This window comes from Populus trichocarpa, chromosome 10, assembly GCF_000002775.5.
Source record: "Populus trichocarpa isolate Nisqually-1 chromosome 10, P.trichocarpa_v4.1, whole genome shotgun sequence".
NCBI classification, from domain to species: domain Eukaryota; kingdom Viridiplantae; phylum Streptophyta; class Magnoliopsida; order Malpighiales; family Salicaceae; genus Populus; species Populus trichocarpa.
Window position 1 is genome coordinate 20,694,925 of NC_037294.2, and position 68,736 is coordinate 20,763,660.

Below are 68,736 nucleotides of genomic sequence, written 5' to 3' on the forward strand. Positions count from 1 at the left end.
GATTACCACATCTTTGTCGTCAGTAAGTGGTGGCTTTCGCAGACTTTTGTTGTTAAAAGTTTTCAGACTCTCAAAATCTTGATTGGTGGTTAGTATTGCCTCATGAAAGAATTGGCTTATCCTCAAGAAGGGAAAGAGCTTTTGCAATATCTTCGTTGTGAAGTTTAAACCGAAAGACAGTGGAGAGAAATAGAAGAGTAGTTGTTGTAAACATTTTTTAGAAATAATCTGACACACAAAACATCATACAGACTGGGAAGGATCCTTGTATTGGCCAGAGGAAAACTGTTGATTCTGTTGTCCTATGGAACTGAAAATTCAAAGCAAGAAGTTGGTCTTAGCCCGTTATCTATCTCGTACTCCGATAAACAGGATGCACAACTTTTTTAAGCCATTTTGTCTGACAATGCAATCACTTTGCTGCAGATCATTAAAGGCAATCAACTTTATAAAGAGTGACGACATTTACATTTTCCAAAATAAGTACCTTCACCTTCAGTAGGAGAATCACGTGAAAGAGCAAGGGACTACTATAAATATCAGAAACTTGAACAGGTTCCTGCGTTCTTATTATCTTGAATGCAAATTGATTTCACAGTTCAATAAATACATCTCCAATACTGTCTTGGGATGTGATTTTGATAGCCTGTAATTTGTCAGCATGCCTCCTCATAATGAATTCTCTTGCCTCTAGTTTCATATCAACATTATCTTTTGTTTGAGCATTTTCTAATGTTTAATTCACCTCCTAGATAAACCGATTTAGTGGGATGCCAAGGATTTCTTCACGGACATGGAGATCCTGATGTCACTTGCCAGAAGCACGAGCGGCCCCAATTAATTCTACCTCGATCATTTTCAAAATATCCGAGACCTGCACAGAATATAGAAGAAACACTTGTACCAATCAAAACAATGATGTGTCAAGGAAATTAGAGAGCATAATTAGAGTGACAGTGAGCAGGGGAAACTTTCAGATGTAAGGGTGTAATGTTTTTGCATGAAAAAGAACTTTTGCAATACAAGATAGGCATGACAGACCTGCATCATATAGAAGATTAAAAAAATAGACCATGCCTTACCTCAGAAAACTGTTGCAACGCAGGCGAATAGTGATACAGTGTCCTGTATATCTTGTCAAGCAGGCTTAAAAGTACATCCACTTGATCACCTAGCAGATCCACCTATTCAATCATATGGAGAAAGACATATACCTCTTAATGAAACCAATGTAACATTTCCAGGAAAAACTTTAATTTTATGCGAACTTCCACAGAATGAAGTCCATTTGGGGAAAAAAAGAGAACAAATAATGAGCTCAGAACCTCAGTTTCAGCCCTTCTGAGATTCTCGCATCTCCTTAGAAAAGCCTTTTTATAAAGCAAATCCTCTCTCCTTTGCAAGGAAACAAGTTCAACGAGTGGACTCAGATAATGAGTTGCTTCCTCCACCCTGTAAGAAACAGCGAAGAACTTTCTTAGCAACGAATATAACTTATTCACTAGATCATACATACTAAACATTTATGCCATTTTATTTTGGAAAACGAACACAAGAAAGCTAATGAAACAAGCATGATCAGAAGCAATGGCAAGGAATCCAGGTGCATCTCTATCAGCATATAAGATGGTAATCGCAATTTAGATAAATTCTCCCTCGGTATATTTCAAGCAATATCATAGGTGAAGAAGGATAAGAGTTTGTGAAAATAACGCATTAGAGAACGGGGGAGAGCTAATGGAAAATTGAGGTACCTTAAAATGTTCAACACTAATTTCTTTTCCACTATTCGCTTAAAGTCCATTAATACTTGAGAAAATTCCAGGATAGGTGTAAAATCAGAGTTAGATAGGTTTACTTTGACCTCCTCATCAAATCTTTCTGTATCTGCAACAGCAACACCTAAACTTGATCTTAACTCTCTCAGTAGTCCTTTACTCATAGCTACCTGCTCCAAAGCTTTCTTAACTTCGCTACAAACTGAAATTGAAGTGCTATCTATCTCAGTCAACAATTCCCTCTTGTGCTGAGATTTGTTCAGTTCTTCATGTTTCAGTGCCACAATGTGAAGGGGTGTTTTGTATTCCTTCATTGCAGGACTTGCTTGGCGTTTCAAATATTCGAATTTAACATGCTCTGGCTGTGAATCTTGTTTTTGAACCAAATGCTCCTCTTTACCAATATCTTGACTTATATGTAACTTGTCAGCAGAGGTGAAATCTTCCAATATTCTGAAGCGATCCTGGGCTGTAGTTTCCCCAGAAATGGTATGAGTTTCTGCCATTGCCTCCACAACAATTAATATGAAAATTTCTTCTCTGATGAGGATTTCACAATCATAGGAATCTATCTCTGCCTTCCATTCCTTAGACATTTCTTTAAGGAAAACCATAAAGACATCCTCCTTCACTGAATATTCTACGTCCTCAAAAAAACTATTACCCTGAGCAACACAATCCACACTATTCCCAGGATAATTCAACTCCTTGAATTTGCTTACTATGCGAGTGCTTGCCATGTCTCTGATGGTCTCTTCAAAGGCAATCCGATCAATATCTTCCTTAACTATGCTTTCATCGTCACACCGTTCTTCAGCCTCATTCCATTCCTTGAAAATTTCTGTGAAGAAGGTTGACAATATTTCCTCCCTTGTTGTTCCCTCTAAAGTATGTTCTTGAAAACAATTCCTTTCAGCTCTGGCATCCCGGCACTCAGTTAACACAGAGTCGAGAGTACAGCAACAATCCTTCAGTGCCTCTCTGGAGACAAGATAAAACATCTCCTCTGTAATCTGATCTTCAATCTTATCACCTTGCATTTTTTCATCACACTCATTGACAATTTCCTTCAAAATATGTTCATATATACCTTCTCTTACCAGGATCGCAATGTCATAACTACGTAACTCAGCGCAGCATTCATGTATTAAGCCTTCCAAAAGAGTAATGTAAGTGTCTTCTACTATCACATTTTGCAAATATGTATCTTCTTTCTCCATTTCCAGCTTTCTTATTACATTATGCAGTTTCTCATTTGCATCATGAGAAATTGAGATGCTATTCAACTTCTCCAAAGCGTCAGTGCCGTGAAATTTTGCCTGTTCTTTCATATCAAAATGATACAGCATCTTCGTTGAAGAAGTTTCCTCGTGATCTTCACCTCCATGGTAACCAAAAGATTCATCAAGGTTTTCCCTCCAGTCGAGTAAATTTCCCAGTTTTGCAGTAACATCTCGGAATCTTTGTCTTGGACTAACAGGGCCCTTTTCTGATCTCCTATAGCATGTACACCCTTTTTCCTTGAGAATTTCTAGTTTCTGTGATTTAATCTCTTCACTTTTTCTCCTGATGATCGTTTCATGACTCTTTATCATCTTAGCAACGTAGTGCGCGCTGTCTTCTTCAGAATCCTCTACGTTCAGCTGCTTCATCTGGTCTATTTTTCCAACTCTAACAGTGAAATCGTCAGGGGTATAAGAAATGTCCCCTTCTGATGAAGACTTCCCTTTCATTTTCATAGAAATCCTTCTCTCGCGACTGCTGTGGGAGATGCTAAGAGGCTCTAGTTCGTCTTGCAAGCATGTTATCTCTTTCATCAAATCCGCCAAATGCTTGCTCAAGCCTATGGAAACTTGCTTCTGCCACCTCCTTACTTCTGCTGTGAAATTCTCCTGGATATCCCCCATGAAACCTTTGATCAAGATAACTAGTACAGCTTTCTCAATTGTCCACCCTAACTGTTGCTCAGGCGGCTCCAACTCCGACAAGAAAATGGCATTCTGCATCTTTTCAAAAGCAAGACCCATGGTTTCTTTTAAGATGTCGATGTCTGAGCTCATCTGCTCAACCCTCAAGCTTTCAAAACCATGATATCTCCTCTTATCAATATTTTCATCTTCAGGGTCAAGTTGTTGTTTGATATTCCACACCTGTTGATCTACTGAATCCTTCAGCTCAGAAAATCCTTCATCTCTATTCCCATCACCACTTACCAGATTGCCAAGAACCTGCTCCTCAATGCCATCGGTCTTTGTTCTCTCAAGCTCCAGAGTGGCACGTAAAGATTCCAATTCTCTTTCTTTGAGTTCCAATTCATGCCTGAGCTTCATTTCATTTTCTAACCTCTCCGTTAACTCTCTATCCTTTTCTGCGATGGCAAGCTCAGTTTCTCTAAGCCGACCTTCAAGACGGTCTCTAATTTCTGCCAAGTCCCCTAAAGCCTCTTCATCACTGCTTTCAAGACTGCTGTCAGCTTCTTCAAGAACAAACTTCAGACACCCTTCCAACTGCATCACTGCCAACTCGTAAAACTTTGATATCTCATGTAAACGTGCAATAACTCCTTCCTTGGAGTGGACTCTTTCATGTGCCTTGTCCATTCTAGAGTGCAGCATAGACATGATAGTGGAATCTGTTATGGAGGATTTAACCTTACCACCCATCCTACTGAATACCTCATCCATTTTTCGAGTTGCAAGCAATGAACAAAGAGAGATGTCAAACTCTAAAATGAGAGAAAGGAATATGTCTCTCCCACTTTTTTGCCCTCAAAAGTGGATGATCCAACTGAATTTCTGTGATCGTACATGGTCCACATCGATCTATTCCTCCTCCTCCTCTCCACTTGTCACTGATCAAAGCAGCTTGGTAAGGAATGAAAAATTGGTTTGCTTAGTCCTATTATCTCTCTAACACAACCACCTGCAACAAACCAAAAAGGGCTGATGTTGGTGTATTTCATCCAAATCATAGTGCCTTGCATGAATGCAAAGAGGAAACATTACAAACCTAAATCAGCTTCCGGTTGCAACCCAATTAAAATCTGAGACAGTACGTACTCATTTTAATTCATCAAAACAATTTTTTTTAGAACAACTATATTTATAAAACTCAACCTTAAGTTAATCCGAATCAATAAAAAATATGATTTAATTTTTTTAAAAAGATATCAAAGCAAATCATTTAAAATAAATAAATAAAATATTAAAATGAATCACATGAATTTTGATCAAGTTACAAACTACTTGATCAAAAAATAATATTTTTTAACACATCAAAAATATTAAAGCATACTGATAATAATTAATTTAATATTTGTTCAATTGACCCTATAGTTTTAAAGGCACTCATTTCAACCGAATATCACTTAATTAACAAGATTTAACCGAATCAACTGATTGATATTAAACACAACTCAAATTAGGTTACGAATCTATGAATAACTGGAAACCAAAGAAACAAAACAAAACAAAAAAATCCAAGTTTCAAAGCAATAATTTCCCATCATAATGTAGTCATTCCTTTTATTAATTTCATCACCCAACTTCGGTAACATCGCAGGCTGATCATAGCCTGCTTCATGTTATGGTTTATGACCAACCACCTGGCTAAAATACCACAATATTAAATTATACTATTAACAAAGAGCAACGTCACGCGTCACCGTCGTTGGCCACATCCCCTCGTTTGGCACGGTTTTCTAGCCACTCTACTATATCCCCAAACACCAAATTGACATTCTCCTCGGACTCGCCGACCAACTGATGCCACATGCCAGGGTAAATCTTCAATGTCCTATCCGTGCTAGCAGCGCGTTCAAACAACTCCTTGGCGCAGGCAGGGTCACACACCATGTCATCACCACCATGCACAACCAACAAAGGCACATCCACCTCCCCAAACCTCCCTTGAAGTTCCTTGCATACTCTGATAAGCTCAAATGCTGTAGCCGCGCGTGGCCTCATTGCCACCCTCTTTGGGCTCGCAAACGCCAACTTCGCCTTCCACTCTTCCTTAAACGACACCTCAGGCAACGATCCACGCGTTGGGACCACTCTCCAAGTGGGCACCACCGCTGCAACTACAAACAGTAAATGCTCCAAAGGCCACGGGGGCTTGAACTTGGCACTAATCCCACACATGGCCCCGTTCAAAATCAACCCATCCCACGCGCCTTTCTGGCGTAGCGTAATGTACAAGGCTATTGCCCCGCCCAGCGATTCCGAGTACAAAAAAGCCGGCAGATCGGGCGCGTGATTCTCACGGAACGTCTTAAAATACTGCGTGCAGTCTTCCACAACAGGGTTGATATCTGGGATATGATACATCAAGTTGTCGAGCCCATCAGAGAAGCCATGGCCTTGGTGATCAATAGCACAGACAGAGAACCCTTTTTGAGCAAAGAGAATAGAGGTTAGCTGGATGAACCAGCTGGATTCACCGGTGAAGCCATGGACAACGGCTACGCAGCCAATTGTTTTGCTCGGAGGAAGTGGGGTCCACCATTGAGTGAAGAGCTTGAAGCCCCGGGAGTTGGTTATGTATTCAGAAGAGTGGGTGACTTGGTGTTTGGCGTAGAATTCAGTGGGGGAAAGGGTTCCAAACGGGCTTTGCTCGTTCGCTTCCGCCACTGGGTGCTGCACCACCATTTTTCTGTTGGGTTTGTTAGAAGTGAGGGTGGCGGAAGCGGGGGGAATGTGAAGAGAGAAAGAGAAGGGATGGTGGAATGTGTGAATTTGGATTTTGTTGAGAGTTTGGGAGGGTATTTATTTTATTACCCTTAAAAATATCCAATTTTACCATCAACAATTGTTTATGAAAATAATTTCGATTTCTTGGTCTTCGAGGCTTTTCTGTTAAAATCCCTTAGCAAGTTCTTTGCAAAATTTAAACGGGGAGTCATAATAAAAACTCCAAGGACAAACTTGAAAATAGGAAATTGAATAGAGACCGGAATCAAATTATTTTTGAGATAAAATGCATAACTATTTTGATATATCTTGAAATTCAAGGACCAAAACACAAGACTTTAAGGCTTTGGGGGGTGTCATAAGCCCAAGTATACCCTACCGTGGAGCCCCCGAAAGACGTGGCATCATCCACCATAAGTTTATTTTATTTTATTTTTTCCGTAAATGACCAGTGTACCCCAAATTTCTCCCAGAGAAATCCCGCTTGTGTTCGGGTTAAAATGCTCATCGTGCCGTCTAACAACTACCAAGACAAGATGATTATTCTGAAAAATCAAAAAAGGAAGAAAAATCAAGACAAGTTGACTATAAAATGTTTCTCTCCTTTGTTTTATATAATATATAGCAATTTATTATGTGTTGTTGAGTGATGGATGACAATTTTTTCATTTAAATTCATTTTTTTATATATAAAATCGAGTTAAAATTTATTTTATTAATTTTAGAAGAACTTAAGCTACTGCCTTGAAAAAAGAACTGCAAACCACCTAATCATTCCAGGTTTCCATCTCTTTATCAAATAAGAGTTCTTTCGTTCTGCTATAATCAACTTCAAGCTCATCGAAGCATGTCTCTTTGTCTGCTCATCCAAAGAAAACTATCTTAAGAATTGCTTTATTCAATGAAAGGAGAGGAGGGTGAGGAGGCGAGGCCTTGTTGATTGCACTGATGTTCGGGGACAGAACTCCTCCCTTTGTTCCTTGCATAAGAGGATAATGCTAATAAATGTTTCCCCATTGCTAACAGGGACACTCCACCCTTGCAAACAGCATTATCTCAAGATGGATTGAAACATTGAGCATATTCCACTCTCTCAAAGGCATGCCATAAGATTTGATCACAAATCACATCATTTTCCTATTGAGAATAGGAGTCTGTAACACTAGCAATATACACTAGTAAGAAAACTGTACAATCCCTGTTCCACCTTCTGAAATATTATCTCTAGAGAGCAGATTCAGTGGCTTAATCCCTTCCGAAACAGCATCATTCCTCGTCTTGGTCGACACAAGCTGAAAGAGAAAGGATTCATGTCAAAATAATGAATTTAGAACCCTCAGTTTTCAGTTTACCGGATGAAGTAGAACCCAATCATTTCAAGGGAAGTAACGAGAATTGTCCCAAATACAAGCAATGACCTAGGGAGGTTGCTAAAAAATTTAACAGGAAGAAAAAGTTGAAGAAATTAACAGTCCAGAAAAGTTGGGAGGGGTGAGCAATAGTTATTCATTTCTTTATCGCCCATATGAAATATCTACTGGATCATAACTCTCAAAACACATGCTTTCCATGTAGTTCTTCACAGTCACTCCACTATATTTCATTGTTTATCCACAACTTAGACCACAAAAACCACCTTAAAACTAGCAAAATGAATGATCTCAGTAAGGTACTAGGGATTGTCAAACTGAAACAAATCTGGCAGAAATCTATTTAAAGGCCAAGAGGGTGCCAACTACAAAAAGTGATGAGCCGATGAACTCTACAGCATCATTTCCACTTGCAAGAGTTTTCCCCTTATGCTGTTGATTCAAGTCCTTATCCAATCATCTATCATAAAGGGTAAAGAATACTCGTGTCCTTCAAAAATCCATAGTGGTTTTATTAGAAACAAACGTTTAGCTAATTAGAAACACCCCCCTAGCTCATTCATTCCCGTACAAAAACCTCCACTCCTCTGGGCATTGAACTCATCTCCCAGGGTAGTACGAGCCAAATGACTCCTGCTGCTTTGTAGATCAGCTCACAAAGTACACTACTCCAAAAAAAGAGTAGCCACAAGTGATTGATCTTCTCCATCTTCATACATACCCGATAATAATGCCACAGTTCTCAGTTAATTCTTGAGGAATCTTCACCCAAAAATAGAGTGGCTACAGATGATTGATCTTCCTGGCTTCATACAGCAGCCAATAATAACAACACAGTTCTCAATAATTCTTGGAAAATCTTCATTTTTTATTTCTCTAAGCTTCCTGAAAAGATTTCCTAATGAAAAATCTGTCACTCAACAGCTCATAACTCGACCATATTGTCAAAGCCCTGAACTAATCTAAATCCCATCCAGTCAAACAGTCAGGTCGAAGTGGGTTAAGCCAATCATTTCAAGATTCAAAAGAAAACCCCATATACTAACAGGCCATCACAATCAATTCAAATGCTCATACAATACAAACCCTCGAACCATCTCTGGCTTTGTGCGTTCATAATCTTATTCTTACAGCTAGGAAAACAGTTAAACAACCATGCAAGAGTCTAGCATTAAATCTAAACACACTAACTCACTTCAAAGAACTCAATAAGTGGCTCTACACCGCAGACTAATAAAATTATTCGTATCATCGTCTTCAATATCAAATAGAGTATATCAAAGAAGCACTCATATCCTAAGACTTAAGTTCCAACAGAATTCACAGAAGCAACAAATTGATTATCATATCAAAACCACATAACCAAAACCCCACAAATCAAAATCACAGATCACAAACACCAATCCAAACACAAGCCCCAAAAAACAAACACAAAAAAAAATACTAAAAAGGGCAAAAGATCAAGTCTTTACCTCCACAACAGAAACAACAGTAGCAACAAGTGACGAGCATGAGAATCTCTCTGCAAATCAAAACAACTTTAGAAGCTTTTACTGGTTGTTGTTGGTTAGTACTGTTATCATCACCATCATCCAAGAGTCTTTGCTGGTTGCTGTCGCTAGTTTCTTGAGACTTCTGCTTCTTTTCAATGTTCATTCTATGAAAATTCCATTCAAGTTTTTTCAAGTAAGCAATCTTGAAGGAGTCCCTTATTCTCATCGTTGGCCATAGATGCATCTTTCTTTGATATTCTTTGAAAGGCCCCAACAAAGTAGAAGAAACTGCTCAGGCTTGTTTCTTTCTTTCTTTCTTTGATTGGGTTCTATAAAGAAAGGTTTTTTTTTGTTTGACTCACAGCACTGCCATATTGACATTTTCTTTAGCTGATTAGTTATCTTAAGGTTTGATTCCTTTTTACTGTTTACCCTTTATTTTCGGGTCTTTTACCTTGGATCGTTTGCGTTTTTCTTTTGTTTTTTATCCACTGGGCGTGGAAACCTGTAATTTGGTAACAAAGTGGGCCACTCTGAGTTAGAGGATGGAGAAAATCTAGTTCAGATTTGAGGTTAGTTAAACCTATACACAAACACAGAAAAGCCTGTCTGCCTCCTAAACCTCAACTCTAAAACCCTCTTTGCCCCTTCTCTCTCTCTCTCTCTCTCTCTCTCTCTCTCTCTCTCTCTCCATTCTAAGAGATTAAACAAACCAGACTACATCTTCTGTTACAGACACCCAGAAACTGCTTATGCTCCTCAACAAAGCCCATTTGGGGTCTCTATGCTGCCGAGTCCTCTTCGCAAACTTGCCCGGTCAGTCACAGCTTATTTTCATACATATTGTGCGTTTTGATGATTTCACATATTTGGGTTTGGCTACAAGTTGGTGATTTAATTGTGTAACTGACATATTTGTTGGGTGAGTTGCGGCTTTTAATGGTGTAGTGCGTGAGTTTATTTTTCCTATTTCTTAATGATTATACAGAAATCTAAAGTTGCCAAACTGTTTCAGTTTAATTTGAACAAATTTGTGAACATGAAAGGGCAAGAAGAGTTTTGGGTTAGTTCACCAGTTACCTCGGTTCATATATTTTTGAGACAAATACCAAAGTGATTCACTTTTTTCCAATGAAGGCTTCTATGCCTTTATATCTTGGAGGAAATCTTGCACCTGTGCCATTTATGTGGAAGCAGTTTTAGATAATTTGGACAGGGTCTGATCCTGAAGTTTGATAATTGCATAGTATTTTGTTGAGTAGCATGATTTGATAAAACTAATTTCTTATGTTTACATGGAGGTCTAATTAGAGATATGTTTTATCGTGTAATTTTGATTGCCTAGTAATCTCGCCCCCTTCTTTGGTCTTACTGTCATTTGTTTTTGTTTGGCAGTGAAGAATTTGTATCTTGTTTCCTCATCAATTTCCGACTTTCATATTACAACAGCAAATATAATTGTGATATAGGTCCTTTTAAAGTTGATATTAGCAACAGAAGAAACTACTCAAGCCAGGTTTTATTGGATCCATTAGGTGAAGAGCAACCTGTAAATTCTCAAATCTACAATCATTCCTGTACAAGAGATTCAAGTAGTCCTTATATATCGATTCTTCAATCCAGTAGTCTTCAGCACAGGTTCAAAAAATGGCAAGATCAAAGAAAGCATAAACTGACGGCAAGCACTTTCAGTGGGGCTATTGGTTTTTGGCGTGGTAGGCGAGTCCAGCTCTGGTTAGAGAAACTTGGTGCAAAAGAACCATTTTCTGGTAACATGGCTACCTGTTGGAGCAATGCCAAAGAAGAGGAAGCACTTGAAAGATATAAGTTGATTACAGGAAATACAATTTTGTTTCCCAGATTTCAGGTCTATGGTAAGAACAACTTAAAAGATGATTGGCTTGCAGCTTCACCTGATGGGATAATTGACAAGTATTATGGGTTGAATTCCAGAGGAGTGTTAGAAATAAAGTGTCCATTTTTTAATGGAGATATGAAAAGGGCTTCACCTTGGAAGCGGATCCCCCTTTATTGTATTCCACAAGCTCAAGGTTTAATGGAAATACTGGACAAGGATTGGATGGATTTCTATGTTTGGACTCCTAATGGAAGCAGTCTATTCAGGTTATACCGAGATGAGGCATACTGGGATGCTTTGAAAATAGCACTTTCTGATTTCTGGTTTAACCATGTCCTACCAGCGAAGGAGTTGTGCAGTAAAAATGTGATAACAGATCCCCTGAAGGAATTAGGATCATTGAAGCCTGCGCCTAGGCATGAATTGTATAGATATATAGTTTATGAAAGCAAACATGCTGTTGATAGCTCTCACTTACTGATGCGTGAAATTAATGGGCACCTTCAAAATTGATGCAATAGGACTTGATGAGCCTAGGCATTTCGCTACAGTTTGACTAGTGAACTTGTGTAAGTGTCTTTTCCCTTTATTTTTTACTTGCAGTTATGAGAAAAGTCAAATGTATCTGATATTAAACAAATAATGACTGGCTTGCAGGTGTATTGCATCTTCTCCACTCCAGAATCTTCTTCTTCTTCTTTTTCCCTATTAAATAGAAGAACTACGAAATTTGGCCAGAAAGCTAGGAACAAGGTTAAGTAGTTTGAGTGGAGCCAGATTAGAGAAACTTGGGTTGTTAACAGCAGGTAGAAAACTCAACCTGATTCCTATCCTTCTTCTCATGCTAACTGGTGCAATGTTTTGAATATTTTTGGTCCCAACATGATCATTTTGTTGTCATAATATCGTATAAACAACTGAGTTAATGGTTTTACATGGTTAAACCATGTGGCTATGCCATGTCTAAATAAGTGGTATGCTTGTATATTAATGCTTTTTTTCCCCTTAACAGCAGCTTGTCAACTGTGGTATGAAGATTTGGTGGCGTGTCTTCTCTGGACAGACACTCAAACAGAGGCACACATTGAGAGATGGGAGGTCAGTTATGCATGTTTAATCATCAAGTTTTTTATGCGTTGTCATTATCCCAAAAAAAAAACTGCAGTTCGATGTGATGCCTGCTGCCTTAGCTAATAAGCATTCCAATGTGGATAGGCATATGTATCCATTGATACTAATATCAACCATCGCATTAACTGATTTTGCACATGAATACTCACGTATCACTTTTTTATCTCACATTTTAATATCGTCTAACTTCTTACTCTGCTTTCCTTTTCCTTTCGAATGTTTGAACTTAATAGTTACCAGATGGCTACGTTTATACTGCAAAGGAAGTTTTATAGCATGGCTGGAAGGTTGCTAAACTTTTCTTGATGATCAAATGGCTCAGAGAATCATCGGTGCTGAAGGAACCCTTTGTTTCGCCAACAGATAAGTCATCCTTGATGATTTATATTCCTTCCCTGCTCAACCGCCTCTCATTGCCATTTGAAAGCTTCAAAAGATTTGTTGAATGCTCCTGTTCGGATGTCATTTCATAATCCTCATGAAAGCCTGATATATATGTGTGATATCTTAGTGCATTAATGGAAGTGTACTTGTATCAGTGTCAGTTTCTTGCTACCTTGAAACCACATGATTTACTAAAATAACAGACAAAACCATTGGATTATGAAGGGATTTAATATGCATTTGCTTAAACATGGTAACCAATCAAACAATGAGGCTTGGATAATCTGATGCAAGTGTCATCCTTGATCTCTACCAAAATGAATTTATGCAAGACAGAGAGTCTCCATTTCTTGTGTCATAATTTGCTGCATCTAGTATGACATAGGGTAGCCATTTGGTTAGAAATTTGATACATGACAGTGATAGGATAAAATGGGATCATGATTTTTGGTGTTAGGGCTTCAAAATACATAGTTGTAAATCCCCCACCCCTCATCTGATCGATAAATCCTTACTAGGTTTTAGATTTATTAGATAAGCAATTGAATAAGAAAACCTGACTAATCCAATCAGATTTTACATCCAGCAGCTGACTTAATTAAAACAACTAGTCACCATACATTACATTACAATAGACTATGATGTGCTTGCAAATATCACAACAATGAAATACGAGATATAAATGAAGAGAAGACGAACATGCAGAGAAATTGTGAAGACTGAGATCAAGAAAAAAGTAATATTTGCCCCAAGTTTACAACAAGACTCGACCCAAAAACAAGACCTGCAGGTTAGCTTTGCTTCAGCGGCAGCCTCTGTATATGTTTATCTGACACAAATTTTGGCGGAAGACATGGAAGCTCCATAGACTGATCAGATCAACAAGGGGGTTGAAAAATCCTGGACCATGGGACCATATCCCAGTGCTGGGAACACATGGGGGTCCTGAAAATGCAAAATGTGGAGTGGTAATACTCGAGGGGTGGAGAGATCATGAAACCAAGAACAGAGGAAGAAGAAGAGGGTGGTGATAGGTGCCATGGTTTTGAGCTTGCTACACAGGAAGCTTGGTATTGGAGCTTGCTGGTCTTTTTATAATCTTGATTCGTTGCTTTGTTTTTGGATTTCAAACAGGCATAAAGGAAGTCGTAACGGCCATTGAGTCTGATAATCCAAAAGTATATGCATGAAAAAGAAATGACAAGTGTGCATCAATTGCCTTGTCTCGTGTTGGGAGAAACCATGATCTTCTATGCATGTCAAGGCTTTTCCAAAGTATTGCAGCCAAAGAAAGGGTGGGACAGTGGGTGATTTGGACCCAAGTGACATTATGTCACGAAAAGAAAGAGAAACAGGCATGCAATAAAGAAGCAAGCACTTGCTTTCACTCTGTTGTCAAATAGCTCAAGAAAATTTGACTTAGAAGCAACCCCTTTTATGAAAGCCTAGATTCATCATGCATGTTGTACAATTGTCTAAGAAGTTGAGCTTTATTGCTTTGAAATGGCTATCTTAGAAAGGATTCATGTGTGGCAAGGAGCACTAACTCAACCATAATCAAACTGGGGGAGTTTAGAGACTTTGGAATTAACCATATCTTGTTCCATTTTTATTTGAGTATTAAAGAACAGTCAAAAAGTAGGTCATGGAGCTGTCAAAACTTGCTAAAGCACTAAGAGCATTTTTGTTTGACGAACTTTTAACCATGTCCTGATCATCCATAATTAAAGATAATGCCCTTCATTGATTGGTGCCGTTGCCGATCATCAGGCAGGGCATTGACAATAATACGACATGGTCATAGACCAAAACTGATCATCGTCCTATGATAAATACATTTAGAACATTGCCCATGCATCAAACATTTAGTTGAGTTATTCGAAACTATCCCCCCACAAGAGCCGGATATGTTCATTTACACTCCGACTTAAGCAGGCTTTAAGCTTGTGTAAGCGTAGCTTCTTCCAGTAAAATAAGGTTTAAGTTCGTTTTCTTTATCTACAATAATGTAATGGGGAATGGCTATCTTTATTGTATAGCTCAACACCTATTGTGTCCGACTTCCCGGTGAACCGAAAAAAATCGATCTACACGCCTGGATATTTCTGATAAAAAGAAAGTAATGTTATACAGCATCCTGCTGTGAGCCTTGAGGTTCAAATTCCCCTGGATCCAATAGCAACATGTAGGAGAAAATTTGAAGTAAACTGAGCCTATAGTTATAATGTGATAATCAAACAGTTATTTTTTACAATATTTTTTATTTGAAAATATATTAAAATAATATGTTTTTTTAAATTTACTTTTGACATCAATACATCAAAATAATCTAAAAATATTAAAATATATATTTTAAAATAAAAAAAATCAAATTTTCTCAAATGCCTCAAAAACAAACAATATGTTCCTTAGAAGAACCAGCACGTGAGTAAATGGGTTTAAGCCTAATTTATCCTAGAGAAAGGCAAATATTATTCTAACAGAATTTGGGCCTCGGTTTTGAACCCCGTAAACCCATGATTTCAAGCCTTCCCTGTTTTAAGAGGTTCAAGCTTCACATCATATTTCCGCAACTCTTTTTTTTTTCCCTTTTCCTTCTCTTCATTTGTCATAGGGTATAAAGTTAGCTATTATTTTTTAAAATATTTTTTATTCATATTAAAATTATATTTTTTTAAAAAAAAAAATTATTTTCGATAACAGCACATCAAAATAATATGAAAATATTAAAAATATGTTAATTTAAAACAAAAATAAAATAAAATAAATTTAAATTTTTTTTAAAACACTCTCAAAACGCAATTCAAACTGAATTGCCAGGAGAGGTTCGAAAAGTATGATCATTTCAGTCATCAACTGTGAACGTTCGAGTCACCTTCATTTCTCAACGTATATTAAATGAGAAGGTCTACTTTTGTAGCTCAGCTAGTATTGAATCACTGTGTATAAACATTGTTTAATTTTTCTGTTTTTAATAAAATCAGAACCTTTACTGTGAAATCTACTTAAAAACGTAACTAGTGATCACAGATGACTGAAAAGATACACAGTTGTACGGTGACAATCACATGCTTAGAAGAACCCCTTCTTCAATGCTCTGTGAAGCAATGTCCGCAAATGAATAGGGAGATTTGTGCCAAGCTTGCTATTTATTTATTGCAGACAAGATATGGAGTGGTTATCGTCTAATCCTTCATTTTATCTTTTAGCTAGTCAGGTTTGGACCCAATTGGGAGCTTCTGATTAAGTAATTATATATATACATATATTTCTACATTTGCAATGCCAAGAGTAGTGGTGCATGCAGCTAAAAGTGATGTGATGATAACAAGCAAAGGAGAAAGAAAAGGTAGACTAGGCTTTACTTAGAAGCACAATAGGTGCAAAAGAAAGAGAGAGAACATAACATTGAAGTGAATTCTAAGGCAAGCGCCTGAAAATGACAAAAGGGATAATAAAAGCCTCCCCTTTTCAAAGAGACTTTATCTACAAATTCCATGATTCCCAGACCGAAAGGGATAATAAAGGGAAACCACCATGCACGCACTAGCTGGAGCAGCAAGCACTTCTTCATTATTCAAGTTGAAAAGGAACCGAGATTTAAAACCGTTGGGCGCTCCTGAATGATCCAAGAGCCTTGACAGCTCCTGCTCTCAAGATGAATTGGTGGTAGAAAGCTGCAATGGCTGCACCAGCGAAGGGTCCAACCCAGAAGATCCACTGCAAGAAAAAATTAACAAGATAATTAAGCGCCCTTTACAAAGTAAATAAACTTCGTTGATTAAATAATTTTTTTAATTAGTGGTAGCATCTAGTGGATGCTTACATGGCCATCCCAGGCCTTGTCTTGGTTGTAGATAACAGCGGCTCCCAGACTCCTAGCAGGGTTGATGCCAGTTCCAGTGATGGGGATGGTGGCCAAGTGAACCATGAACACAGCAAATCCAATTGGAAGAGGAGCCAAAACCTTTAATTAAGAATTGATAAAGCATAAATCTGATTAATGATTGTGAATCATAGAACATCATACAAACCTCCTCAATGAAAAATTAAAAGAAAAAAGTGCAGGCTTCAATGAATAAATAAATGAAACCATACATGAACATGTGAAGCATACAAATCTTTTTGGAAGTATTAAAAAAGATCATTTTATCTCAACTTAAAAACAGCAAAATTAGTACATTGCAGATCTTGGATCACATAAAATGTAACAGGTTGTCAGCCAAATTCCGAATAGGGCTAAAAGGGAACATGACGTCAAGCAAATAAACAAAAGTCTTTTCCTTTAGCTGTATACAATAATGCAAAAAAGGGATTGTTCACGTAAGACTAAGAGTCATAGGTATTAAGGAAGTGATTTCTTTTTGAAATATTTTTCTTTTAAGAAATGTATTAAAATATAATTTAAACATATAAAAAAATAATTAATTAAACATAAAATATTTTAATTTATTTTAATGCTCTAAAAAAACAAAATTGTGTGAAATAAAGGAGGACCAGGACCCTAGTTGTTGAAATAAAGTTGGATAGAAACTGTTCCTAGTCAGGGAAAAGACACATATCAGACATTGAAAAAAGTGAAATCTACTTCAAGACAAGAGCAGAAAAAGAAGACAGAAATGGTGAATCGTACACTGTGTGAAATAACTTTGATGGCACCCCACAAGTGCAAGAATCAATAATCAGTTACTTGTCAAGTTGTTGCGCATGCAATAACTTCTCAATTGGGTTTAGAAATTAAGAGATTCAATAATGATCCTAATACCACAACCTTCTTGCTGAAGTCAAGAGACTCGCTTGTGAGCCTGATTTGGTCATGCCAATGGAAATGATTTAATCCCACCATCTTTAAAATAGCTAAACATTTCATCTGCCATGGAAGTTAAACTACGTTCTTTCTTCATGTCTAAGGGATTGTGAACATGTCCTAAAACATTTGGAACTACTTACTACTAAGCAAAAGAAGTTGGAATCACACATCAGCAATCCAAACCAAAAGGTTCGATAAATGAGTATAGGTGGGCTAAACCTAAGCTACTATAAGCATAGATTAGGTTCTTAACCACTTATTTTTATGGACGGTGACCACACCAGTTCAGTAAAATGAGTAAAATATGGTCAACAATTATAGCCCTTACGTTGTCTATGCCATGGCAACCCATCAAGAAAACTAAATGGTAAGAAACAAAACAAAAGGACATGAGAGTGTTAAGGCACATACAGGCACATGGGAGTCCCTAGCACTCCTCTTTGGATCTGTAGCAGAGAAAACAGTGTAGACCAGGACAAAAGTGCCAATGATCTCAGCACCCAATCCAGTGCCGGTGCTGAACCCATCGGCCAAAGTGTTGGCTCCACCACCATACTTCTTGTAGTAAGACTTTTGGAAGGCCTTAACAAGCCCAACGCCACATATGGCTCCTAAGCATTGAGCCACCATGTACATCACAGCCCGGATCAAAGAGACCTTCCTGGCTAGGAAAAGCCCAAATGTCACTGCTGGGTTAATGTGACCCCCTGCACAACAAAGAGAGTTTTTGTTACTCTTGGCTAACGTACGCTGGTTTCACCAAATAAATCACATTTAAATATTGTAATTAAAAAAAAGATCACACGAAAATCACCATAACTTGCTATTTGATATAAACAGGATAGCTAGTAAAGTCCCCCACTGCTATAATAATAATTTTTATCAAAGCTCTAGCAAAAAAATTCTTTTTTGGGACGCCCATTATATCAAATCCTTCTGAAAGGAAATATTCCTTGTAATATATAGCCAGTTTAGGTGAAATTTTCATGTCAAAAGTTTTTGTTTTAATGAGTAAAATGTAGAGTTAAAAACGAGAAGTCCAATTCTAAGCTTGTTTGCTGATATTATCTGGTAAAAAGTATTTGTGTTAACATTCAGATGCACACTCCTCTACAGAAACTATAAAAAACGAAGATAGTCTAGCTAGAAAATAAGCTAAAGTAAGCTGAGAAAGAAATCAAAAGTCAGACTTTATGGGGGAGGAGACACCAAAAGGGAAAAACCCACCTGAAATACCAGCAGTGCAGTATACAAGAACAAAGATCATGCCACCAAAGGCCCAGGCAATACCAAGAATACCAACCCCACCACAAGAATCAGCACTTCCATCAATCTGGCTCTTGTAACCAATAACAGTCAAAACAGTGATATAAAGAAAGAGCAGTGTTGCTATAAACTCAGCAATCAAGGCCCTGTAAAATGACCACTTTGTTAACTCTTTAGCATCAAACAATGGTGCTGGTGGTGGGTCATGGTAGTCCTTCGCAGAGAATGATCCTGCCTCTGCAACTTCCATGTCCTTCGCCATACCAAAAAACCTAAACTTGCTGTATTAAACTTCTCGGAGAGAAAGGAAGATAGGTTCTTCTTACAAAGAAAAGGAGAGAGATTTTGGTCTTTTGGTTTTAAGAGCTGAGCGAAGGTTTGAGCGAGAGAGTATGGGTATATATGGTGATGAGAGTGGGGAGAGCTAGCTGCCTGATTTCTGTTTTCTTTTCTTTTTTTCTTTTCTGTCTTTTTTGTTATTGTTTTCCAATTAATTAAAAAATTTAAGAATACGGTACAACCACAAAAATTGACACCGCCATAGGGCCAGGGGAGTAACTTTTTCTCCATCCATCGTAAGCCTATCATTTTTTTATTCAATAATAAAAAATATTTGAAATAATTTATATTATTTTTTATAATTAATTTTAAAAATACATTGTCTACATCTACCTAGCGCATCAAAAAAACATCATCAATCATCAAACTAATTCATTAAATTAATAAATTTGAAGAAAAAAGTTTCCCATAAACTTCTATTAATTCAAAACTTAAATAATAAGTGAAGTGTACTTATTTATCACTTGGATCAATCAAGCTTGTAAAATTAAATTAAATTACTAATAATATTATATTGTAGAGGAATGAACACGCATGCGGCCAAATGAGTATGGGCTATTGTCTTTTTATATGGATCTGGCGTTTGGTAGGTTTCACTTTCACAGATGCTTAACTTTACCACACCATCACCACCAGCAGCAGCACCACCTCTCCACTCAGCGGCCCTCTCTCCTCTGTGGGCTGTCACTTAGCCATATGTCGTGCTGTCCTTGCCACTACCGCCTGCAGTCTTTTTCTTTTCTTATTACCCACTTGTTTGATTTGTCCATCTCACTTAGTTACCCTTCAAGGATGATTTTCACGCTCTGGTTTCTTCCTCGTTTGTTTTCTAAATAAAGTCTTGTTCTTTCTCTCTTTTACTCCAAGGCACCTCTCCTTGGCTCAAAAGGCAAATCTGTCACTGAATCTGTATATTTGAAGCGTATTTCAATACAACTTTTAACTGCATCAGCATTGGGAATGCAACTTTCGTGTGTCTGTCTCCGAGCTGTAGGTTGAAAGCAATTTTTCGTTTTAAAATGATTTATTTAGGTTTTTTTTTATATTTGTGTATCAAATTTTTTAAAAAAAAATACTAAAAAATATCAATTTATTTAACACTGTAATAGTAGTTTTTGGGGTTAGATTTAAAAAACACGATGGAATTCATATGTATTAGTTAAATAAATAATTTAAAATATATAACTAAGAAGAGACATATAGATAACAACACGCCGCATTACATAAATAAACGGAACCTTTAACTCGCCTAAAGCACGTTAAGGAGGAAGAGGGCAGAGCTTGGAGTCTTTGTATTTTGGCTGGAGTCCACCCATTGTATCAGTGCCAAGGAGAAAACACGTGAGAAGGACTAGCCAGTGGGTCTACACCCAATTGAACCAGAGTGGTGAAGAGACAGGGCGGTGCAGACCCACGAGCTGGCAGATAGTCAAAAATGAACCAAATTCACTGTCCTTTAAACAGTAGTGCCTAGTGTCCAGTCAAGTCTCCAGACGTTGCAACCTCTTAGTGGCTAAATGGTAGGGAAGGAACCAGAGAGCAAAAGAGGGGGCATTGAATTTTGATCATTTGAGAGTTTTGAGAGAGGGACACGTGGGTCTCTCTCGGCCAGTTGTTATAATAGCTAGAATCATGGATCTTTCGTGCTTTTTAAGAGGAAATTTACTTTTCCCACATGGCAGAGATCGTGGCCTGAGATGGCTTGGCGGTGTACAAAAGTGAACGTTGGGGGGGTGTGGTCACCGGGCAGTGGTGGTTACATGGGACCTGACGGCATGGTTACTGGTTCACTATTGGAGAAGAGATACAGCTAGATGACACGTGTACAGCCACTCTACTTTGTATTCAACTAATTAAAAAACTCAGCAGCTACCTGTGCCAGCGGCGGGTAATACTAAAAAAAAGGGAAGGAATGAATTTTGTATAAATATATTAATTTGGACCTTCACAGTCTATCTAGATTCATGAAAAAAACTTGATTTTGATACATGAAAATTAACTAATATTTTATTATTGTTTTTAACCATGAAGAAATGTTTAAATTCGATTTCTTTTTTTTTAATATTAATGCCGGCTATGAACTTGATAGGTACTTTGACTTCTTAGGAGTTAGGAGGAGTGTTCTCTAAGCAAGCTTCTCGATCATTGAATGTGAAAATGAGAGGAGAATGTGAAAATGCTTAGTGTTCTCTAAGCATGGTGTGTTTTTCTGGCTTTACCTGCGAAGCTGATAGTGATTTTGACAATTTTTGTAGTTTTTTCTTTTAATTGCATCTAAATTCGTAAAATGATTTTTTCTTCTTTTTTAATTTATGAATTATAATAACTGCGTGCATTTATTTTTATGATTCCCTGGTTGATCTTGAAGAATTGATAAAATAAAATAAAATAAAAGCTAGTCTAGAAGAGTCAAAACTCGAACGTTTTAGAGTGTTCCATGGGTTTGCTTTTGCCCTTTGCCGTCACTTTCAAATGGTCGCACAAAAGCAAAGATAACGTTTTAAAATTACTTATATGACCGTTGTAGTTTGATTAGTGATTAAACATACTCTCAATCTCTTAGCAGGTGCTCCAAATCAATTTTTGGTCTTCATCGTGTACTAATTATAAAATCTAAATTGATTCATATTCAATATCGACTCGTCATCCCAGCTGATTCGAGACTTTAACTGATTTTAATTAAAATAAAAATTATAAGAAATGAATCTAATTTAACCCAGTTAAAAATTTAAATTGATTTGGGATAAAACTAATATCTTAAATTGTTTTTAATTAAAATAAAAATTATAAGAAATGATCTAATTTAACCCAGTTAAAAATTTAAATTGATTTGAGATAAAACTAATATCTTAAATTGTTGATATTTTGATCAAAATAATATCATTATGATTAAAAATAAATAAATACACTTAGATTATCCTCCAAAACTATAACTCGAGCATTGCTTCAAAACAAGTTTTATATCTATAACTTATTCACCAATACTGGAACAAGATTGGTTTAGTTTAGTACTATGGATGGTTTTAAACTGATATGGATTAGAAAAAACACAGAAAAAATGATCTAATTTAACTCTGTTAAAAATCTAGGTTGATTCAGGATAAAACTTAAACCTTAAATCGTTAATATTTTGAAAAAAATAATATTATTTTGATTAAAAATAAAATAGATGCACTTAGATTTATCCTCTCAAATTACAATTAGGTTTTATAAGTGCAATTTACTCACCAGTACAGGAACAAGATTCTTTTAGTCTAGTACTGTAAATAGCTTATTATAAATGTTAGTCCATTCCCTTTGTTGAATCATTGTGGTTGTTGGTCATGGCTTCTGCACAGCTCACCATCACGTACATGCAGCAAACTTGCTAAATTGTAAATGACATGTTTGCAGCATTTTTAAGATTATTAAAACAGGACCAGAGTGACATTTTTCTCTTTTCTTGTATGATTTGGATAATCTCCATGGAATTAAAATTTGTTTGTGCTGCTTGATTCTGGAAAGAATCCTTTTTTTTTTTTTTAAAGTTTAACGTGGGTGTCCGGGTCAGCTTGCGCGCATCTCGACTAATCTCACAGGTCTTGAAGTTAACAACCATGTAAGCCTCCAGTGGTCATTATATGAGCAACCACAGGGCTCGAACCTGAGACCACAAAGAGAGTAAACTTTTTAATCCTAAATTCTTACCACTAGACCACCACCTAGAAGGTTAAGAACCACTCTCTTTTCTTGTCCTCGATGGAGCTTCAATGAGTCCCCTGTAATCACAGGCGAACTTATCTAATTGGTCGGTCAGCCAGCTAAGCAAACCCGCATCGAGCACATGAGAGACACCAAGCAAGACCCAACTAACTCATACTGACATCACAACGTTTTGTCTAACAACTTAGCTAATTATGTTTAGTCATCAATTATTTTGATTTTCCTCGTTAACCAGGAGCTTGATCATGCAAGTGGGGGGCAAACTCAATACCTCCCCGTCCTTCTCTCATCATCCCCTTGAAATTCATAGAGTTGAGAGAATTCGAGGCATAATTATCATGTTTGATTTCAGAATTGGTTAAGAAGAAATAATTACTTGTCAAAATCAACTTATAATTCATCGAGGCAGCCCTGTTTTTTATTTTTTTTAATTTCAACTCTTTGAAAGATGAAATGCTCGAGTCAAATTTAATGGCTATTTGAAATTGCGATAACTTTTATTTTTTATCAAACGAATAATTTTTTTATTTTATTAATGTTAAAAATAAAAAATATATTTTAATATATTAAAAAAAAAACACTTGTAAAAAGTAACTGTGGCGACAGGAAGAAACAAACATATAGAAAAACCGATCACGTATATTAGGGCCTACACGGCTACCAAACCTCTGGCTGTAGCATTTGGCGTTGTTCAAGGATGTCGGTAAGTCAAGATAGCCCCTGGTTCACGAGGACATGGCTGTTACTTGGCCATGATTGATCCCTGTATTTTGTTTGATGCAAGAAGGCATGCACAGTAAACCCATGCTCCGACAGGTTACAAGAGCCGGCCACCCGCCGAGATGATGATATGCTAATTTAATTGCAAAGCAATCATTTTCTATTTTTTTATTTATTTAAGGCAACAATTTTTCTTTTTGTTCGCGTCCAAATACCAGAGCATAATATCAAGTGAGATAAGATTCTGTCACAGGATGAATTATTCGAGACAGCTCGGAATGAAACTTCAAGGGAAAATAATTCTGACATGTTATCTTCAGTTATCCTCATTCAAATCTGGACATATTTCATGTTGCGCTGTATTTGAAAAATAATATAAATTATATATTAAAATTTTATTTAATAATTTAAATAATTGAATTAAATTAATTTTTTAATATAGTATTAAAATCTTGATGACTAAACGATTATGAGTTTGAATCTTATTATTTTTATTTATTTGATAAAAATTAAGTAAAAAACAGCGTGAGTTTATACAAGTTTCAAACCCATATGAATTTTATTTGAGGGTATGTGTTAAAAAATAATATAAATCATATCTTAAAATCTCACCAAATAGCTTAATCTATTAATTAAATTGATTTTTTTGACAATGTCGACACTAGCTATAGTAATTGATCATTGCATGGAGTGGAGAGTTTTCATATGTATTTGGTAACATGGTGTATAATATTTTTTTAAAATATATTTTTAATTAAAAAAATATTAATTTTTTTTAAATTTTTGACATTAATATAACACAATAATAAAAAAAAGCGTATCTTTTTTTTTTTTAAATAAAAAACAGCTTGAAGAATATTTTCAAAAATAAAAGATTACATGTTACCCAACAGAATATAATTTTAAAATATTAAAGCTATCAATCATGTGATAAACAGTAATAATAATAATTAGCGAAAAAAAATCTAACATCAACTTCAAATCTCATAAAATCAAACAAACAATTTGCAAGAAAAAAAATTTGATTTCCTGGACATGCATGAAAAAAATAATAACAACGTGGGTCAAATTTGGCAAACCGACAAACACAGCTAAACTTTCGACGGCCAACAAATGGTTACGTGCCAGGGCTTGAGTCCTTTCCATCCTTGTTCTTCAAAGACTGTCACTGCCGACTGGACTTGAATCATACTAGGTGTCCAGACATATCTTTATCGGTAAGTTGCTTTATCGTTTTCACTTGGGTTTGGTCGGTTGATTCGTTGTCATACTGCTTAAAAGAGAATTCAAATCCTACTTAAAGAGTGGAAACTAAATGTAGCACGTGACCTTGATATTAAAAGGGTTGGCTTTGTACCCAGGAGAATTCAAAGACTGTGATCTTAACTTTTGGTGAATAAATGCTTGAGCCTGACTCCTAGACATGGGAGTTGCAAAGATGTAGGTAAGCAAGGGTTTTCGATCCCTAGAGATGCTAATCTTGTTTTCTAATTCAAGCCATCCATCGAAGGAAGATCAAACCTAAACATATAAATATGAGAATGTAACTTAACTGATCAGATCGATTCTAAGTTTATTTATAAAGATTATTGGTCCGAGTACCACAAATCTTCAGGACTATTAAAGACTTACATGATCATTAACCTCAGGATCTCGAGGAATTTATAAGAAATTATTTCAAATAATCTGTAAGAGTAAACAAAATTCACTCTAGAATCAAGGAAGAGTTTGAACTTATGTGGCGCGGCTGCCTCCATGATATCATCTTTTTGGGGTTTCATTATCTTTTTTCCATGACCACAGACAAGGATGGTTAACCGGTGGATTCTGGCTAACCCAGATAAAACCACAAATGGAACTATCACGACAAACCAAAATAGTTGACTTGAGACAACACAGGGTTCTTTAGCCAACGTTGCCGACTCATGGCTGTAACGGGAACAAGAAAATAATGACGTTGTTACAATACAAGTTTTATTAGCCAACATCACCGTCTCCTAGACGATCACGAAACCCAGGAAACAATGGGTTGTTCAGTCTTGTGATAATAGGAGGCAGCGTTGTAATAAAAAAAAATTAGGAAAACAGTTTGAAAAGTCAAAAGAATCATCAGAGAATCCCATGTGTAATCCGAGACTTTAGAATTTCAAACGTCATCTACAACTCTTTTTTTTTTAAAAAAAAATAGGGTAGATATAATTTTATTAAAATTAAAAAAAAACTAATTTAAAATTTAAAAAATAAATATTATCTTTATTACAACTAAATAAACATTAAAACATGATAAAACTTAATAAAATCACCTCTACCATATTTTTTAAATAAATCATAGACAACACCTTCTACTCTTCAAACCGTGGTAACTAGATAAGTTTTCGTGTTATTTCCCAGAAAAATTTTCTTACCATGCTAGCTCGAAAGAAAAAAAAAGAACTCGTGATAATAAAGTTCATTGACCAGCATTAACGTCTCTTGAAAATACAGAGTTTCAAGAATACAATTTGCTGGACCCCTCTAGAAAATTTATGAACAATGACCAATCTAGAAAGATTTGAAAAATAACGTTCCTTCCACACCAAATATCTCGAGGCAGAATCTGCACCGGAGAACAACAGAGAGAAGCCAGAAAAGAGCATTTTTCAGTCAAGGTCATTACAGCTGAAGTACCGCCTCAATCCCGCTCTACAAGGTCCCTATAAACTTGTATTTCTTAACAGGCCATGGAATCAAGATGCTGAAACTAAGGGCCATTGTAATTGAAGCAGGATAGCTCGTGACTCCCATTGTCAATAAATGAGAAGAAAGCCAGGGCCACTTGAAAGTTGAAACTTCAAGCTAGCCGTTATCAATTGCAGGCTCCTTCCACCTTACAGTCGGCTAAAATAACTACACGGAGCTTTCAATGGGGTCCATGTCTTCAAGGCAGCAATCGGTATATTCCTTGATTTTCAAGTAAATTTGGCCCAAGCTTGAGGAAGACAAAAAAACCCGTGGGTTCGATCCAAAATCACACTACAACTTACATCTACTTGTTGCTAGCAATACAGTTTTATGACCTGAAGTCAATCACGGTCTAGATTTCGAACAACGCAAACCACCCAGTAACACATGACTCGTATCCTTCACTAGAATATTCTTCTTTTTTTCCCTTTTTTTTTTCCCTGAAGCAAAACGATATCATTAGGCATAGAAAATCCAATATCAAGTAATAGGGCTTGCTTCTTTTCTTTTTTTTTAAAGGTTTCATCAAAGAAAAATAGCATTCCAATTATTCTCCAGCAAAACAAACCTTCTCATCTTTTTATGTCATATCAAATCTCTGAGAGATCCTGTAGACACCAAAAAGAAGCTTTTCACAAAAAGTTGCACATTAAAGAAACAGATATCACATGAGCATAGTTAGAATCCAATAATAGACAGAATCTTTCCAACCACCCTATAGTTTAGGAAGACTTGAACCACAAGAATAAAGGAGAAATTATATTTCACTACATCATCGCTAACAATAGCAAAGAACAAAATAAAGATAGTTAAAAAAGTGTGGCATATACAACAGCTGGACTAAGATCATCATTGTTTTAATGGTTATTCGTGAAAGGGAAATAAAATGGATAACCATAATGTTATTTTAAGGACATGCAAGTGCACATGCCATTAATTCAGCTGCTCACTTTCGTTCAATGTTGGCTACTTCAGCATGAGGTGCATGAACATTAAATGTAAAGCTCTTTTTCCAGTCAATCATCTATAAAAATTTACCAGACATCATGCGTAGTTAATCCTGCTAAATACCAGGCAGACAACTCTACGGTCTCTGTGTAAAGCAGTCAAAAGAAATTATTCCTTGACCAAAATACCACCACATATCCTTGCAACAATCAGAGGTACAATAACTTTGCAAGACTCGGTGTGCACCCTCTATTAGAGATGATGACCAGTATTTAATTTTTCCTCTCAAATCTTTTTTTTGCAATTAGTAACTTTCAAATACTTTCTCAAAAGAGGATAAAATCCACTTTGTTTTTAATGTGTCAAGGAACGACATTTTGTTTTCGAATGAAAAACCATGAAAGTGCGCTTTTAATCACAAACTGGCTTCTGTAAAGGATATACATAAAACCCAAACCTGGAATTCTGACACGAACAATATACATCGGGTACAGCTAACAAGTTGGCATGGAGGTGACTGATGATGATGTTTTGGTTACAAGAGAAATGCTAACCAGCTATGTGAGCATATAGAGCATTCACAAAAACAGAAGAAAGAAAAGGAGTTTGGAAAGTTAAGCAGAAAACCCAGATTCCATCGCTTGCAAGATTGCAGCAGTATCAAATCTAAAATTTCTGAAGCTCTTGCCAGGGCCCATGTCAAGAGGATGAGCATCAAATACAGGCTTAGTTAAATGGCTCTCTGTTATCACTGTGCCGCTCCCTAAAGAAGTGTTCTTCGCTTTCCACACACACGTAGCTTGACAGAAATTAAAAAAAAAAAACTCATCAGTGAAAGGGGTTGCCACTTCATTGATTTTTTATACAAGGACTGCTGTTACTATCTTAAGAACAGAGGATCACATATAAGACCATCCTATATGAGGCTTCACATCCTCATGAGATAGTAAATGCCAACATTTATGAAAGTGTAATCATTGATATCCTAATATAAAAGGCATAACTAAATCTATTAGTATATTTTAACATTCTGAGACTGGAAAGAGAGGTCAAACCTTTGAGAGGCATATCAGGTCTTGGGGCTGCAGGGGGCTGGTGTGACAAAATCCACGATTTCAAAGACCTGTATGCAGACATTATATTTATCAAAAATAGTTTAAGGCGTGATACATCTGTTCATATAGTGTACCAGAGTACTCACACTAAAAACGGAGCAACCATGTAAAGCTTGAGGCCAGTGATGCTGCGAGATATTACTTCGTCACTTGCTGACTGAAGTTCATCAAGCCGCTGCCATGCAATTTCCTGCAAGCAGACAACATAAATGACCACATTGTTGCAAAATTCTACAACCAACCAAGATTTGATACTCATTATATACAAGCTAGAGATGGATTATCGCAGCCTAATTCGTGAAAACAGGCAACAAATATAGGCTAGGCCTATAAAAAAGTTAAGCAGGTCATTCCTCATTGACGAAAACAGATGCAGACAGTCCTAAGATTCTTCAATCAAAGTAAACACCCATTTTATTGATGTCTGCCAGCATCCTATATCATTGTTTGGTCAAGTTGAGTAAAGAAAACCTTAATTAATGATCTGAGACAATTCTTTATGTTTCTATTTAAGTAGATACTAAGATAATGAAATTACAAATAAGGCTAGATGATTCTATACAAGAAGAAGTCACATACACTGATCTCCTTTTTCGTAAGAGGTGCAAAGGCAGTATCATACTTCACACCAGCAATTATGTAAAGCCGCACCCTCTGCTGTCCAAACATCTCTTCAATGTAGTCATCTTTGTTAAGAAGATTTGAAACATCAAAGCCAGTTTCCTCCAGCACCTATATTCCACAACAGAAAAGGCCGGTTAATAATTAATTTGTGCATGTGTGTTTGTGGGGGTGGCAATCATTTGCATCCTCCTAACAGTTCTTTTAATCACTTTTCTGAAGTAGTATTCAAAAGCATACAGCAATCAATTAAAGCCCTTTCCTAAGAGAAGGTCTGCTCCCCAGCCATCTGAGAATCAACTAAAATAATTTACAGTGATGCTTGTGCAACAAATGGATTGAAATAACTTTCTATCAGTAATAGAACCTTTTTCCACTGAAAAATAGTTGAATAAGAGCTTGCCAGCATTTGAATTGGAAAATCTAAAAATTCTAAATCTAATGATGCAGCCAAGGAAAGAGAAATTTATAAATTATTTTAAATTGATTACAGATTTTAAGATTTCGCGTCAAACTAGTCCATGTAGGAATTCATATACTCAGGAATAATTAATAATAGTTATGAATCTAAGCTTCCCAAGAACTAAAATATTAATTATGAGTTTTCTAATATTTATGGTTTTCTTTTCCTATCTGGATTTCAATTCCCTATTTCGTCTGTTAAGGCTTTTAGTGCCTCCAGATGGAACACCTGGTCTATGTAATCAAACGACTTCAATAATGGAATTATGAGTATTTTAGTTTAGTTTAGAATTGTGGCCTTGAGTTTTCTTTCTTTTCTTTTCTCTAAGCACTGTTTTCTTCTATTTCTTTCTTGTAGGTAACTTCGGTTACTATTCACTGTTACATCAGAAGCCCTAATCTCTTACTAAAATCCCTATAATTCCAGACCTAGACCTATTTCATCTAATAGCAGAATGCAACATGGAAGTATCGAAGTCTGACAATTTAAAACCCACAGAAGAGAACAATTTTGTGCCTAGCAGGAATTGGTGGTTGGGTCAATGCAAGTTAGACTTATGGTCAACAAAAGTAGAAAGATGAAGAACAATTAACAAAATACTCCTTCAGAGTCAAAACATAATCTGTCTCTTTCCTCCTGCAGATATCTCCAAATGGGACAGAATTTTAGGATCCCAAGCCCATTGTTGCATGCATTTATCAAGCTGTCCACCGTTGAAACATCTATAGCCAATCTGTGTTTCACTGAATCAATAGCACTATTCAGCATAAAAGTAACTATCACTGATAATATCTAAAACCCTTATAGATTGTCACTATCACCAACACCCTGATTTGGCCAAATAGGTTATTGCAATCATACCAGATTAGAATGCTTTCAAAGATAAATGAAGGAGCACGCAGACATTCATACACATGACAAAAGCTTACTTCTCGGATAGCACAAGCATGGTCTTCCTCATCTTTGTTCTTTTTTCCCCTTGGGAAACTCCAGCTCGTCCCTTTCCATCCCTTCACTAGCAAGCACTATCAATTACACCAACCAAGATAAGAAAGTTGATAAAGGGAAATCACAAGTTCACAATAATTAACTAGAGTGCGGAGTAAATCTGAAAAAGTAAATAGTTTAAATCTATTCCTTAAATCATACAGAAAAGCCTTCATTGAAGCCCCAGAATTAAAAGTTAAAACAGGGAATCAGGAAAGCATGCTTTAAACGTCAGAACAAAAATTTACTAAGCTCGCACAAGCCATTGCCATACACACAAAGTAGCAATTCCTTAAAAATAGACACCATCTCAACTATGTCCACAATTTAAAACACTTGAGTTCCCCGAACACCTAGCCTCTCATCTGAGGATTATTTTCCCTTCTTTCCTTTCACTTGTAAAGATTCGATACTCTCATCTCAGCAAGGAATAGATCTCGTATCTGTGGAAGATAAATGCACCACTTGCACCCATTCACAAAACAATTTGTGCCATTGAGCTTCTGAACCTGAACTAAGTTTTCTCCAGCTAAAAAGTACTAGACCCAACATCACTAATCCTCCAAGCATCTTATTAAAATGTCATTAAATTCAGTTCAGCGTCATAATAAAACTCCCATTAGTTCAAAATTCAAAATCTCGATCATATACCAAGTACTTTGATTTCCTCTCATTCTTTTTAAATCACAATAGGAATGACTTTCTTCCCCCATTTTCTTTTATAACTTGAAAATATTAACAATCAAGCACCGAGTAACACGGACAAAATATGAGCAAAACTCTAATTCATCGCAAATCAATACAAAAGCAAATACGATTACTACCACTACTACGTTTCACTATCTTTCACTAACAAAAGGCCTCACCCGTTCAAAAGTCTCATCCAAAATAATCGCACCGGTCACCGGAACTTTAACTTTGTAAGAAGTAAAATCCTTAAAAATATCATCAATATGAGCAACATACGGTCTTAAAACATCACAACTGTTAAACACTGCATCTTATTAAGGAAAGAAAAAAAAACCTTAAAAATAAGAAGAAAATAGACAAATTAAAGAAACGATAAATTTTATATAAAAAAAAGATACTTAAAGAAGTGAATTCCTTCAAGGTGAAGGACTTTAATGAGGGATTTTTCTCGACAGAATTATCTTCATAGAACCAATGCGCGTTCTCGACCAGAAATAGAATTCTCTCGAACGATTGCTGGTCTTCTTTTGGCACATTTAGAACAAGCCTACTGCAGAGATCGTCGAGGAGTTCTTGTGGAGGAAGACCGCCGTTCTTAAACGGAACGCTACTAAATCGATTCAGGCCGGACATCGATTCCACGACCCCTAACCCTAAATTTTTATTTTTTTTAGTCGAGTAGAGAAGGAGCTCGCTCTTTCAGTCTCTCCTTTCTTAGGGAATTCGGGATCGAGTGAGGAGCTTCCACAGCGAATAATTTTATGCCTCTGAAGGAGGGGAGAAGATGTTGATTCTGAGTATAATTTATAATATTGGGATTTCATAGTGGGCCCGAGGTAACATTTCTGGACCGGAATGAGCTGGATAAGAATGACTGCTGATCGGCCCATCATTCATGTAGGACAAGCTAGTCTGTTCATATGTAATAACCCATGTCCAAGAAAGAATCGCTGAACACCTGTTTGTTTTTGTGGATATAAAGCGTTTTTGTAAAAAACAATTTGCTTCAAATTATTTTTATTTATTGTTTTAAAAAAAATATTATATGGTAATATCAAAAATAAATTTTAAATTTTAAAAAATATTATTTTAAAATATTTTCTAATGAAAGATATTATAATTATAATGTTTATGCTGGTAAGTAGTAATAAATCAATGCGAAAATGAACTCAAAACTACCGCCAAAATGTTAATAACAGAATGGGAACAAGCAGTCTTCTGAGTTGAGCTCGTCAACAAAATCGGTCTCGTTTGTGTTTGATTTACTTTTTTTAAAGAAGTTATACGAAATATATTAAATTAATATTTTTTAAATAAAATTAATAATAAAAATAAAAAATATTTTATTATATTTTCAATTAAAAAATATTTTTACAAAAATATCATATTAACAATCACACACTGAATTAGAAGCTTACTGTATAACTAAATGCTCGTCCTTCAATTCAAGAATCATCCTTGTAGTAAAAATAAACTACCGTATTTCAAAACACTCGCAGCTCTATTCAGGGTTTAACTTTGGTGAGACATTGAGTTATTAAATTAATTTATAAATTATTGATTCAACTTGATAAATTATTTTATTTAAAATAATATTATTTTAATTTTCTAAAATACTTTAAAATTGACGAAACCAAGTTTTATTCTAGTTGGATCAAGTTAATCAAGTTATGGGTTAATTTCTTTGATTACTTGGGTTTGAGAATCAATATCCAATAAGATACAATAATAAAGTCACGTCCAAATAAGAATGAGGTCACTAGATTAACCCATTGTACCGAACCAAATTTAATAGCTATCATTTTTTATATTTGTTTTTTTTTTTTTAAGAGCTGTTAACACATGAAAATTAACAAAATAAAATAAAAAAAAAATCTTAATGGTGGTTATTGTTCACGTCATCAGCGAACACCCATTTAGAGGGTGCTTGGTAGTATGATAACGGTTGTTTTTCAAATAATTTTTTGTGCCGAAATGCATACCAATGATGTTCTTAATGTCAACATGTTTTTTTTTAAAAATATATATACCTTCCAATCTATTGAAAAACTAAATGGTCGTCACTGTTAAAAGCACCACCCAGTGTCAACATGTTATTGTTTTTTTCAATTTATTTATTTTTTCTAATTATACATTTTTATTTTTTTTATTTCAATTTTATCATTCATTATCTTTATTAGTTTTGAATCACTTGTAATAATTTACTTTGATTTATTTTTTAAAAGACTATTACAATTTTAAACAAACATATTGATATTTAGTTGATGTTCAAATTTTGCAAGCGTTTATTTTTGTTATCATACCAATAAATAAAAAACAGTTTTAAAAAACAAAGTTTTCAAGTCTAGTGAAGTCCATAACGGTGGCAAGTTTTACCGACTAAGAGCCTATTTGTTTTTCCGAAAAGAGTTTTTTTAAAAAAATAGAATTTTTATTATTTTTTTTCTTTGTTTCGAATTAACTTTACATGTGTTTTCAGATTATTTTAATATGCCGATATCAAAAATAAGTTTTTTAAATATATATATATATATATATATATATATATGATGCATTTCCATGCAAAAAATACTTTGAAAAACAACCACTACCACACTCTCAAACATCTCATAAGCCGCAAATCTCAGGTTAATTCAATATATTAGTGTCTCGGTATTAAAAAAAGATGATATCTTGAAATTTGTTTTAAAGTCAAACAATGCTTTTATCAGGTGTTCAGATTATCTTTGAACTCTTCAAATCAACTGGGTCACCTTGAGTCAACTTTTATTTAAATTAATTTTAAACCCGGATCAGGTAAAGAGTCATGTCAAAATATTTCAAAGTTGGCATGTTGGGTGGGTTTAATAAAAATACCAAATAGTTTCATTTCTATTTTTAAATCCCATTTTCCGACTTTTTTTTTCAATATTTAATTGATTTTAAATTGATATTCATGATTTATTTTGATATATTTTCTATAAAGTTATTGTAATCTTAAACAAATATCCTGGCTTTTGATTAATGCTCAATTTTATAAGTATTTATTTTTGTTATTGTATTATTAAATTTAATGGAGTTCTTGATCAGGTCACAAGTTTAGAGGGTTAAAACTACAAAATCAAGACTAATCTAATATATTATTTAGATTATCTTTAGATGATTAGATTTATTCAACCAACTCAGTTATATCATGATAAATTTTATATAATTTAATTTAAAACTCATGTAAGAGTTTATAAATTTAACCGCTCATGCTGAATTTAATAACAACACCAGAAAAATTCTCCGTAGTCTAATCATTTTTTTAGATTCATCAAAATTTTAACCGCTCAATCGCGTGCAAGGAAATTAGTAAAATCTACTTTCCATTACATGGAGCGAAGGAACCACACAGTGTGGGGGGAAAAAAAAAACACGTGTGTATTATATATTACATTTTGTCAGTTACTACGCTGGAGATGTTCCTTACATTACGATGTTTAACTGAACCAAAACGAAAACCAGAAAGAATCTCCATTTCGACAGAGGAGAGACGAGATAGAATCTCACCTGTTTGTTTCCACAAGAAATGCGGTCCATACAGCTGGGATTCTCAGTATCTCCCTCATCTATTAACAACAACCTTCTTAATTTCAATTTCAAGAAACAATCTTTTTTTACTCCTACAAGGGTTTCTCATCATCAATACTCTCTCCCCACAACAGGTACGTACCTACCTACCTACTTCAAAATTCACCTTACCCTTTAGAGCTTTTCATTCATATCTTGTTGGATTCGAAGTTTCTGTAGATTATCTTTTGTGGGTTTTCTTTCCTTATATGTACCATTCTATTGTATCCATGCTTTATTGTGCTGTTGTTTCACTGTTGATTTGTAGTCAAAGATATAGTTGACTAACCGAATCGTTGTCGTTTTTTAACGAATCTTGATTCTTAAATTTGGACTTGACTTCGATTTCGAACCACCTTCTTGCGTAGTGCGGTGTAGAAATTGCTCGATTTCGAACCATCCGTGTTCACACCCTCATTCTTCAGAAAGTGAATGGGGCAGGCAAAATCTCAGAATTGATAAAAACTGGAGTTAGATATGTTGTAATGCATCGGCTCCAGGAACATTATAACAACCGTCAATGTTAGCTAATTTAGCTAGTAAAGTCACCTGGGTAAACAAAGGCTTGATGAGATTCCTTATGAATGCAAAAGAACAGCTTTATGAAAACAAGAATCCTTCCTTTCAGGCTAGCAAGACTGTAAAAAAAATATATGGTAGAATGTGGTTATTTATTATCAATCCCTTTTCACTTGCTTGCGTAGAAGAATCTATTCCTGTTTATTCTGCTTTCTGCTATGTTTCTTGAATCTTGATAACTAAACAAAGGTACACGGAGGGAGAGAAGTATTTAGCTTATCTATCTGTACTTTACTCAGATGAATAGTTAGGATATTAAAATTTATTTGGATTATTCTGGTCTTTGAGTGTAGGACTATGCAGCAGAGCGAGTCAAGTGGTTGAATTGTTCCCTACTGTATCTCCAGGGATAGTTGTAAGGGAAGCAAGATTAGAAGATTGCTGGGAAGTGGCTGAGACTCACTGCAGTTCCTTCTTTCCTGATTATTCCTTCCCTCTACATTTTGTGCTAAGGGTTGACAGGCTGGTAGCAATGCTATCAGGATTCACTATACCAAATGGCTGCAGAAGAACTTGTCTGGTTGCTGTCATTGGTAGCACAGGTGATCAAACTTTCTATATTGGAAGTGAAGATTTCAAAATTGGAGGTTCTGATGGGAATTTCAGTCTTAATCGAGGCTATATTGCTGGGATATTGACCGTGGACACTGTTGCTAATTTTCTCCCAAGGAAAGGCCCACTCAGGCAGAGAAGGTAAGTTTGGTTTTGCTCTTATGACAATTAGGTCTTTGTGATCATGTAAACTTTGCGTTGCAATCTAGCATGCAATTGGTTTTGAGTAGATTTGAATGAAACTCTTTTAGTGGGCCAATAAACCAGCACGGTGTGTTTGTTATCGTAGCTATCAAAGAGAATTAACTACTGAAAAGTTGTTGTTCATCAATCTATATTTTGGATGGATCGTGTCTGGAAGAAATACTTTTTGGACAATCTGTGTTGACCAATCCATGTTGATGTTGAAACAAGATATAATAAGGAAGGTCAATCCTAACACAAATGCTCTGATAAACAAAGAAGTGATCGTTTATATTTTGAATGTTCTTTTATTCCATACGTGCACTTAATTCTCTTACAAGCTTCTTTTGCCTACACCAGTTCAGTTGCGTTTAGTTTCTGAAATCTTATTCCTACAAATGTGATACATGTTTCTGCCAAAGGACTGGAATTGCATATATATCGAATGTTGCTGTTCGGGAGAGATTTCGCCAGAAGGGGATAGGTAAAAGGCTCGTAGCAAAGGCAGAGGCTCAAGCTAGGAACTGGGGCTGCCGTTCCATTGCTTTGCACTGTGATTCGAATAATCCTGGAGCCACCAAACTGTACAAGGGGCAGGGTTTCAAAAGTATCAAGGTACCAGAAGGTGCAAACTGGCCGCACCCCAAAACCTCTCCAGATATCAAATTCAACTTCATGATGAAGCTTGTAAACACCCCAATCACAACATAGAATTTTTAGGAGCACACGAAGAATTGACAAGGTAAAACCTTGTAGGAAAATTTGAAAGTTGCATCATATAATCTGTGTATGTATAAATCATCAAGGTAACGTCTAGTTACTATTTCGAGATAAAAGATACAAATTATTGTTTCAGGATAGAAGACATGAAGACAAGACACGAAGACAACGAGGACAAAGAAAACATTTCTGTACAAAAATTTATTTCAAAACTGTCCTGTATTTAATCTCTCTTTAATCAAATATATTTTTGTCTTTTCTGTCCTTTTTTATACTAACCAAACACCGAGTGATGCCTGTAATGTACCCTGTGCCTGTTTGTGTGATAGATGACATTTTTGTAAAGCTCAAGGGACTTGGATAAGATGATTTACTTGCTACTTCTGCCCCTTGATGTTTCAAATCTATTTTATTTCTTGCTGCTTCTGCTTCTTCAATTCAATCACGCGATCACTAAAATTTGTCTGACACCAACTTAATTTAAGGGCTCTCAAAACTTTACAGAAACAAACATGGTATGATCCCATCCAGTAGACGAAAGGAAAAATTGAGAGAGAGACCATTGTTACTCTTGATGCACGAGGTAGCGCGTAGCCGGCTAACAGAACATAATTGAGGAAAAGCATATGAACTTGGATAGTAAAACTGCAATTTATTGTTATTGACAAAGACTCAAGCACATAATGCTATTTATTGTTATTGTTCGTTTATTCTGTAATTAGTATCTCTACAAATTTAAACGTGGATACTTTTAGTTCTTACACAACATGTGGAGCTTGGCATTCTATATTCATCAGCAAAATCAGATTTAACGAGAAAAACTCTCCAGAGCACCCTGGCTTTACTGCCAATAAGCCACACTTGAGGGATGCCGAATTCAACAAACAGGATTGCGCATGGAAACTGAAAGGGCCGCAACTCAAAACTCAACTTATGATGTTTGGAGAAATTTATCCAAGGCAGAAGTATCCAAAGCAGGGTACATCTTGACAGCGGAAGCCACAGCAAGTCCAAGCTTCACCGCATCTTCATGGCTAGATGCCTGAAGACACTATTACTTTTAGTTGCTATATATTGAGATAATAATGGCAGTTCATGCAGAAACTGAAAGCAAATTTTATACCTCAATGTTAAGGGGAAGAACAGGATCATGAAGTGAGAGTCTTAGAAGGAACCACCCACCTAAACCAGAAACTCGAACCTGTTTAAGTAAAGGAAAAAGGGAACAAGGATAGGAGAAAAATTATTGTGATGTCACGAGAGCATGGCACTAGCCATCAAACCACTAAAGTTACAAGTACTAATGCAGCCTACATAATATTTATCTGTGTCAAACTTACCCCTTCATAATTAACAGGAGCTTTCTGAAGCTTTGGATCTGACTCTACATGGTTCTCCAAAAGTTTCAGCACTGCCTCTCCATATTCTCGGAAAGATCTGGATGTTCTAAGTGATCAGTTATACTACAGCAAATAATATAAAAATGTGACAGACCAGACAGAGAACCATACCCTCCTTTAAGATCTGGATGATTCTGATCGATTTTCAGTCTCAATTCCACAGCAACTCTTGGTTCCTGCAGACCCTCTACCAGGTCAGTCAAAACTTTGCTGCCTCCAGCAATACCAGAAGCTCTGGCTGAAGCCAGTTTATTTAGAACTTTAACCTGCATGTATAAACAGAAAATGGTAAACAAGAAAGTTGATAAATTGATAATGCAATAAGCTAAAAATGCTTGACCCTTGCTCTGTTTCATATAATGCCTACCATGAGGTATGCTCCATCATCAAGCCAGTGGTTTTCCTTGAGAGCTCCATGGCCACTGGTTTCAATAGCCAGATGTGATTCCTCACCAACAGAGTTCTGTGAGCAATGTCATTGCATTTGTTTGAGAATTCATAAAGCAAGAGCTACAGAAAAGTAGATCATCCAAATTGTGATATAATAGCACTGAAGCCCTCTAATACCAAAGAGGGAACAAGAAATGCTTGGCGTTGAAAGATGTTAAATAAAAAAATCAACAAGGGAAAAGTCATTAAAATTCTAAATTATAGACAACAAGATCCTACACAACATATGATGAGGAGCTCAAAATGATTTGCATCCAACCTTCATATTGATTTGCATTTCACACAAAAAGCAAATAGAAAATACCCCTAAACAAATTCAGTCACATTGTATATAAGGTTTATCATTAAATGACAATTTCCTCAAGGCAACTTTCATATTGATTTGCATCCAACCTTCAGAAATACCAAAATCAAATCCCATTTGGTTAGAAATTTCATCCAGCCAGCATTATTACTAGTTCAACAATCTACCCCAATACAGGGCACAAGGATCAAGCTTGCATATGCAAATTTCCCTATTTGGTTTCTTGCTTCTGTAAGCTGTCCCAAAACTCAGCAAGTAAAAGACAAATCAGAATCTCAACTTACCAAACGAACAGCCTCATCGATGACATTTTTATAGCCTCTTTTGAATCGATGGTGCTTTCCCCCTAAAAAAGACTGGTAGGTTATAAGCGCATTCATATACAGGGAATAAACAATATGTCATTTTGGTTTTCTGCATACCAAGTTTATTTTCAATAAATGTAGTAAGGCCATCGGAAGTCACACTGTCTGTAACAATAGTTGTTCCTGGATGCTAAATGGAAAACAGAGCGGGGCAAATTGGTAATGAATTTAAGGGGAAAAGAGCAATGGAACAGAAGTCATTTGCTTTAACGGTGGCACTTGATACAACTGAAGAAGGAAGATCTTACTTCCTCTAGAACAATGGCAGACATCAAGGCAATCAGCCGATTCCGGTTGAACTCACGAGCAGTGGAATCCACAACAGCAGATCTACAAGAAATGATTATACATTAAAAAGAACTGATACATGAATGTGCTATATGATTGCACAGATTGGGATGATGAACACCTGTCAACATCAGTATCAAATATGATCCCCAAATCAGCCTTGTTCTCAAGGACTGCCTGGGTGATAGCTTTCATTGCTGTCTTGTCCTCTGGATTAGGGATATGATTTGGAAACATACCTATTTTGAAAAACTACTTTAGCATATAAAGAAAACACATAGCAAAAGTCATACAAAATTTATAATATCAACATTACCATCTGGTTCCAAGAACTGGCTGCCAGAAGTGATAGCTCCCAAAGGCTGAAGAACTTTTTCCTGAAAAAACATTTGAAACATTAACATATTAGAAGACAAGGTGATGAAATGGTTGAGTGATAGAAATGGAAGGAAGTTCTTTAGCAAAATAACTGCAGATATGTTGTTGATTGTGTCTCCCCAGTCTGGACAACGAAAATTTAAGAAACTTGGTTAAGTGCTGGTGGAGGCAGTGGTGTTCAGAAAGTTTATTATTTGGAAGCATTAAAGGTACATCAAGTATAGATTTTGCTACAGTCAAGTACAATAAAGTTTTATATAAACAAAAGAAAGCCAAATAAATCACAATATGACTTACAGCAAAAAATCCTCCTGCTCCATTTCCCGCATCAACAACAATATGGAATCCCTCCAGTGGCTTCTCTAAAAGTTCAACAATTTCCAATCAACAACTAGCAAATGGGATCACGCCACCTTAACATGCAAAAACTCAATAAAACAAGTACTAGTAACATTGAAGTAAATATCCCATGTAAAACATCTCCATAAAAATGCAAAATATTTTTTACAAACAAAAGACTCCCAAGGACCAACCCAGTGATTAAACTTGGGATTTTTAGAATTAGGTTCAAATCCTAAAATGAGTAGGTAGGGTTAGAGGAAGACAGACTACTACCTATTATGCAGACCAAGGTCCGGGGGGTCTCCTAATGGAGCAAAATGAAAATATTTAATGGACTATGATGGTAGCAAACCCAAATTCACACATTCGCGTATCAAACCATGGGTAACAGAAATTAATCCCTGAATACAATTTATTATGACAACTGTTTTGGAGCATTTACCTATATTTCCTGCAGCTTTACGGACTGCCTTTACAAGATCAGATGTATACAGAGTCATGTAATCAACTCTTTTTAAGAATTCAGAAGCTTTCCTTTTTGATTTCATTAAACCTTCATCTGTAAAACTATTATATATGTCCACAGCGCGCTCTAAAATGTTTTTAATGTCAGCCTTCCCAAGCCCTCCAGCATTTGTGAAGAATTTGAACCCGTTCCTGTTGTAAGGAAGATGACTAGCTATTTGCACAATAACATGAACCAAAAATTTGATTAGATGTAAGCTAGTCAGAAAGTCTACTAAGATGATCTAAAGTAAAGCAGTGTTTACACAAAAGTTCAAGCAATGAAAGTGGCAACCATTATGAGGCACCATTTCCAAATCCCACAATTAGTAGGCCAACATGATCTAACAGAAAATCAACCAGTTACCTGTTATCATTATAGCCCCATCAACTGGACATAAAAATGCCTCATCTTCGGTTAGTGTGCTATTAAACATTGCAGGGGTGGATGCCAATCTGCAAAAGGTAAGATGCTACAAAAGTTAAGAACAAATCATGAAGGAATGACGGTTAAACCATTTCTCAGCCACTGATCCATTGATCTCATGAGGTCACTGGATCATACATTCAATCAGTGGAAAGTACACATCATAGAAAAAACAACCATTTTTTAACTTGTGTAGAAACCCACAATTTATGCTGAGATCTTTCATAATCTTCCAAGAGGAGAAAGTGTCATATAAGTTGTCTTCCCTGAAAAGGTCATCACAAGATCCAGCCAAAGAGAGAACACTTCAACCATGAAATTTTAATGGCCACTAGCTGGAGATTTTTGGCCCAATAACATTGAGTTTAAAATATCTAAAAGAAGGGTATGGACAGTGAGATGTATACAATTGTTAGAAAATCAAACCAAGATGAGAAATCATAAACCCACCCATATTGAACAACATCCAGGCCTGCGCTGGCAACACCTCGAGTAACCGCATCCTGGAAGTTAAAGATTAAACCTCAGTTATTTATGATATTAGTAGATGAGGAAATTCCATGACATAAAAACTCTAACACTGCACAGTAGATGTATTGAGAGTAGCACTTTTTCCAAATGATTATATTCCTTCGAGTTTGAATGACATTTTTGATAAAACTGGTAAAGTTAAGTTGCTACAATTTTTCACAGGAAAAGAAGAGAGACAGGGTCAATAGTGAAAAGTGTAAACAACTAAACATCAATTTCCAAGCCAAAACAAAGTAACTTGATAGATCAGATCAGAAGAAAACGCGGTCCTCTTTGTAGGACTATCAGTTACCTAGTAATTGTCTAATTGATGGTCCAGCGGCCAAACTAATACAACCATGTGTCAGTATGCTGATGACACGAGCATTATATGAGCTTGAAAAGACTCACAGAACAGTTGATCAACCAGAAATGAGGGGGGGGGGGGGGGCGAAGGACTTAAAAGTTGTTTGCAGATGGTTTCAGATAGCCAAAAGATTTATGCACAACAGGAAAAAGAACTACCTGCAACACCTGTGCAGATATGCGGGAATCGTGACCTACAGACACCTTCAGAGGTTTGGATGCATCAACTTTTTTCTTTTCCGATAACCAGGCAGAAAAGGCTGCTGCTATTGCTTCCGTAACTGGTTCAGTGAGGGTAACAGGTTCTCCCTCGACCCCAGGAACAGCCACACCTCGAATATCACTATGTTCCCATTGGGGAATAAAAGAAACACGACCTCGGAGTTACACCACTTACAATCAACGCTAACATTAGCTTAGTTCCAACTTCCAAGCATAAATCACAGGTAATTCTGGGTGATTATTTTTTCAATCATGCGTTGACTTTCAGTTGATAGGATTGTTGGGACATCCATGAAAGAAAGGGCAACACTTTTGAAACCCAAACAGAAAATAAATAATTCCTGCTGCCAAATAATTCTGGATTATACCTATAACCACAGAAAATCCTCACCTGCCATTTTGAAGCTTCATAAAATCAACCTTATCGAGATATGGCACCGCGGTCGTAGATGAAGCAGCTGCAAAAAAGTTAAATTTTTTTGCGAAATAAGAGTTGTTATGGCAACCAAATCTGTGTTCATCACAAACAGAAAACCCAAAGCGTACTGATACATAGAGAACGAGTGTTTTAAAATGCAATTATCAATCAACCTGGAAAAAATGAGAGTCTAGAACAGACCATTGCAGTAGTAAATGGGTGGTCGTTTAACAAAAGCAGTCTGGTATTTTGGTAAATGCATGGAAGATATGCCACTCCTCCATGCCAATAAATTCTTCCCTCCATGAAAGGGAAGCAAGTTGCGGTGGTGGTTATAAGGGGCCGCCGCCGCGGAACAACAGTCCCTACCACTTTGGTAGGAGTAGTATTCATTGGTCCCCGACAGCCTATTCTTTGCTACAATTACATTTACAACAATCGCTGCACCCACCACAACCCAACAAATTTCAAAACAAAAAATTAAATTAAATTGCTATAATAATTAGTAAAAAACAAATGTATTCAGCTTGGTCACTATGCTGATAACGTCAAGATTAGGTTATATAAAATTCTATTCCGTTTCTGTAATTACTTGAATTCGATCAAAGAAGTGGAATTCAATTCAACGTACCTGCCATTTTATTTGAAGGTTACTGACGGCGACGCCGATATGGTGGTTAAGAGAGAGCGGGTAGAGTTATGAAAATTATGAAAATAATAGGTGCTATATGGGATTTTTATATCCCGCGGATGCTCGCAGCCTAGCTTCCACAAGTGTTGGCTGCGGAGGAGTTTTGTTACCACTTGCCAGTGAAGAGATGTCACGTGCTTGTCCTCTAGTATATTCGAGTTTTATCCCCTCTATTGTCGGGTGTATTTTTAGGTGGGTAGATTTGCGAAAACACCACTCTAGTTTAGTAAATTTTCAATTGGGCCCTTTAAGAAGAATTGATTATCCTTTGTAAACGCACAAAACGGGTGTTGAAGTATAAATGTTTTGGTGATACGGAGTCGGGTAATGATTAGTTTTTAAAATATTTTTTATTTAAAAATATATTAAAAATATATTTTTTATTTTAAAAATTTATTTTTAATATTATTATATCAAAATAATTCAAAAACACACAAAAATAATTTTAAATAAAAACCAATTTAAAATTTAAAAAATACTATGTCAAACACATTTCCAAACAATCATTTGGTCATTGACAAGAGTGTGAAAGAAATATTAATTAAAAAAAATATTTTATTTTACATGTACAGAAAGAAAATGGTGTTTTTTTTTATATAGAAATGATATAATTATAATTTTTGCTGATTTTTCTACGGTAGCAAAATTATAATTTTTAGAGTTTCTTTTAGACAACAAGTTTGTCTTGTATTTTTTTTTTTACTTTGCATTTTTATTATTTTACATTTAGCCTATTTATCACCATTTTTTTTTTGTCTTCATTTTTTAAAATATTTTTTTAGTTTTTCCTTGTGTTTTTTTTGAAAAAAAAATATTTTTTATTTCTTACACTTTTAATATTTATCACTCTGCACATGGTTTATTTATATAAAAAAAATATTATACAAAAACTTGTGAAATGTTGTTTCGCTCAAGCAATTGAAACATTATTCCACTCTTCTGACATGTCAAAAATTAGCTCGAGAACTTACATGTTTAACACATGTAATTTTTACTGTATTTTATTATATACAAACATCAACTTTTCAATTCACAATTATATTTTTTATTTAATATAAAAAAATTGATAACACATACACATTAATTATTTCGTGTTGCAAATAAAATTTTTGATTTGCAGCGAGACGAGTTAAATAGACGTATTAACATTTTGTTTTTTTTGTATTAATTATCACATATAATTCTCGATGTATTTAATTAAATGCATGCATATATTTTTTTTATTTGTAATTATAATTAAAAAACATTTTTAAGCTTGCATATTTATTTATTTATTTGTTGCCAACAAAAAATATCCGAAAAGTGGGCCAAATAATTAGTATATATACCCCAAACATCCTTGGAGTGGTTCAATAATATTATGAATATTCTGGGTATAAAAAGAGGTACTGTAAAATTCGTTTAAATTTGAAGATAGTTTTTATCATATTCTTAACCTTTAAATGATCATTATAATCTTATGACACGTCAAAAGATCTATGCAATCTGTCTTGTTATATAATATCAATACACTGCTTCAACGTTCATATAAAAATAAAATTCCTTGTGATGATATACATGAATCCTTGTTGTATATTTAAAGAACATGTAGCAAGGATTCATGAATTTTTCTATATCATCTAATAATCTTTCAACTTTATCTAGTAATTTTTTCTAGATGAACCTTGTTATATGTTTACACTCAGCATGGCCGAGTCTATCTGTTTAGTAATGTAGTTGCGGTTGTTTTTTAAAGTGTTTTTCGTGCCGAAATGCATCAAAATGATATTTTTTTTATTTTTAAAAAATTATTTTTGAGATCAGCACATCAAAACGATTTAAGATATATAAAAATAATAATTAGAGAACACGATTTGCACTGCGTTTTCAAATAGAGAATAAATCATGAATTTTTCAAGTTAACTTATGAATTCAATTATTTAATCTAGAAAAAATCGTGACTATATCTTTTTAGTTAAAAAAAATATATAGTTTAAAAAATATATGAATTCTCTAGAGTCGTTTCTCCAGAGTGCATGCCTAGAGTGCATGCCAAGATCAGAATAACAGAATAAAAAGAAGTTAAGAGCCCAGTTCCAAGACTCGGCGTTGAAAAACCACAACTAAAGCCCACTAAAGAGATCCAATTTACAATTACACAAAGCACTCCCCGGCCCGGCCCGACATGAGAATTAAAGGCGGTTAAAATTCATAATAAATGACATCGTTTTCCAGTCAGCGCGGAAATCAGCCCAAGGCGGCTAATGAAATTTCCTATAAATAAAAGGCCAAACACATCAAATATCATCTTCCATCCAGTTTCGCTTTCTTGTTGTGCAAATTAAAAAAAAAACCTCTAGGGTTGGGGCTTGGTAATTGTTTTTTGGCAAGATGTTGGAGGTGGTGTTGAACGACCGTTTGGGAAAGAAAGTGAGAGTGAAGTGCAACGACGACGACACCATCGGTGACCTCAAGAAGCTCGTGGCGGCACAGACCGGTACCCGGGCTGAGAAGATCCGGATCCAGAAGTGGTACACCATTTACAAAGACCATATTACCCTCAGGGATTACGAGATTCATGATGGCATGGGCCTCGAGCTCTACTACAACTAAAACAAACATGTAATTTATTTTTCTCTTGTCTTTCCTTTCCTTTCCTTTCCTTTTTTTTTTTTTTTTTTGCTGTCTCTAGGGTTTTGATGGTGATTTTTTTATGTGGAATTTTCTTATGATTGTTTGCCGTGGTTGAAATATCTCTTTTTTTTTAGTGCTTTAGGAGTACATGCTGTTAGGTTATTTGTAATTGGATTTTGTGCGGTTGAATTTTAGCTTGCCATGTTGCAGGAGTTGATCTCGAGTGTGTAGACAAATTGGTCGTTGATTGCTGGGTTTGCAATTTGTGTCATCTGTAAATATAGAGAGATGTTAGATTGCATTAAACTTGTTAATCGTGGGTATAGTTCCTGAGTTAACTTCTGTCATGTATCAGTGAGGAATACACTGTTAAAAACAAGCTTCGATCACATTTGTTTGAATGAATGCATGGTATTGTCTTGTGCCAATGAGGCCTCAGTCTTTTTCTTGCTTTGCATTTTGCGAATTGAAGTTGGCCACTGTGTGGTGAATTTGTTCGGCAGGGCTATATCTTTCAATTCTTTCACATAGTCAGAATTATTTTTTGATCCATTGTGATAGTTGGCTAATTTTGGTTTTCGCGCATAAGATATTTTTTATTTTACTTGTTTCATTATCTAGCTTACATTGTATTTCATGGAGCTTTTTGATAGATGACTGTATTAAAGGAATATCTTACGATGTGGTTAAGTCACTTTCTTTTCATTTCTTTCTTTTGATATATTTGTTACTTATTAGTTGAGAGAAAAGCAAAAAGGTAACTTACAACGTCTCTTTCTGGGGCTTTTCCTTTTTGATCCAGGTACTGCCGATGAGTATGGCAAGGCATTGTTGAAGATGAAGCTGCCCCCTACTTTGCTAGTAATTTCCTACTCTTTGCAATAAGCATGATGCTCTGTGATTGATGCACATATGCTCTTATGAAATATGTAAAGATTGCGATGATTAGACCTGGTCATGGCATGTTAACTTGCAGTGTGTTCTGTTTGTGGTACATCAAGCTCAATTATCTGTGAAGTGGTTTTATAACTCGGATTCTTAGGGTTCCAACACTTAATATTAACTTGAGTGGATGAAAAACTGGTCGATTGAAAAAACAACTTATTTGCTTATGGCTTATGTGTGCTTTACCTGGCTGTCAGTATGAAAAGCTTTTGTGTTCTCTACTCTTTCATTGTCCAAGAAGACATTACAAGAATGAAATTGTTGCTTGTACCATGTTGTTTCAATCATTGGTGGCCCCTGGGACTACTATATGCACATGGTCCATGAACCATTTTATGCATCAGAACTGCTCAAAGGCTTTCTTTAACAGGAGTCGGTGTTTTGAAATTGAGGGAGATTGTCTCATTTCAGTCTTTTTTTTATGTGGTTCGAATCATCATGTGGGTTTGTGGTTAGGTGTTACATGAGTATGCAATATGATTCAGATGCAAGCTGATCAATCTTGTGAAGAAGCATACACTTCCCTTTAAGGCACTCAGTTATGAACCACCGTTATTTAGTACTCGGTGCACATAATATTCAACTCCTGGTGATTTTTAATTTAACCTGATGTCCATTGCCAATGGACTTTTGTTCTGTTCCTTTTTTAGAGTGCATACTTAACTGGAGAAACATTAGCAGTCTCTTACTGTATGTGCCATTGAGGTAAGGTATCAAACATGTGAGGGAACCTTTTCATTCTCTGGTGACAGTTCCAGAAATTACGTGAGTGTGTTAACACTAGAGTTTCATATGAAGTCCATGTGTTCTGTTGCTTTAGCTGGATGTGCTGTGTTGAGTGATTATGAACTAAATATACAAGGTTCATCCTGTAGGTTGTCTGCAGAGCAGCTAGTACTCTGATCTTTAATTGATGTGCATGTTTTCTTGTTATTTTTGCTGGCATCCGTTTATTCATGCGGGAAGGGACCAAGGAAGATAGATATATATAAAGCTAAACATAGCGTAATATGAATTAGCTTAACTATCCAAGAAAATGGATTACTTTCGTGGGTGATAGAAAATTTGAAATCTCTGGTGGTGGCCCAAAGGAGCCTACACCGAAGCTTCAACCACAGCTAGTAAGTAGTGAGGCTCAGCAAGATGTGGGTATTTAAAAAACATGCTCTGATGGTGGAGGTTCGTTTAGATTTTGAAACCTGAGCGAGGGAAGCGGGTTTCTTTACCTATAAATATGGTGCTAGCACAACTAGTAAATTGACATCCCTTTAGACTTGCTTGTTCTGTTTTAATTGAGAAATACATTGAGAAACACTACAACTAGAGACTAAAATTAAATGGACCTTTTAATACATTAGAATGGATCTCTCACGCACACACCATAGGAGAAAGAAAAAGCATAGGGACATGCCTCTTTGGTTTCATTTGCAACCCTATTCTCTCCTATGGGGAAAATGTCACTCAGAATGTGGTCTTAGGCATAGACAGTGCTTTCACGTACGCCTCATTCTTCTTCGTATTTGGGCTTTCGATGAGGAATGACCTCAAACCTCGCTGCCAAGAAAACTTTCACAAAACGCAACCTAGGGATATGCCAATTGGTGGTCGGTGTTTTTGATGGTGAAATTATTGCATTCAAGAAAAAAAAATATTTTTTAATTTTTTAAAAAGTATTTTTGAAACGCAAAAATAAATAGGGTCGTAAAATACACATATTAGTGATAACTAGTTTTGAATCAATTTCTTTTTTCATGTAAAGACTAAAGACAATGCCCATATACTATTATTAAACCTGGTTTAAATTTGATTTCTTATTAAATTCAAGTTTAAAATTAAATTATATAAAAATTATTATAATGTAGATGAATTAATTTGAAGTGTCCAAATATAACTCAAATGGATAGTAAAAAGTATAATTTGATTTAAATTTTTTTTAAAATTGTTTAACTTGTAAAATTTATGATTTGGATAATGGATTTTATTGGGTTTTAATTTAAAATTATTTTTTATTTAATTATATGATAATAAAAATAGATATTTATGATAATTTTGTTTGAGAATATAGGAATGTTATAAAAAGAAAATAAATTTAAAATAAAGCTTGGATCAATGTCATGAGGAATGATGAGGGGCAATATATATATATATTTTTCTTGCCAAAAATCTTGAAATAGATTTTGAACAAAATAAAAAAGGATTCCCATGGACGGCGTTTCCTTTGCTTTGAAGTCTAGCTACATCATTGTAATATAAAATTTGATTGTCAGGTAATGTCGTAATGCTGCTGATTGTAATGGGTTGCCAACTCGGTGAAGAGGTTTCGCTGGCTTAACATAGAGCTCTCTTGTAGCCGTCATGCTGGGTTCCAGTGATGCACTCTGAATGCCTATATTCTCAATCTGTTTATGAATAATACTTTTCCTGATCTCAGGTCTTACATTCAATACCTTCTTTAGGATTTGTTGTTTAGCTTGGAAAAACAGCTTGGGATCAGTGTAATCTTAAATTTATTTATATGTATATCACCCTTCTTGAACACGCACCATGAACCATATATGATTCGAGAGACTACTCGGAAGGTTTCTTCCCATGAATCATGAAGGTTTGAAACTGAGGGAGATTGTCGTTCTTAGTCCTTTTCCTGTGGTTTGAACCAGTCGCTTAGGTTTGTAATTAGGTAGTAAAACAAACGTGATTTAGACTCGAGCTGATCAATCTTGCGAAGAAGCTTGCTCTTCCCCTGGTATCTAACCATCTCCGTTCTATTTTCCCCATGATTTCAAGTGATAGATACTCTTCGCAATGCTCTTGTTTCCATGGAACGAAAATCATATCAGATAGCTGCATCAACTAGAATAAACCAAGGCTATTCTCCAATGGATTCCAAGCTCTGTATGATAGATATTCTAACAGTTTGATAGCTCAGCACCTCATGTTTTACCGTTAATTACAGGGCTATCTTTTGATGATTTTCTTTTCTGGGTACCTTTTCTTGTCTAAGTTATGGAGTGCTCTACGATGCGTAACCGAGTTTTAATTGCCTTGTCTGTGTTTTATTGTGTAATATATCATTTAAAATGGGTATTTCTTGGACTTTAGAAAAAAACAAAAAGAATTATTATGTTAAATATAAACAATGAATTGTAGTTAAACTGGCATTGTAATCCATATTTTTCAAGAGATTTATGAGTTCAAAGCTTTTTTAATCAAAAAGGAGAAAAATGACTCATTGTTAGAGGGAGGAGGATGTTGAGAATCGTCATTACAAGTGTAGTGTTGTATATTTGGTTTCTAAAGAAAGTATAGCTTTGCAAGTTGTTGTTAAAGAGTTTATGGTGTTCATAGAAAAAGCAAGGGATTAATACTATATATAAATTACTAGCATTTTTTCCTCTTTAAAAATAATTTAAGGATAAAATAGTTAAGATTCCTAATTCAATTCATATTCCAAACAAAACTATTTAGTTATATAATTTAGCATTTTATTTCAAACATAAAAAATATAATTGGTTCTCAATTGAATTCAAATTATAAGTGCAATTTAATTTAATTTTACACATGATTTGATTCTAAATATGCTGTAAATATCTAATTAAGCTACCGACTAAAAGAGATTAATCATTCGAGAAAATGGAATCCATTTATGGCCAAGTACAAGAAATATTTTAGTCCATTGACGACTTAGAAGACACAACAAAGGTTCAATTCTTAACCATTGGGGTTAACTATAAAGATGTCGGTGTTTGAAATTGTGGTTGTGGTTGTAGTTGCTTTTCAAAATATTTTTTATTCGGAAAAGCATCAAAATAATATGTTTTTATTTTGTAAAAATTATTTTTGATATCAGCACAGCAAAATAATTTGAAAATACTAAAAAAATATTAATTTAAAGTAAAGAAAAAAATAAATAAAATAAATTTTTTTAAAAAAATATTTTTAAAGCACAAAAATAAATAACCCCTTATAAAACCATGTTAATGCTACCCCTGAAACTGGTGCTGTAATGGCCTAGTGGCCTGGTCTACATTTTAAAATCTGATTAAGGGCAGGTTTCCGGTTTTGAAAAACGAGTGAGAGAAAGCGGGATTCTTCTTCTTGGCATTACAAGGCCAAAGCCCAATAATTTCAAAAGGGCTAAATAGGACCAAATCCTTGAAGTCGAAAGACCCATAACATCGAGCCAGCAAAAAGTCCTTTGGGACCATCCCTCGGCCCATATCGGCTTCATACATTGCCTTCAAATCTCGTCTACCAAAGTCGCCAGGGTCCAATACTTATAGGCCAGGCTTACTGGGCCCTTCTATTATCGATCCTTTGGTTAGGCCCTGAACTTTCTTCCTTGTCTGTCACGTTCTTATAGGAGAAAAAAGGATGCCGATTTGGTTCCGTTTGCAAGTTTCTTCTCTTACAAGAGAAAACGTCACTCAAAACGTGATCAAGGCATATACCATGCATATTAAGAAAAAGAATAGCCCCCGCCATTGAATCCCTGTTAGGGTTCGCCCAAGACTTCTTTTAACTTGCAGATCAATGAATTGACTCCTTTTTTCCAATCTAAGATATCGTCACTCTTGACAATTATAAAAAATTAAAACAAAAGTTTTTTTTTGACTAAAAATTAAAAATAAACTATCCTGGTCTCATGGAAGTTTTAATTGTGTTTTACACGGAATTATAAGTTGACCTGTTAAATTTATATACAGTCCAAGAGGAAACCGGCCCTGATCAGGTTTGACCTACAGCAAGAGTTTCAGAGCACCAGTATATACAGTCAATTCTTTTTAACAGAGGGTTCCGGTGGATGAAGAGTGGCCTCAAAGCTCGTAGCCAAGAAACAATTTCACAAAACACAACATGTTGTGTTGACCAAAAAATGCTTGGTTTTTGACAGTTGTAAGAAGGTGACAAATTTAAGTTATTTAGTACTTGGTTCGAAATCTCATTGTTAAAATAATATTTTTACGTGTTCTAAGTTTCTGTTCCACTCCACCACGCACATTCATTAATTTACAATAAAAGACAGCTTGGAGGCTTCCAATTCCCATGTCGGAAATCTGATTTCATGGGTTGACTCGCGAGCCATATCAATGGAAATTCTTGGATCTTGGTCTATAAAATAACATCAAAACAGCTTTGCCTCGTTAACATGATGTATTGAAACTAACATGACTCATCAGATTCAATGCTTTGTTCCCTTTCACACTTGTCTTATAACAGAACCTCTTTTTTTTTTTTTTTAAGTATTTTTAGAAAAAATTAATTTTTATTTATTTAATTTTTGTTTTAAATCAATATTTCTTTGATATTTTTAAATTATTTTAATGTAATAATGCTAAAAATAATTTTTTTAAAAATAAAATATATTATTTTAATGCATTTCAAAACAAAAAACACTTTAAAATATAATTGCTAATTAACAATATCCTTTTAATTATTCTTTAGCTATCGTTTTACTTCCTGAACGATAATGTTAAGATGTTCACAGTATATAGTTTCATTACTATTATGGAACAATGAGAATTAAAAAAAAATATCTGCTTGAAAAGATGAAAATTAATAAAAATATAAAATAAAATTTTTCATTGAACAATTTTAGAATGGGTTTCAAAATAGACAGCGCTAAGGGAATATGTTTTTTTTAATCTTTTCTGAATCTATTTTTTCCATCCCAGATACAGTAATAAAACGCTCTTCAAATATCACAGTTCACACTCATGTACATAATTAACATAAACAAGGTTCAATTTCAGTAAAAGAAGCTATATATCTCATTATATCATATACTTTTCAAATTGTCTTCAACATTTTTCTCAATCTATACTATATATATCATACTCACGTGGTTCGTTCAATAATTTTTCTTCCCAAATAGTCAAGCTCAAGCCTCCTTTTTACAAAGGAAAAAACTGAAGCCTGCCTCGTATTTAACTTGCAGAGGTTAAATTAATGTACTTGGTGTTGTTAGCCCTTTTACCTAGGGATAGAAATTGTCTATGGTTGAAACTTTGGACAACTGACAAAAAATATTTGACTGTTAGTTGTCCACAGAATTATCCGCAGGAAGAGCTAGCTCAGGCTCGGCCATCAAAACGGCACCTTGTATGAATGGTTGACCCTGGCCTCATGTGATTAGCTATTAATGAATCTATTATTTTGTATATATTAACGAAAATTATATGATGTATCTGGTGATGAATGACATTTTATTTTTTTTCTTCTTTATAATTATACGATGGATCCCACGCCAGACATGCAGAATGTGTCTTTGCCTCTTATCTTTGCTGTCTGCTGTTGTATGTTTCTTGCGATCGGTGAGTGACAAGCTAACAAATGTCAAAGACATGCACCATTTCCACGCTATTATAATTCTTTATTGTTTTTTTTTTTAGGGTTCTTATGGATACATCTTAATTTCCTATGATATTGTGATGGTGTTTCTTAGTAGATGTTTTTCTTCTGGTTTTACTGGTCTTTTTCTCATAAAGAATTTTTAACAAATTAATTACCTATACTAAAATTGGAATATTTAAAATATTATTTCCATCCAGAATGTTATTTTAATTCAAAGCTCAACGATAATTAATGTCTTGGTGGATATCATAGAGGGAAAGCTTTTAGAATGCTATAGAAATAAATATCAATACTTATTTCATGTGTTTAAAAAGATATACTATGAAATAGAAAATCACATTTGAACCTATAAAAAATAATAATATTTCCACGTAGACTCAAATATATATTTTTTAATTTTTCTCTGTTATTTCTCTTATTTTTATATGTATCTCTCGTATGAAAAAAATAGTAATAAAAATTATTTCTGATAAAAACACTAAGATTTTTCCAGGCCTTGTTTAGAGCAACAGCTAATCAAGTATTATTTGATTTTTTTTACCCTTTCCTAATAAAAACCCTGAAACAGGATTTGGCCCTTCAAAATATATGTATAGAAACACATCGAGCTTTGTAAATTTAGTTTGTATCTAGTGACTAGTTTTTTCATTGTTCGGCTAGTCAAACTCGTTTCACAGCTTATAAGAGATATAGAGATTTGCTTGAGGTTTGTGTTGGTGCGTGTGTACAGGCAAGCTAGCAGAGGTACTGTGGGGTTGGCATTCCTTGACTCACGAATCTCTGTCTGCCTAGTGTAATATTAAAAAAAAAAACCCCACTTCAAAACCTGCAAACTTTTCAACATTTGTATAATCTGTATATGTTCACGCAAGCTAATCCTTTCTTTAATGCGTGCATGACGAGATCACTCGAATCCCAATGAGTTGTGTTCATTTTCTCAGTATTTGCGGCACAAAGATCGGTTTGAATATTGTAATTATTTTACCAGTCCACTCGGTGACTCAAAGCATTAAAAGAAAAGGCAAACCACCTCATCAAACGGAGATCACAATCTGAATTCAATTCTGAACCCTTCTCCTGCCACTGGGCTGGATGTCCTTCAATTATCTCTTAAAACACTAGTCGATACGCTATTCATTGCCTTCACCAAAGTATGTCTGGCGATTACTTTATAGAAAAAAGCCAGCATGTATATCATTGCAACATTAAAGAAAAAAGAAAAAAAAATGCTCCAAGGAGAACTGTATTATCATTCTGTAACATGCAAGCTTGGCATCTCCAACAAGATGATCCATGTGTTGGAAAAGAGCTTGCATTTGTAGATGCAAGAGAGATGAGACAATGAAATTCGAATGCCCGGATTGGATGGCATCGGTGATTAACATAAAAGTCATTTCCTTGGAAAGTTAAATTTGTGCTACAGACAGGGGAAAACATGTCCTAAATGTGGATGAAGTGGGACTTATCCCACAGCTCCCAATAGACAAAAATAAGTGAAATGTTACAATCAAAACAAAAGACTTGCGAACTGTACATTTTGATGGAAGTTCCTCGTTGTCTATCTTCCTACGTTGTCGCTACTTGCATCTGAAAGAATCGTTAACCTTCTAGCTGTCTTCAAAAACTCACTGCACAACAATCATAAGTACAATCTATGAACAAACTGTATAACGATGAAACAAGCCAAAAATGTTGTAATATGGAAAAAAAAAATGAAATGAAAATACCTAAAGGGTTCATCTCCAGCGTGCTTGGTGGCGCCAGCTGCATTCCGGTAAAGCACATTGCTCAGCATCTCTGAGCTCTCAATGCCAAACATATTAACCAACTTTCTGTGCAGCTCTTCATATGAACCAAGGACTGATAGGTCAAGGGTTCGACCCACATCCTCTGATTCCATGAACACCTTGCAATGACCGGTCTCCAGGCCAGGATCAGTTTTTTGGTAATCTTTGTACCAAGGACACCTCCCACCTGAAGAATTTTCCAGCGGACCATTCTGTTGTGATGCAGAACCAGAACCATCTGAAATTGCCTTCCCTGGATGTCCATCTGATGAACTGTTTGCATTTGTATCACCCGAGCAGCTTTGAGAACTCTGCTGATCGGTGACAATAAGCTGACCAAACAATAAAATGTGGGGTGTCTTTGTGTCACTGCCCTTCATACCCTGTGAGGAATTTCCCATTGTCAGCAAGCAAGAAATACTCTCGCTGTTTTGAGTATTGCCAACGAAGTTACTATTGGAGATTCTAGAAGGAGGGGCAGCACGATCAAGCCGCTGAAAATCAACCGGGAACAGTCCCGCCTGCAGTTTGTTGAAGTGGAGATCCGAAGAAGATAGTCCAAATTGAGCATGCCTGGCTCCCTGTATGCCTGCAGGAATGTTATCTGAGACACAGCATAAGGGACTGTTCGATCTAAGAGGGTTGCCAGTAAATGACGGCATTGGGATTTGACCAAGTAAGGGAAAATCCGGGGGCTGTGGAAGTCTCAACTTCTTTCTTGGGGGTGAGAAGGGTGATAGGTGGATGGCTGGCATGTTTGATACCAATTCAACCAACCATGGGCTCACACGCTTTACATTATGGAGTAGATCTGGCTCATCCCATGCTACCTGACAAATGACAGCATGAAAAAAGAAGATATAGTCAGGAAAATAATGATCAAAATGACGAGATTCAAGCCCAAGGCGGGACATTTGCAACGTGCTCTTATTGATGAAGGTATATTAGCTGCATTCTTCCTATCGCTTGCAAGCAACTAAACTAAGAAAATAGCAGGACATCCACAAAGACAACAATTCTGCTATCAACGAGTGAGAATAGCAGGACATCTAGCATCTTGGACTTTAACTAAGCATTTTCAGATTCACCGATCCAACTACAACATCATTCGTTGCCCAGATTCAACAATTACATGCAAATATATCACTCCACATCAACATTAAATCAAACAGGTAACAGGAAAAAAGAAAAAGAAAAAAAGGCACCGAGTGTTGACGATCTACAAGTACAAAATTCCACATCCAAAATTCAGATTCACAGTACCTGCAGAAGCCGCCAGGGAGAATTGGGCCAGCGGATGGGGTCAGCAACCTGAACAGAAGATATAGTTCCCATGAACCAGCTAATCCGAGACGAATCCTCAGTCTCAAAAGCCATTTTGAACCTCATCCCTGGACACCACTGAATCTGTATTGCACTCCTCACAGCTGAGGCCTTTACACAAAATTCTGGAGTACTCGCTCTTGGATAATAGACAGCTTCAAAAGGCTGCCCATTGGCTGCAAGAGATGCAGCTTCAATAACAGACTCAGCCTTCACTTTCCCCTTCATATCCCCATTGCCATTCCTCCTCATCAATTTACTCTCATCTTCCCTAAAAAACCCAGAATAGCCCGCAAATGAATTCCACCCTGATGAGCATTCATTTCCACCAATCCCTCTCTTAGCACGTCTAATTCCAACACAAAGGTCCCCGTTCTCTGCTCTCAAAAACACAATAGAGTCCCCAGCCACAAGTTTCTTTTGGTTCACAAAATTACTCCATCCAGTAGTCAACAAATGGCGACGAGGCGTCCCTCTATAGATATGCCTAAACTTCCAGGTCTCTCCGTGCACATCCTTAGCAAGAATGGTCTGCACAGGAGGCTCAGCAGTGTAATCCAATCTTGGGAATATAGTCTCGGCGCAATAACGTGGCACAGAGAAACCACCACCGTTATTAGCATCAGATTGAGTCAATGTCTTAGCAAAAGAAGCAGGCTTCTCTTGAGACTCATTCCCACTGTGCAACCTATCATCATTATCCTCACCACAACCATGTCCAAGCATTAAATCGCTATTATTCAGTGGGATTAGCCTAATTTTGGCATAAACCTCATCGGTTTCAGGATCTGCCATGTACTTAATAGCAGATACCTTACAAGGGATTAGTGCAGGAATCTGGAAGTGACCAAATTCTACACTCCCTTGAGCATGTTCTGCATGACCCTGTGGAAAGTAGAAAACTTTTGAGTTAACTGCTGGCATTTGAACCATGCTACCTGCACAAGCATGCCATAATTGTGAATCTAAACATTTTTCTGCCACTCTCATTTTTTCCTTCTGGGAATTCATAACTGCAAATTCCCTAATCATTGGACCACTCTGTAGTTTTGGGATTTGTAGAATTTGGGAAGAACCTGAAATTTGCAAAAGAAAAACAAATCAAATTACATGAGAAAGGAACAAAAAGAAGACATCTTTATTACACATAGCAACTGCATAATATTTCTATCACATGATGTTTTCACACTTAATAAGCCAAAACAGAAAAAGAAAAAAAAAACATGAGAAAAGGATCAAATTTTAACAAGGAAAAATTTCAGGAAAAAAAAATCAGACCAAGTGGAGGAAGAAAGAAAACAAAAACTTTTGAGAAATTGATAAAAACTCATGTCCTCTATCGATAATTTACGAAACATTAAACAGTCTTCTAATAAGTTTCAACAATAATGAAATGAAAGAATAACATACAGTCTCTTAGCTTTGCCTCAAACATCAAACTTGAGCTTCATAAGGCAACAAAAAAGTCGTAAGCTTTTCAAAGGGTAGAGATCAGAACTGTGAATCTTGGAGAGAATCCTTGCAAAGAGAGTAAGGAAGTAAAGGGGGTATGAAGCGAGGGACTTTCTTAATGGGTTTTGAGAGTGTGTGTGAAGTTGAAGCTTCCTTTCCTTCGTTGCCGACAAGACTCACAGGGAAGTATTTGACAAAAGAGAAAACCAAGGGAAGAGAGACGGTAATTGTTTTATGTGATTCCTTGAAGGAGAAAAACTAGATTAGATGGCTTTTTAATGATGTTTTGGATCACAAGAGTCCACCACCATAGACAAGCTTCAGGTGAAAATGAATCATCATCTCCGTGATTTTTTTTTCCCTCTCTATCTGCTAATTTTCTACTTTATTCAGTTTTATATATAGAAACATTAGTACAACAGAGTGTTTATAAGTACTTTCAGTTCAGTTTGGTCTTTACTTGCGCCTGTAGTGCACGCTCTCTCTCTCTCTTACAGTTATTTTTTAATTCTATTATGGTCAGGACTTTCTTCTTTTACTAAGCAATTATTGTGTTGTCTTTTCATTTTTACATTTCAGTATTTTGAGCCCAGCCCCATTAATTTTGAATTGATTCTCTTGACATTCTAAATTGGTATTTTCTTCTTTAAAATATGAATATAAGTTCCTTAAGATTTGATAAAAATAATTCTTACTAATTAAAATAAGCATCATTATTATTATTATGATTATTAAGAATGAGTAAGTAACGGTTGTGGTTCTTACAGGAGTATTAAATTATTAAATAAAAGGAGAGAATTTATTTAATAAATAAAAAATACTTTCACAGTTTGATTAAAAATTAGATAATCCCGAAAACAAGTTTTTTTTGGCTTCGCATTACAAAAGGTTTTTGTCAAAAGTTGTGTGTTGTTTAGGCAAAGCTCTGAAATCAAGGCAGCCAGAGCCAAATCCTAACCAGATTCATTTGACCACAGTTAAAGCTCATTCAAAGAGAGTGAGGACCAGAGCCCTAACTCTTAGGGCTAACCATGGTTAATAATCGACTGAATACCGAGGTTATGTTTAGTTAACCATGGTCATTAGTCGACACCCTAGACTCACTTCTCACTTGTTATGTGTGTTTCTGATTTTTTGGTCGGAGGAAAAGATTTGGTCATGGTAAATTTAGGGTTAAGGGAAGGATATAAGCGGGAATTATTCAACACAATTTCTGTTTTTGTTTTTACATACTTTTCAGAAATGTTTTTAATTTGAAAAAATATTAATTTTTAAAAAATATTTTAATGCATTATAAAGCAAAACTTTATTTTAAAAAACACGTTACACCATGATTTTATAAATCCCTTAACAATTGCTTGAAATTTGAGTCTTTACGTTGAAGTTACACAAATGCACTTTGGAGTTTGGGTTTGATTAGATTAGTTTTTTCGTGTCCGGCCCAAAAGGGGACATTTGCTTTGCACATTACTCGTTGGAGATTAAGCCAAAGATTACGATTTTGGATTAGGGAATTTGGTTGGTAATGTTTGATGGTGACATTGAGATTAAATACAGGTTGATCTTGATGATTTTATATTGGTTGCAAATAGTTTGTTACCTAGTCAGTCTAATTAGGCAACATTTATTTAGTGTATGTTTAGTATTACAATGTAATGTATTTTTTATTTGAAAATGTATTAAAATATATTATTTATTTATTTTAATATCTACACATTAAAATTATTAAAAATATATATTAATTTAATATTTTTTTAAGTAAAAATACCCACAGTAAAAATTACAGCACTCCTAGAAAGCGAAACAAGCTCTTTAGATTGCTAATATTTTAGGCTGCAAGTGTAGAGTAAAGGATTCCCACGAATTCCGATGGCTTAGACAATTTTGATCTTGTTAGGTTTACATGCAATAAGCCATTTCTTTAGCCAGCGCACCAAAAAAAAACAGTGCCTGTAGAACGTATATTTACTGTAGATTTATTTATCATGATTTTTTTTTAAATTCTAATTGAGGGTGGGTGCTTTTCATGTATTAAATTGTTGTTCACAGAAAAAGAAGAAAGAAAAAATCAAACCTACATGATCGGCAATGAAAGTCTGTCCACGGTGCTTACAATAAAGTAACTCAAGACGAGAGTTAATTTCATTGAAATGCCACAAGAACTGGGCCACGGATCAAACCAAACCAAACCATTTATGTGACTAGACTTTGCATAATTAAGATGGAGATGTGGGAGTTGAAAAGGAATAGTTCTGTTGTTGCGTGCCTAAATTTCTGTTAAAAACTTTGTCCAAAGTTTTAATTGTCGACAGAGACGCTGCACCAATATGGAAGAGGCAGCATGTGGACTGTGGATACCATCACACCACTGGCTATTATTGATTGAAGGAATTAATGATGTCATTTTACTGTTCAAGTAATCTGTATTGCATAGAAAACGATTGGATGCCTCATGTCTTTTCAATGGCGCTAATGCTTTCCAAGGTGGAAACTCCTTTTCTAGCTAGTGCTGATAAATCAAGAGAAGGATGAAAAGGAGAGAGCGAGGGGTGGGGGGTGGGGGGGCGGAAACCCATCTCTCCTTCTCTCAGGTATCAGCCATGGAAAAATGAATACACACACACACACACACACACCAACTCCTGCTAAAAACATTCCTGAGAGTTTCCCGCAACCCCAAAGCACCAAGAAAGAGACCCTCTAACCAGACATACAAGATAAAAATGGACATGAATGGAAGAGACAGAAACAGTTGGAAGTGAAACAAACATTGACGAAGACAGTACCAGTATTTGTCAAGCTTATCGTTCTTTCACTTTTCTCCAACAAACTTTAAACAAAGCTTGACCCATCAATTAATGTTTCTCAAGTGACCTCTCAACTATGTGTGTAGGTGGGTTTGTTTTCTCCAACCAGTGTTTGCTTGCTTGGTCTTTACACCACCACAAACCCTAGACGTGGAGCATCTCTAGAAGGAATTTTATCCAAAAGTTAAATAAATCGTTGTCTTCTGGTTGTCTTTCACAACGCGTGCCTTTGATAAGGACGACGCAGTTAAATTACTAAGAAGACAAAAGCTACCATTGTCTCTTGCATGCAGTTAATCTTCCTAAATTATGAAAAGTTAAATTCAATTATTAATTTCAAGTCTTAATTAAATTGAAATATTGCTCGGGATTATTGTTTTTTTGAAAGAATTGCTTAACCACATGAGCATGTACTGATCACAAGACATTAATTTTTCATGTTGTTTTGCTCGTTTTATTTTTATTTTTTGAGTTTTTCTCTGCGAAAACATTATATAGGGCATAACCGCAGAAATCATTACGATGGGGATGGTTTTCATTGACATCTCGTGAAAGAGTTATTTGGATACAGTGAGATTTCTATAAAATTTCAAGGTTCAAATCATTTGATGGTTGCTTGCAAGCATTTGATATCCGAAGCCAGCAGCACAAAAGAGGCGTCCTAACCACCCAAAAAATCACAAAACATGTCTCTATTGTTGGCATCGCGAGAGGGTTGTTTGAAAATACCAAGGTAAAAGGAATGGAAAATTCCGGGTTTGATGGATTAATTCGGATATTATTTTAAAAAATTATAAAAATAATTAAATTAAATCTCATTTAAATTTTGATCAAGTAAGTTAAAATTTAATCAAGTTATGATCAGTTAGATTTCAGATTCAATAATCCAGGCTAGATTTTAAAATATTAATTCCAATCATTAATCTAGTTTTTTTTTTTTCAGAGGTTAAAAGACAGCTAGTTGAAATCCTTCGAAAGAAGGGGAATGATAATGATACTTGAACTAAAACTTAATAACCATCATTGCTCCATCGCAAAAATAAAGATGTTATTTTTATCATAAAAAGAAACAGATATTATATATTTATTACATATTTTTAAAAATATTATTGATTTTTCACTTTACTGGTAGGGTTTTTATTTTTATATTTTTTAATTAAATTTTAATCATTAATTAGATGAGCAACCGCCAAGGCTAGTATGGGGTCGAATTGCACCCACTACCGGTCCTAAGTCAAACGGCTCAAATTATAAATTAAATGAAGGATGTTATTATATATAAGCTTATAGTTATCTATATTCCAGTTTAATAAAAAATAAAAAATAATTGTCAAGCCAGAACCGGGATTCTGAAGATAGAATATTTCCTTACCAGATTGAAAAACTTAGAGTGGAAATTTCAAAGGAAAAAAATAAAATAAAAAATAAATGAAGGAAAGCTAGCATATGAGCTTCCCTGGGTGGTCACACCATTGATCATGGCCTTTGCCGACACCTTTATATATATATATATATTTTGGAATTTTCTATGATATAGCTGTGTTTACATTGTGAAGATTTAGTGCCCATTCTTTAAGTGCATTGTTGAAAATAATTTCTTCCCTACCTATGAAAATTAAGTTTTCTTTTTTACCAAAAATAAAAAAAATTATTGTCCTTTTATGTCCTTGAAATTATCGGACCCGTTTTTTGTCGCGGACATAGCGAGTCTCTGTCATGATAGCGAAGAAGCAACCACCGGCTCCTGCTAACATGCGCCAGCGGGTAAAAGATAAAAACCAAGTAAGTTAAAGTTAAAAAAAAAAAAACTAAAATTGGCCGTGCTAGCGTGACAGCATGAGGACAAAACATGGAACCGTACGTGCAAGAATTTCAATCGCGGGAGCGATTTAGATTCCGACACGTGTCGAAATTAACACAAAGCGGGCCCGTGTTCTATGTGAATCTCGTCAGTGATGGGACATGACGCGTGGGGCCCAAAAAGTAACGGGGCCGGATCCCGAATCTCTGTCGTTACTTCTGGGACTAGTGAAAGTCTTGTTACAGCTTTGTCGGAGATTTTGTTACTTTGTATGACTTGGTTTTTTTTTCTTCACATTTTTATATATTTTCTATGAAGGTTTTTTTTTCTTTCTTTCTGTGGGTCATTGATTTGTCTATCCTATGATGTAATTAGCCAAACAAATGTAGTTTTCCGCTTGTTCTCCCTTTTCTCTCTCTTTTTTTTGGAATGGTAAATTGAATAAAAAGCTCTCTCAATGTTTTTCGCAATCTTTTTATTTTTATTTTATACAATTAAGTGATAACCCACAAATTAACTAGTACAATGTTTTTTTTTTATTCAACTGTATTAATTATTTTAAAAAATAATTTTTATTACAATTTTATATATTACCTTGTCAAAGAACCATTTCAACCCAATAGTTTAACCTGTTAGGTGAGGTCGTAGAATATGATTTATATTATTTTCTAACACACCCCCTCAAGTGAAAGTCTTCTGGGCTTGAAACTTGCATATGCCCATATTACATTGTGCTTGATTTTTATCAAATAAATGAGGGTGGTGAGATTCAACCTCGTTACTACTTGGTCATCAAGGCTCTAATATCATGTCAAAGAAATATCTCAACCTAATAGCTTAAGCTGTTAGGTGAGATATCAGGATATGATTTATATTATTTTCTAACAAAACATGTTTTGAATTAAACTTGATTTTTTTTAAAAAAAAATATGAGTTTTCAACACAATTGCTTTTTTAAAAGAGAATCTACAACAATTTTATTAATCATGATCTAATAATACAAGGTTTGGATATCAATGATAAAAAAAACATTTATATATATATATATATTTTTTAAAAAATATATACCTTTAAAAATATCGTGCATCGTTATAATAATGCTAAAGAAACACTAAAAAGAGTCATGATAAGGAGGTTCACTAGAGCCACAACCTATTATAAATATCACCATGTTTCCTTGTTGTTCCTGCCCAACCGACCACTCAGATTACTCCATTGTCTCATCATTGCAACATATTCGTATATCTCACTCGTATTTCCATTCACATTTTTTAGTCTTCTCTAGGCATGGATTTATTTATGGCACAAATGATTATACTTTGGACCGTATTTGATCGACTTTTTTAACAACACATATCCCTTAGTCGTATTTGTCAAGTGAGAAATTATCAGCATATATATATGTACTTAAAATATGATCACATTTTTGTTCAGTTACATTAATCTCGACTGTTCTAGATTCCATTCCATTTCTTTAACGTTTATGATTTATTATATACATTTCACGTGCCAACAGCATGTCAAAGAACCATCTCAACCCAATAGCTTAAGCTGTTAGGTAAGGTCCCAGGATATGATTTATATTATTCTCTAACACATCCCCTCAAGTGAAAGCCCTTTGGGCTTGAAACTTGCACAGACCCACATTACCTTGTGCTTAATTTTTATCAAATAAATGGGGATGGTGAGATTCGAACTCGTGACCGCTTGGTCATCAAGGCTCTGATACCATGTCAAAGAACCATCTCAACCCAATAGCTTAAGCTGTTAGGTAAGGTCCCAGGATATGATTTATATTATTCTCTAACACAGCATGCCTGGTTAGTTTTGGTATCATGATTCATGAACAACAAGATATATAGTTCTGCTGCTAAATATTTACATTTAAATACATCTTAGTAAAATTGGATAATTGTTTTTTGGATAGTGTTTGTGTTAGTATCCTTGTGTGTTTAAATAAAACATAATTGTTATCTGGTCAAACAAAAATAGAAAAAAACATAATTTTGATATATTTCTAAATAAAAAATACTTTGAAAAGCAACCGCAACCACATTTACAAACAGATTTAAGCTTCTTGTTCAAAAACATTATCCAGTCAATACTCATTTTTATTTTGAAACTAAAGCAGATATTACTAATTAATTGTTTATTGTGGGATCCATTTTTTTTTAATCACAAGTATAAAGATATACACTAGTGTTTTGCCGAACTCTATTCCGGAATTCTTTTTAATTAAGAATTATTTTTATATAATTATACACTCGACTATTTCTTAATTTAAGAAATATTTTTATGAAAAATGCGTGTTCATGTAAATTATTTAATATAAATGAAGTGTATTTGTTTAAATATTCTTAGCATATCCCCTTGCCGCCAGTCATTTTATATTCCAAAAGCACACTGGTAAAATCTCCAATTAAAAGACAATTCTTAAAAGCACTTTGCACTGATGGGTGGGGCGAGAAGCACGCAGCTAGCCAGGACAGCAGACAATAAAAAAAAAAAATCCTGAAAAATCAAGCAGCCTAAACGATAATCATTGCCAAACCAAGATTATTGTCTATGTGAAAGCATGACATTTTTGTGAAGCTTCCATCTCACAAATTCGACATTTGTTCCGCAGCAGACCCCTTTGAACCTTCCATGTCACAAAGCATCGAAGGAGTCAAACTAGTTGTAAATTTCCATGATTTGGCCAGTCGAAACACGACATCGACACGCCTTTTTTTTTTAATTTTCTATCGATCCTCGTCCAGCAGCTTTCTAGAATGGCAATGGTGTTGGAAAATCTGCCAGTTTACATCACCTAGATAATTATAGCAATTAGATTAGACGGCACCACAAGCAATCCTTTATGTTAGGCCAACTATCAATCCATTAGGGTTTGACAAAAACCACCAAATTAATAAAGCCATTGTATAGTACCTGGCCGGTGATTCTTTTTCCAAACAATTAATCATTTATTCATTCCTGATTTTATTGTCAAGAATGTGAATCATTATTGTTAAAGCCTTTTCGGCTCGGTAGGTCAAGTTGGTAATCTATTGATCTCAAATCTATCTTAAATTTGATTTTAAATTCAATAAAAAAAACTTAACTCGGTTAAAATCGACAGATCAACCAAGAACATGGTCAATTCTATTAAAACTTCGCTTTCATCGTGTATATAATTTTTTTAAAAATAACATTATTTTAACTATTGTATTTTAAAATAAAACAAAGTAACTTTCAAATTGACCCATAATTAACCCGGGTTTTCAACCATGAATGGTACGAAAAAAACAAAAATCTTATCTAGCAATTGGACAACCAACCATGCTCGAGTGGGCAGATTCCATCACTCGATCGTGGCAATGGGGACACATAATGAGTAGATGGAAGCACACAACTTGTGAAGGACTCTTCATCCATCAATCTAATGTCTTCCTACTAGGGAAGGTATGCCATGGAGTGTTGACCTGGATTTGGACGCAGTGCTTGTGCGATGGAGTTTGTGTCTTCCAGGCATGTGAGAGGCAACAAAGATTTGTCCTGTAAATAAATGAAGTAGGGCAGGCACGCATTAACTCTGCCTTGTGGTTGCATCATTATTGGCCGTCTCAGCATTGATTACTACACGTGTATGACACATAATCGGAGGCTGCTGATATGCCGTCACGGTGGCCGCAGGCGGCGGGCTTGCTGGTGGATTTGTTTTCAACTTAAATCTTCAACCTCTAGGACCACCTAGTTGTGATTTAATTAATGAGTATTAATTATATAAGAATGATGCCATTTCATTCCATAAATTGTTAATCATTCTTCATATTCCCTATAATTTTTATCAAAAGACTTAGTCCCTCCTTATTTTTCATATAAATGTGGGGTATTTTATTCTGACATAATACAAATTATTGAGATATTATTTTTTTCAAGGAAATGACGCAGAAAACGTAACCTTAGCTAAGCTCTGCACATTTGCCTGTGTCTGATTAATTTCTGTTTGGGCTCATCCTGGCCCTAGTTGAGGTTTAAATTTCCTTGGACCACACCTAATGAATAGAAAAAAGTGTTTATAAGTATGATAGTGGTTACTTTTTAAAGTATTTTTTAATCGGAAATGCATCAAAATAATATATTTTTTTATTTTTTAAAAATTATTATTGAAATTAGCAAATTAAAATGATGTGAAAATACAAAAAAAATATATTAATTTAAAGCAAAAAAAAAAAAAAACTTCTAATTTTTTTTTAAAATAAGCTACTACGGTTTCTGCCTTCATCCACCACAGACGATCAAAGTCCAAGGAATGCTGGGATTTCGAGCATCGTGTTTTCTGTAAAACTATTCTCAGGTCAGCCCATTTTGGTAAGTGGGCTTAGCCTAAACCCAAATATCACACGTTTCATTATTGTAGGCAATTGCATTATTCATTCCATCAGGCCTTACCCAAAAATAGCAGTAATTTTATTTGTAAAGCCCATAATGACTTTCAGGGTCACCATCAAGCTGTACAAAGTCCAAGTGCTCTAAAATAGTATTTCAACTATAATTATTTAATTCATATTAGTTCGCATGTACGGTTATATTCTGGGATATAAATTATTTTAAATATAATTTTTTTTAAAAGGTCTCGTGATTTTTTTTTGGTATTGTCATCAAATTTGAAAATATAATTTTTTTGATTAATTTTTTTATAAAAATAACCTTTTCTATTAATATATCTCTTATTTATCTTATTCAACACAATATTTTTAACTAAAATCATAGTTTTTGTTTTTTTTTTAAATTAGGATTGTTAATATAAATTAACAAAAAAAAAATCAAAATAGTAAGTTTATATTTTGTGTAATTAAAAGTTTAACAAGTAATAAAATGTGATAAAATTATGATTAATTTAAATAAAAAATTATAATGATATTTAAAAATTATCTCAAAACTAAAAAGTAACTGAATCTAAAAAATTAAATTTTGGAATGTAAAAAAAAATCCAAAAAAAACATGAAAAACACAAAAAAGAAAAGAAAAGAAAAATTCAACAACGTGCACGTAGCTTTTCATGTCGTGCACTCATTATCCGCCACTTATTTAAAAACAAAAAAAAAACATGACAGACAATAAAATAAATCATGTGTCACAATGCAGCAAATATGCACGCCCCCGGCAAGAATCGAACTTGCGACTTCAATTTTGCTGACCACTTCAGTTATACCATGAAATTGGTATAAAACAACTAAAAATATTTTAAGATTTTTTATTTTTCATATAAATATTAAAACACTATAAAAAAAAAAACCCAGTTACTTTAGGATGTTTAGGCAATTATAGTTTTTTTTTAATTACTATTATTATAAATTAGAGATTTAAACTTGTGATACTGGACCTTTAAAGTGGAGAAGGATATGGATGTTAGCTGGGTTACAATTTCTTTGACAATGGATTATTTACTGGTGGAAAACTAGATGTATACGGTTTCAAGAAATGAAGTTAACCACCGATCGAGAAGAGATTGTCTCTGCCTGTAGATGTATACTGGACCTTCTGCTTGCATATTCATGCGTGAAATGAGACCATGGGGTTCACTCCAAATTAGGTCGTTAAGGCTTTTCAATTTGGTGATCGAATAGACAATTCTTGCTCACGGTACGGTGTCATTCTTGCAAAATCAAAGCATAAACGTAAAACATGTCTTTGAACGCAATGCCACACCTTATGATTAAAATGTTCAATCAAACTTTAAACTTGTGGAAGCAAACTATAATGATTGATTCAATCTATTTTTTGTGTTCTTTTCAACTCTAATTATTCTTCACTGTGACTTTCTGTGGTGCTGTAGGGTCAGATTATGACGTCTTGCCAGATGCCCCGTTAACAAATTAAGGCGTGGTTATGATGATTACATGGGCTGAAGTTTAAGCAAGCAAAGTCCTCCTGTTAAGATCATTTCTTGCTCATATCTATTCGCTGTCACCTGCCTGGTAGCCTGTGGCGCCAGGTTGGTATGAAGCCGAATTCTTTTATTAATCTGACTTGTCTTGGAGAATTGGTTTTTGTTCAAATTATTTAGTTCTGGACATCATGGCTGGGCCACATCAACGAGCAGAAGCAAGATTGAATTTCATATGGGAATCCAAAGATCCCACTAGTTCCTTTTTTCTCTTGCCAACTAGCTGCTAGCTTTTCCTTATTCGGGCTATGAACAAGGCGAGTCTGCATCGCATTGTTCCATGATTGCATGTTCTCAATCGAGGCCATTGTCTCATGGGGAAGTTAAAACGTGACGCCTGTTATCGCCAGG

At 35.2% G+C, this 68,736-nt stretch overlaps 9 protein-coding genes across 22 annotated transcripts; 3 read left to right on the forward strand and 6 right to left on the reverse strand.

Moving 5' to 3' along the window:
* Window positions 1–250: 250 nt before the first annotated feature.
* Window positions 251–5,133, reverse strand: LOC7458658 (WPP domain-associated protein). The gene is made up of 4 exons (XM_024609504.2): window positions 1,755–5,133; window positions 1,326–1,452; window positions 1,083–1,184; window positions 251–874 (listed from the first exon to the last, which is right to left on the reverse strand). The coding sequence occupies exons 1-4, from the start codon at window positions 4,460–4,462 to the stop codon at window positions 809–811; spliced, it is 3,003 nt and encodes a 1,000-aa protein (XP_024465272.1). The 5' UTR covers window positions 4,463–5,133; the 3' UTR covers window positions 251–808.
* A 142-nt stretch (window positions 5,134–5,275) lies between these two features.
* Window positions 5,276–6,560, reverse strand: LOC7458659 (caffeoylshikimate esterase). Its single transcript, XM_002316330.4, has one exon. It carries the CDS (start codon window positions 6,425–6,427, stop codon window positions 5,432–5,434), a length of 996 nt encoding a protein of 331 aa, XP_002316366.1. The 5' UTR covers window positions 6,428–6,560; the 3' UTR covers window positions 5,276–5,431.
* A 3,232-nt stretch (window positions 6,561–9,792) lies between these two features.
* Window positions 9,793–14,296, forward strand: LOC7458660 (uncharacterized). 6 transcript variants are annotated; one of them, XM_024609509.2, is made up of 5 exons: window positions 9,793–10,148; window positions 10,802–11,759; window positions 11,848–11,996; window positions 12,203–12,288; window positions 12,555–14,296. In XM_024609509.2, the coding sequence occupies exons 1-2, from the start codon at window positions 10,085–10,087 to the stop codon at window positions 11,701–11,703; spliced, it is 966 nt and encodes a 321-aa protein (XP_024465277.1). In that variant the 5' UTR covers window positions 9,793–10,084; the 3' UTR covers window positions 11,704–11,759; window positions 11,848–11,996; window positions 12,203–12,288; window positions 12,555–14,296. The 6 variants fall into 6 exon arrangements, with proteins under 6 accessions (XP_024465277.1, XP_024465278.1, XP_024465273.1 ...); XM_024609510.2 differs by having other exon boundaries at window positions 10,868–11,759; XM_024609505.2 differs by having other exon boundaries at window positions 9,797–10,148; window positions 10,728–11,759.
* Window positions 14,297–16,044: 1,748 nt separating this feature from the next.
* LOC7468416 (probable aquaporin PIP2-5) lies at window positions 16,045–19,212 on the reverse strand. Its single transcript, XM_002316331.3, has 4 exons — window positions 18,743–19,212; window positions 17,927–18,222; window positions 16,532–16,672; window positions 16,045–16,425 (listed from the first exon to the last, which is right to left on the reverse strand). The coding sequence occupies exons 1-4, from the start codon at window positions 19,041–19,043 to the stop codon at window positions 16,306–16,308; spliced, it is 858 nt and encodes a 285-aa protein (XP_002316367.1). The 5' UTR covers window positions 19,044–19,212; the 3' UTR covers window positions 16,045–16,305.
* Window positions 19,213–25,964: 6,752 nt separating this feature from the next.
* On the reverse strand, window positions 25,965–31,874 carry LOC7458661 (mRNA-decapping enzyme subunit 2). Of its 5 annotated transcripts, none has more exons than XM_024610964.2 (9): window positions 31,486–31,873; window positions 31,264–31,391; window positions 30,340–30,435; window positions 28,906–29,058; window positions 28,413–28,516; window positions 28,267–28,334; window positions 27,839–28,010; window positions 26,832–26,871; window positions 25,965–26,690 (listed from the first exon to the last, which is right to left on the reverse strand). In XM_024610964.2, the coding sequence occupies exons 1-8, from the start codon at window positions 31,718–31,720 to the stop codon at window positions 26,844–26,846; spliced, it is 984 nt and encodes a 327-aa protein (XP_024466732.2). In that variant the 5' UTR covers window positions 31,721–31,873; the 3' UTR covers window positions 25,965–26,690; window positions 26,832–26,843. The 5 variants fall into 5 exon arrangements, with proteins under 5 accessions (XP_024466732.2, XP_006378767.2, XP_024466734.2 ...); XM_006378705.3 differs by having other exon boundaries at window positions 25,965–26,703; XM_024610966.2 differs by lacking the exon at window positions 27,839–28,010 and having other exon boundaries at window positions 31,486–31,874.
* A 2,643-nt stretch (window positions 31,875–34,517) lies between these two features.
* On the forward strand, window positions 34,518–37,133 carry LOC7458662 (uncharacterized). 2 transcript variants are annotated; one of them, XM_006378706.3, is made up of 4 exons: window positions 34,518–34,773; window positions 35,551–35,950; window positions 36,415–36,734; window positions 36,849–37,133. In XM_006378706.3, the coding sequence occupies exons 1-3, from the start codon at window positions 34,638–34,640 to the stop codon at window positions 36,701–36,703; spliced, it is 825 nt and encodes a 274-aa protein (XP_006378768.3). In that variant the 5' UTR covers window positions 34,518–34,637; the 3' UTR covers window positions 36,704–36,734; window positions 36,849–37,133. The 2 variants fall into 2 exon arrangements, with proteins under 2 accessions (XP_006378768.3, XP_024466331.2); XM_024610563.2 differs by having other exon boundaries at window positions 36,854–37,133.
* Window positions 37,134–37,349: 216 nt separating this feature from the next.
* LOC7468417 (uncharacterized) lies at window positions 37,350–43,482 on the reverse strand. 4 transcript variants are annotated; one of them, XM_002316333.4, is made up of 18 exons: window positions 43,318–43,482; window positions 42,888–43,127; window positions 42,660–42,726; window positions 42,206–42,389; window positions 41,621–41,673; window positions 41,111–41,199; window positions 40,682–40,918; window positions 40,195–40,259; window positions 39,836–39,896; window positions 39,641–39,758; window positions 39,480–39,561; window positions 39,289–39,361; window positions 39,151–39,212; window positions 38,480–38,575; window positions 38,224–38,378; window positions 38,053–38,149; window positions 37,836–37,913; window positions 37,350–37,754 (listed from the first exon to the last, which is right to left on the reverse strand). In XM_002316333.4, exons 1-18 carry the CDS (start codon window positions 43,322–43,324, stop codon window positions 37,644–37,646), a joined length of 1,875 nt encoding a protein of 624 aa, XP_002316369.4. In that variant the 5' UTR covers window positions 43,325–43,482; the 3' UTR covers window positions 37,350–37,643. The 4 variants fall into 4 exon arrangements, with proteins under 4 accessions (XP_002316369.4, XP_024466329.2, XP_024466327.2 ...); XM_024610561.2 differs by lacking the exon at window positions 42,888–43,127 and having other exon boundaries at window positions 43,318–43,481; XM_024610559.2 differs by lacking the exon at window positions 43,318–43,482 and having other exon boundaries at window positions 42,860–42,949.
* A 2,135-nt stretch (window positions 43,483–45,617) lies between these two features.
* On the forward strand, window positions 45,618–47,090 carry LOC7458663 (ubiquitin-like protein 5). Its single transcript, XM_002315269.4, has 2 exons — window positions 45,618–45,978; window positions 46,793–47,090. The coding sequence occupies exon 1, from the start codon at window positions 45,748–45,750 to the stop codon at window positions 45,967–45,969; it is 222 nt and encodes a 73-aa protein (XP_002315305.1). The 5' UTR covers window positions 45,618–45,747; the 3' UTR covers window positions 45,970–45,978; window positions 46,793–47,090.
* A 7,530-nt stretch (window positions 47,091–54,620) lies between these two features.
* On the reverse strand, window positions 54,621–58,252 carry LOC7468418 (auxin response factor 18). The gene is made up of 4 exons (XM_002316334.4): window positions 57,807–58,252; window positions 56,337–57,472; window positions 55,014–55,903; window positions 54,621–54,914 (listed from the first exon to the last, which is right to left on the reverse strand). The coding sequence occupies exons 1-4, from the start codon at window positions 57,829–57,831 to the stop codon at window positions 54,845–54,847; spliced, it is 2,121 nt and encodes a 706-aa protein (XP_002316370.4). The 5' UTR covers window positions 57,832–58,252; the 3' UTR covers window positions 54,621–54,844.
* Window positions 58,253–68,736: the final 10,484 nt, after the last annotated feature.

What these genes read in the sequence shown, in the direction of transcription:
- LOC7458658 (XM_024609504.2), bottom strand. Translation starts at nt 4,462, where the DNA reads ATGGATGAGGTATTCAGTAGGATGGGTGGTAAGGTTAAATCCTCCATA. An exon ending in TTAGTGTTGAACATTTTAAG is followed by an intron (nt 1,453 to 1,754) that starts GTACCTCAATTT and finishes TGTTTCTTACAG; the next exon opens with GGTGGAGGAAGCAACTCATT. An exon ending in CGTTGCAACAGTTTTCTGAG is followed by an intron (nt 875 to 1,082) that starts GTAAGGCATGGT and finishes TATTCTGTGCAG; the next exon opens with GTCTCGGATATTTTGAAAAT.
- LOC7458659 (XM_002316330.4), bottom strand. Translation starts at nt 6,427, where the DNA reads ATGGTGGTGCAGCACCCAGTGGCGGAAGCGAACGAGCAAAGCCCGTTT.
- LOC7458660 (XM_024609505.2), top strand. Translation starts at nt 10,117, where the DNA reads ATGCTGCCGAGTCCTCTTCGCAAACTTGCCCG. An exon ending in CCTCTTCGCAAACTTGCCCG is followed by an intron (nt 10,149 to 10,727) that starts GTCAGTCACAGC and finishes TTTGTTTGGCAG; the next exon opens with TGAAGAATTTGTATCTTGTT.
- LOC7468416 (XM_002316331.3), bottom strand. Translation starts at nt 19,043, where the DNA reads ATGGCGAAGGACATGGAAGTTGCAGAGGCAGGATCATTCTCTGCGAAG. An exon ending in CTGCACTGCTGGTATTTCAG is followed by an intron (nt 18,223 to 18,742) that starts GTGGGTTTTTCC and finishes TTTGTTGTGCAG; the next exon opens with GGGGTCACATTAACCCAGCA. An exon ending in ACAAGGCCTGGGATGGCCAT is followed by an intron (nt 16,426 to 16,531) that starts GTAAGCATCCAC and finishes TTTTTCTTGCAG; the next exon opens with TGGATCTTCTGGGTTGGACC.
- LOC7458661 (XM_024610964.2), bottom strand. Translation starts at nt 31,720, where the DNA reads ATGTCCGGCCTGAATCGATTTAGTAGCGTTCCGTTTAAGAACGGCGGT. An exon ending in ATGGTTGCTCCGTTTTTAGT is followed by an intron (nt 28,335 to 28,412) that starts GTGAGTACTCTG and finishes GTCTGCATACAG; the next exon opens with GTCTTTGAAATCGTGGATTT. An exon ending in ACCTGATATGCCTCTCAAAG is followed by an intron (nt 28,011 to 28,266) that starts GTTTGACCTCTC and finishes ATTTCTGTCAAG; the next exon opens with CTACGTGTGTGTGGAAAGCG.
- LOC7458662 (XM_006378706.3), top strand. Translation starts at nt 34,638, where the DNA reads ATGCGGTCCATACAGCTGGGATTCTCAGTATCTCCCTCATCTATTAAC. An exon ending in ATACTCTCTCCCCACAACAG is followed by an intron (nt 34,774 to 35,550) that starts GTACGTACCTAC and finishes CTTTGAGTGTAG; the next exon opens with GACTATGCAGCAGAGCGAGT. An exon ending in GGCCCACTCAGGCAGAGAAG is followed by an intron (nt 35,951 to 36,414) that starts GTAAGTTTGGTT and finishes TTTCTGCCAAAG; the next exon opens with GACTGGAATTGCATATATAT.
- LOC7468417 (XM_002316333.4), bottom strand. An exon ending in TAAAGCTGCAGGAAATATAG is followed by an intron (nt 40,260 to 40,681) that starts GTAAATGCTCCA and finishes TTGAACTTTTAG; the next exon opens with AGAAGCCACTGGAGGGATTC. An exon ending in GAGCAGGAGGATTTTTTGCT is followed by an intron (nt 39,897 to 40,194) that starts GTAAGTCATATT and finishes ATGTTTTTTCAG; the next exon opens with GAAAAAGTTCTTCAGCCTTT.
- LOC7458663 (XM_002315269.4), top strand. Translation starts at nt 45,748, where the DNA reads ATGTTGGAGGTGGTGTTGAACGACCGTTTGGGAAAGAAAGTGAGAGTG.
- LOC7468418 (XM_002316334.4), bottom strand. Translation starts at nt 57,831, where the DNA reads ATGTTTGAGGCAAAGCTAAGAGACT. An exon ending in TGAGGCAAAGCTAAGAGACT is followed by an intron (nt 57,473 to 57,806) that starts GTATGTTATTCT and finishes TGCAAATTTCAG; the next exon opens with GTTCTTCCCAAATTCTACAA. An exon ending in GCTGGAGATGAACCCTTTAG is followed by an intron (nt 54,915 to 55,013) that starts GTATTTTCATTT and finishes ATTGTTGTGCAG; the next exon opens with TGAGTTTTTGAAGACAGCTA.